The following is a 72,089-nucleotide window of genomic DNA, read 5'->3' on the forward strand; positions in this document are numbered from 1 at the left end:
TCAAAACCCTGCGGTCAAGCAGCAGTTACGAATGATACCCCTCAGGTTTTAAGCCCCGATCCGATTTGAACAATCAAACAATATTCTTCTTTTCTCATGTGGCCTTTGATAGCTTACAAATGCCACAGTGAGTGATCAGATGGTTTAATTTTCAAAAATTATAGAGGATTTTATGAATGACATTGCCAAAACCTTAGGCTTGCAAATGATAATTACGGAGAGTGAAATGCTATCCAGCATGTTAAAAGCTGCAATCTTGAAGCTTTTTGTTGCCTAAATGCATTTCTTTCTATTGTTTCCAGGTGGAACCCCTGTAGCTGACCAAAAAGGCCAGGACTGTCAGATGCGATATATGAATTGGGTATGGGATAGAGAGAAATATTGGGATTCTATTGGAGAATTTGCATACCCCTGCTTATGCTACTCCTCACAAGGCCAACCAAAGCAGGCACCCAATTGTTCTCGTGCTGAGCTGACAGATTCGTAACTGACATGCTTTACTTATAATTCTCAGTAATTTCACACTACTCACAATTATGTTTTACTTTCAGTTCAAGTTCTTCAAACAGAGCTGACCCAACAGAAGGCCTCTGGTGGCACACTGTAATCAAGTGCGCCACTCCCACAGGATTGGCCTTTTGCATTCATGTCTGAATGCTGTCCAGGGCATCCCACAGGCACCAGCTGCATGACGATGCCCCACCCCACGGATTGTCTTATGCCAACAGTGTGCTCCCGTAGGGAACTATAGACACTAGAAGATGGACTGTGGTCATGCTAAGGAATTCTTCAGTAGCTTCATGGTGCACTAGAGAAGAAGCAGCAGACCTGGACGAAGTAAACAAACGGCCCTTGTCAGGGCCACCATATGTTTGCCAGAATGGCTAGCGTTCTGCTGGTAGAAGAAACCCTGACGGTGATAGAAGATCACTGAACTAACCATAACTCAAGCATGATGGCTACAACAGTGCTGATAGAAAACAATCATTACAGTTGCAAATGCCATACATTTCACTAAGCACTGTATTTTTGATGACAGTAATATTTAGAGTTGAAGGAGTCATGTTCTTCCACTTTTTGGATGGTCAAAGTATGCATCACAGAACACATTGCTAAGGTGAACAGTATGTGGAACCGACTATAACTCCTGTTATTCATTCGCACAGAAAATATGAAGCAGAAAATGTCGAGGTTGTTGCGAGAGACCTGTACTATGTCTGTTCTATGTCTTTTGCAAAAGCTATCACCGTTTCTCAACAAAAGTGAGGTGGAGAATGTACTGGACGCCTCCATTTTTCCCCTTTCTCTCCGTACTGTAAAGGTAGTTCTTTTTGTGTAGTCCAATAATACGAGAATTTGAAAAAAGGTCTTTGGGTGTACTTGACATAATTGTGTGCCAGTCTATATCATTGAACCCCCGTGGCACTGAGGACAAAACTTTACCTAGACAGTATATTTGGGTCCTAAGAACGCCATTGGAGCCACAGGGCATATTGACTTTCGACCACATCATGCAGGGCCACAAGGAAAAGAAACGATTGTAGTTACCATAAAACTTTGGTATATCATACATAACATTGTACGCAAAACAGGACCGACATAGTTATTGTGGAGCCGGATAGTGGATAACACCAAAAATTAATGGGCTTACTAGGCTAACGCCAATAAATGGGCGGCCTTCCAAATAGAGTGCTGATAGTATGAAAAACTATTCGACCTTCACAAAGGCTTAGGAGAATGTTCAGTAGCACTCCGAATTATCCATTTACTTACTGTATTGCTGCCTTAGTTCACAGTTGGAAAATAAGTATAGAAAATCAAAGAGAAAGAGCTAGCTGGCATATTCACAGTGGGTTATGGCTTCGGGTTTGCTATGTTGTGTTTAATGAGAAGTGCAGAAATTTGGGCCAGTTGGTACATAACTGCAAAAGGGAACAAGAGCATACAGATGGGACAATGGAGGGACAGAGCTGCTTACAACTAAACTATAATGGTAAGAAACCCGACGCAGTCATGTGCGCAGGTGCACTGCTATCCCACCATGTCAAAACAACGAGTACAGTACTAGACAAATGTTAGAGAACACGCTCCGGCGCATTCCTTCCTCAGAGTGACAGCAAATGGGACCGTACAGACTTAGACATGCGCGTATAGGTAGCCCAGTCACCTGTATGCAAGTCCGTACGATACCATTCGCTGCCAGCTTGTCACTCGGAGGGAGGAGTGTGCCAGAGCATGTTAAGCTTTTGTCCAGCACTTTACAAGTATAAAACTGATTAACAATGTAGAGTGGGCTAGTTGGTATGACATCTTAGACTATGGAGCTACGGCAGACAAGGACAATACACTACTCCATAATCAACTGGTTTATTTCTGGAAAAAGAGAAAAGGAAGGTTGAACGTTGGGATTGGGGGTTTTGCCTAGTGGTGATCTTTTCCTGCTGTCCTTGTCTGCCGTAGCTCCGTAGTCGAAGTCTGTACAAGTATGTCAGAAAAGACCCTCAAAATGACATTTTTAGGCATGTGCAAACAAAACCATCGTAGTGATAAGGGGTGACACAAGTGAAAAAAAATGCCTATGATTTGAATAAAAATTCAAGTTTCTTATCCATCAAACAAATAGAAGCTTCAACTGGAAGAGCCACTTCGACTACCTCTCTTTCGAACTGACAGTTTGCTTTTCTTTTTGGCTGAGTTCTTTCAAAAGCCGGGTTTTAATGTCACTATTTGATATAGTATAAGAATTAGGATGGACAGAAGATCGACTCAATCCTCGCATTAGCTACGGTGTGCTAGTATACCATACCGCACGCGAATACCAGGTTGCCGTGTCCGTAATTTTGTGAGGTTCGAGAGCCACAAGAACTGCTCGCATGCAGTGTATTCTACCTAACTTGGACTGCGCAGCAGCAGTACTGGGGCCAGGCTGAAAACAATGCCTGAAAATCTGTTCTCCTAATTCGTCTTTAAATTTCGAGAGGGTAGCTTCGTTCTCTTTGATGGCCAAGAGGCCGCGTGTTTGAGATCCCTGTAGATAGGGCAATCGCTTTCGAAACTAAACAACAAGGATCAGAAACATAACGCTGTCCTATTTCTGCGCAAAAGCACCATAGCTCATGCACAAAGCAAGTCTTCCAAAGACATGAACGGGTTTTTCCGGGGAACCACCACCGTGGGAAAACAGACACAAGTGCAGGTGGTAAATGTGAATCACGTGTCGCCCCCAAGATTTTTTTAGAATTTCTTTGACAGATGTTCAAAATTTAGTTTGCAGTTTATTGAGTTTATATACGTATATCCAACACCGCAGGTCCCGTGATTTCTGTCCTTTCTTCTTTCTTTCTTTTGTTTATGATTCATTTGCTACAGCAATTCACATATAACGTCGACTTAGTGAAAGTACACTTTATGTAGTAATTGTACTTTTTAATGCTTTTCATATCTTAGGGCTCCTCTTTGTTCGGTTTTTCGATAGGTCTGTCTTCCGACTTGCCAGCTTTCTGATAGTTCGGTCTCATGATTTTCGGCATTATATGATTGCCACTGCTCTTGGGCCCCGGATCCCGACAGCCTCGAAATACCCTTATCTCGTGACCACTTCTCCTTCCAACTGGTTACAAAAAGTGAAGTGTCCGTAACCAAAGTATATTGATATGCAGATTAAGTAGAAAGGAAGAGGGGCAGATAAAAATGAAAAAACATAAGAGAAGGCGACAAATTGTCTTCGATCAAGGATACTTCTTTATTGATACTAAGGTCACAAAATGATCACGATGATCGGGTATGTTTAGGGTAAATCGTGCAACACAGTCCCCAAAGAAAATGACAAAAATATATACACAGTACCGAGAGGATAGAGAGTTAGCAAGCGAGCTGGTGGTATAGATCCATAACACAGACAAGCTTGTCGTTTTTTGTCCCCCAGTTCGGGTTTTTAATTTAGAGATAACCATATATAAAGTAATTGATCCTCTGTATGCAATAAGCAAGCCATGCATGTAATGCAATCCCCTTTCGTGTATTTTTGCTGCAATGACGTCCACATACCAACATGTACCTGCCATAGAAAATTTAGGACCGTATTGCAATTTATTGACCTGTTACAGGAGGGTAAGAAACGAGAAATGTATGTGTGTTAATAGGATGGGCAGCCAGGTCTTGCCCCTTTTCTACACACGCATACAAATGATAGCTTAAATTGAACTGCGGCTTCCACTCGAAAAACACGTTCTTCCTAACTAACACGACTGTGTCGGCAGTGATACTGAGCGTTGTAATCGAAAAGAAAGAAGAAAAAAAAAACGTGAGCACTAAGCTAATAAGTCATATTATGCTGGTCACCTACGATATATTTTCAAGATTGTGCTCGTTTAGCAGCACGATACGCTCGACCTAGACTGCTCTGCAACGCACAGGTGACTTCACCCTACCTGGTTCTCCAGCAATCAAAGTACGACTTGTGAAAGCTGCTTGTATTTGCGCGATAAGGGTGTGTGCATGCGGTGTTACATTGGAAAATGATGTACCATGCTCACGGACAATTTCTGCTAACTCACAGACCCAAAAAACACAAACATATATGTTACACATTTTCCATTGCATTAGTCGAGGTAACCCGGCTGCAGTTACTTCACCAAATACTCGAAGTTTTTTCGGTTTGGGATTTTTCGACTTATCCCCTTCTTGCATACAGGGGTTCAATCGTCAACTGAAGGGAAACTAAACTAACACTCTACCGAACGCTAATTCTTCCTAAATTAGAGTATGCCGCTTCGGTGTGGGATCCAGGGCAACAATCACTCATTCACCAACTGGAAATGGTTCAGAACCGTGCTGCACGGTTTATTCTCGGAAATTATAGTCGTACAGCCAGTGTCACTGCGATGAAATCAGCCCTTAACCTATCTTCCTTGACTGTTCGCCGCCAGTTTGCTCGACTGTGTCTGTTCCATAAGATATATTACTACAACGAAACGCTAAAACTCCATTTAATTGTACATCCATCATACGTCTCATCAAGGCTTGATCATCGCCAGAAAGTTGGTGTCCCATCCTGCACTACTAAAACGTGTTTTGACTCATTTTTACCTAAAACCTCACTGGAATGGAATCATCTCCCGGGTCACCTTACCTCCATCACTGACGGTAGACAGTTCAGTAAACTGCTTCACGACCACGTGAATGCAGCGTAAGATTATTTAAGCTTTACATATACTAATCTGATTGTCCACCAGTGATACTATCTATGCTCGTGTTTTTGGTTCGTTGTGTTGTTGTTGTTTTTTTATTATTTTTTTTATTGTATTCCACATTGTTCCTGCTTTGTTTCAAGCCCCTCCCCTGTTTAATGCTGTATCCCTGAGGGTAAATAAATAAATAAATAAACTGTATACATGCCATCAGCACAAAGCTTGCCTGTCTGTATTTAAAAGAAACACACGGGGCACGGGGCCAAATTTATGAACGAATCTGTTAGCAGTAAGCAGGACAATGTGCTTCCCATGGAGAAAAACGACATTCCTATACCTAAACGTTGTTCGGCCTAGTTGGGCCGAGCTTGCGAAAAAGAGGGTTCGGCCAAGCTTTGATTGACATCGGCCTTACTCGGCCAACTGAATAACCGCCAACTTTGGGCCAGTATGTGACAAACCGTCCTAACAAACACAGGGACCAGTATGCAATGCCGTTGGGGCCATTGTAGAACCAATCTTGGTTTCTAGTCGGGCATTAGTTGGCTAGATAGCGTCCCATGAGGCACCAGCAATGATGGGCCAAGTATGGTCCAAATCTAATAAGATTCTCAACCAAGCATGGTTATGAGGTATGCCATGCAGCTTCTGCACCCCTCTACGCGATGTTCTATTCTATAACACCAGTGTGCCTTACACTGTATCTGGCAGGTGTGTATATTGCAAAAATCAAATCCAAAGGTTGAAAGTGCTGCTGCTGGTCGTGTGTGACCTGTCTTAACATCGTTTTGCCGCTATTGGAATAGATATGTATACGTACCAACCTGCTCGATAGCTGTTATTGTCAAAGGTTATACACATTACAAACGAGTAGGAAATGGAAATTCCTGCTCGTTTAAGTAATGCTCTCCGTGTCATTATGGCTCAAAGTATGAAGCTGGTTTTCACCTTGGCTGAAAATAATTTTGCAAGCTGAAGAAAAAATGTAGAAATGGACTTGTGTACATCGAATTGAACGACATAGACTAGCATCGTTGCTTTGTTGTTTCGAGCAGCAGCTGCTGTTTGGGGTTTACCCCCCCCCCCCCCCCCCCCTCCCAAATTGTAAGTTTGGTTAGTGCATTTGGAAGAGATGATAATGAAATCCTCCTCACCCATGTAAAGTCCCCATAGAACTCCTCCAGAAATATTTTTGGACTAGGCCACTGCTTTGAGCAAAACGCAGTTTACGAACTGCCTTCGCAGGTGACATTATGACGACGTCAGCCCAAGTTGCAGCGACTTGTGCCAACCAAATACCGATCTCCGGCAGATTTTCGGCAATTTGCACTTGGACTTTTTGTCTAGCTGGACACAACGCTATTGAAAGATGTATCATTCCCATGTAGCATTCCTTTCCTTGCCTCTTTTTTCTCAATAAGCATATCCCCCCCTCCCTTGAGTTTGAAGAACCCAGAAGACGACGAGGACGATACAAGACTCGAATACGAACTAAAAAAAATGTTATAGAGTACATCAGTTCTCTTGCACTATATTAATTTGTTCATACATGATCATTGTTTTCAATATAGTAGTGTGGTATTGCAGCGAAATTGTAAAAGCTCCTCGTGACATATTGCACCCGGACTACAACTTGTATTCTTCGAAATCTGAAATATTCCTCATATTTTCTTGATATCTTTACATTTTTACTGCAGGACCGGTTCCCAAGCGTAGGAAAGTGTACAGTTTGGTGGAAAATGCCAGAAAATTGTAATTGCGGGAAGAATCAGATAATGACAATAATTGTTGTATATGTATATTTTTCCACCTGGCCATGTTTTCTAGGCCAGTTCTCTGGCCAGTTCACCACCTGGCCATGTTTTCTATCAAATTCCCCAAATTTCTGGATTCTGCAGAGGATTTGACAAACCCGGATTTGAAATGGGATTTGATTTGGCATGAAAAGAGGCAAATAAGCGAGAAAGATGCTTTCACTTTGTGTTCCATAATATTAAACGGACATAGTACTCGAGTTAAAAGGGGTGCATACAGATTCGCCCTACTTTGGATTGTGCATGTACAGTACGCGATCCGCCCGAAATGTTTTAAATGCAGGAACTAGAGAGGGTTCAGAATATTGCGGCTAGATGAGTTGCATGGATGTTAGTATAAGCGAGATAAAGTCCAGATTAGGTTGGGATAGTTTGTCGACAAGGAAACAACAGTTACGTTTGCAATTTTTAGATAAGGTTACTACTAATAAAATTAGTATGACAAAGGAACCTCCTTTAATTACTTGGAACCTCCATCGTACATCTCATCGAGATTGATCATCACAGGAAAATTTAGCCCAACGGATGTATAGAGCTGATTTGTTCGGGACCTGAGTACGTGTTGTTTTATATACATGTGTGCTTTTCAGTTTTTCTTTGCTGTACTTATTGCTTACTTTTATTTGTATGTATCCCCGCCACAGTAATGTCGTAAGGCGTTGTTGCGTAATAGCAGAAATAAATAAATACAGAAAAAACTGTAATTCTGGATACATATAATGATTTCATTTGCTTCTCGAAAAAGAGTTGACTTTAACCCCATTTGTTTCATCAAATTCATATCACTGGCGTGAGGTCCCTCATGATGACCCATGAGAAACATAGCGGTGATGCACAGTACCCCTGACAAATTACAAAGTGCTTCGCATGCTTCCGATACACTTTCAACGTTTCGAATATGAGCGGCTTCTATAGCCATGACGGCTTCAACCTTCAACACACAAACCCAACAAACTACAAAGCAGGCAAAAAGTTCCCAGTATTTCAACAACGCGAAAAAGATCGTCCGTGCAACATTCGTGTGAAAGAACAGGCCTATTAATAAACAGTACAACAAAAATAGATGAAATTGAAATAATGGCTTCATTTTTCCCGCGGAGGCAACTAGAATCCAAGGCGTCCCACACAGCAGCCAATGAGAAGTAGGAGCTACATTTTTGCGCGGAAGCACCTGGAAGAGTGAGTGACGCGGATTTTAAAGGACAATTTCCAAGTGGTTTCTCAAAGGGGTATTTGTTTCATAAACAACTTGCTAGTGGTTCCACTTGCAGATATTTTCCACCTGGGAGAACATAGGCTATCACCTTGCCTATCAAACATCACATGGTTTCTTTATCAGTATAAGAAGGGCCTCAGGTGGGGTCATACCAATGTCTTCAACAGAGGCATTCCTATCATTGACTTAGCACCTGACCTTAACCTTTCCTGTGCACATCCATCTTTGTAACACTTCTCTATTTCTCCTTATACATTTCCCATGTTTTCCATCATACCAGTCCAACTGCAGTCATCAATGCGGGTTCAGGGCTTTTGCAGACCACTACTAGTTCACTGTAGCTCACACCTTTGCAAGTTGACAGTGTTTCACTCAGGAGATGATCTACATCTTCTGCCAAGAAAAGATAATATGGTCATGGCTAAGTGTCTTCCCTATGCTCTTTATATCGAAACATGGTCCCTCAAGGCTGTCATGGATGTTGATAGTGTGCCGGGTCAAACCTAGACATATTATCTCGAAGTTAGTATACACTGTTTCGTGAACGGCAGCTCGTTTGTATACGTAAGCTCATACTTCTCCACATGCTAAGCAGGAGCTCTGTATTTCCCTCAGAATTGGGACTACACCAGTAAAGATGGCTACAAGTATGTTGCACCCACAGGTTTAGCTCAGCACATGCACAGGACTTGGCCGCAGCTTCAAGCTTTTTCTTAACCCTCTGTTACAAGATCCTCTTGTGGGCTACATGGCCCATAAGCATTTCCAAGCACGGCAATTGCATATTGCAGTTGGTTATTATAAGTAACTACAAGCTATTTCTTTTTACCGTTGACAACATGTACCTTTTACGTCATTGCTGCAGATAGAATTATTGTAACAGAAAATTCGAGTACGCAAAGCTTGTGTGCCTTAATTTGTATTATTTTTTTTCGCACCCTCAATCCTCTCTAACAAGATTTTGTATTTCCTCCTCACCACCTTCTTTGCCTTCTTTCTCTAATGTATGTCAGTAAAAATATATGTACGAAGTATGCGTGTGTGTCTGTTTGTATCACACCTAATGAAGGAAGGGCGGACTCTTCGAAAGCTTGTGTTGCAGTAAAATAAATTATTTGAATGTTTCAGTCTCTTTAAATACTTATCTTGAGTTTGAGTTATCTTATTCACTTGCGAGTGCTAGACTTTTCCCATTTTTGCCTGTTGGTTTCCACTCTATGCTCTGCAACACGGTCGTGAGTTCTGATAATCCTAACTGTGTCATGAGAGGGAGTCTGCAACCTTTCTGGGTGTAGGAAAAAAGGTACCCGGAGAAAAGGTCCCCTACGCCGATTCATCGAATGCCGTTTCATCGAATCGGTGGCCGCTGCCTTTTCTTGTGGCAACCTGTGAAATACGTAAAAGGCTCTGCTGACCTAACTTTGGTCAGGCGTCGATGAAGTGGGCGGACACGCTATTCATACAAACACAGGAAAAATATGTTATATTCTGCACTCGATAACATGGCCTGGTCTTAGGTTTCGGATGACGCATGTCAAAGCAGGTCCACTAATTTCAGGATGACTCATGATGCTCTTTGTGGCAATGCCAACACACCTGACCGGGCAGTGTCCTGCCGTTGGGATCTGGTTCAGCGCCAGAAGCGAACATACATCTGATCCGAGAGATAACGCTGAAATAAATAGTTTAAAAATAAGACAGAAAAATCCAAAGCTAAAAATGTACTTCAAAATCTAAATCATGAAAATATACAAGGTGTTGAGTTACTGGGTAGTGGTCGCTACAATACATTTCCCTCTTTCCATGCTCGGTAGCTGAAAGTTTTTTTTTTCTCTCTCTTTCTTCTTCAACCACTTGCTATATCTCTGCAGAACTCTACTAATCAGTCCCATGGGTTTGGACCAGAATCTCGTTTTAAGCGTTCAAGTACAAGACCATGTCAACAATACAAAAATGACGTGCAAATTCGCGCTCTAATAGTCACTGATTCGAGTTACGAGCGATAAAGTATAACTCCACGGGGGAGACTCCTGAAGGGACATTTTCTCCGGGGACCTTTTCTCCGGTTCCCAACCTTTCTGGTAGGTGTTGTAGGTGAGATCACTTTAATATTAACTTGCGTAACCAGAAAACCTGGTCAACAACAAATACTACAAGGTGCCATTTGAATTAGAGCTCTCTATTAAAAGTTTTCTTAAAACACATTTAAACGTGTTCTGTTAGATATACGTTCAACAGCACGTATACGTATTTAAACGTTTTCCCAGGATACGTTTAAACGTACAGCGGCACGTATACTTATATAAACGTTTTCCTAGGAAACGTTTAATCGTTTTCTTTAACATAAAACGTCTCACGGTACGAATACGTACATAAACGTTTTTCAGGAAACGTTCCCTTTTTTCGTTTTCGGTTACTATAAGCGATAGATCACATGTGCGTTAAACACGGTCCGTTATTGTTTGTTATTTGTATATGTTACGATGACCACGAGGGTGATATTATTATAAGGCTTACTTTCCTCGAAAGACAGTGCAGGGTATCGCTAAAGGGGCATGTTACTGTGTCCCGCTCATTTGTGATCGTCTTATGTTTAATAAAGAACAGTCACAGCGCAGGGCGCATTTTATTCCGTTTCTTGGTGGTTAATAGAGCGTTGCCACGATCCCGTTTGCAGCGTACACCGAACTCCGCTCAGCGTGCAGTCATGGCATTGGGATCGCTGACACTCCAAAAACGGAGCTTTATCTCATCGACATCGTCCGGCAGAATTACCATTCTGGGTGTTATCCTTTTCTCCATCCCAATTTGTTCATAACGGGAGGTGTACGACTCTTTGTGGTAATTCGCGTCAGTGCATGATGCCTCAAAAGTCGTGCTCATCTCTTTTTCCCGCTCTGGCGCAAGAATGATATCATTCGGGACAATGATTGGTTCTTAACGCGTAATTGGCAAATGTTCTGGTTTTAGAGTGCAATAGTGGGAACCAGTAGGAAAGAGCAGGTTACATGCTTCAGGCTGAAGTAGTCGCTCAAGGTCACAATCTTCCACGTTGGTCTTTTCACCAAAATACTACTCGCGTAAAGTAGATAAATACGGATTTTTTTTATAAACTACCCAAAAGATTCAAACGTCATTACCGCCATTAGGAGCTCAACATGTTCCAAACTGTAGTGAAACACGTCGGTTCATAATGAAATGTACGACGAAAATGAACACAAATAGGGTTGCTTAAAAGCCAAATATGAACTGAAGTAATAAGCTACTTATAAGACAGTGAGAAACTGGCGTGGTTGTTAATTACTGATGGGAACCATGGACGCGCAAGGCATAACGGGGACAACTTCTGTCTCTGTCCCCGTAATGCCTGGCGCGTACATGTTTCCCATTAATAAAGATAAGAAGTTGCTTAAATAGCTATCCGTTTCGAAAGGTGTTGCATTTCGTATTAACAAGACGTTTAAACGCTTCACCTTGACATAACATTCAACCGCTTCATTTTAACAAAACGCTTAAACGTTTCGCATTAAACAAAACGTTTAAACGTTTCATAAGGAAACGTTTTCCAGACTATACGTTAATCTAAACGGCGTATAAAACGTTTAAACGGAAACGTTTTAAACGAAAATCGGAAAAACGTGTTAGATCCCGAGCTCTAATTTGAATCTGTGCAAACATAACAGGCTATCAATTCACACCTTGGCTGCACTGGCCCCACTGAAAAGGATTGTGCCAGACAGCAAGATGTTCCCTGCAGCCATTTTGTTCACCTCTGGCTGACGTTTCCAACATAAATTGTGTTCACTTGGCACTCAGCTTTTACGGTGAGAAGCATGACACGAACATCTGTGCCCACTTTGTGCAATGCACAGTCCTGCATTTCTCAAACAGTTCTAATAGTGGAGTTCTGAATTTGATGCACAACACGACAAATTAGAAGAGTACATAGTATCTGCGAACTTGTATCAGTAGGCTATGTACCATTCATAACTGTTGTCTACAGATTCCCGGAATGTCTCAACAGCTGGTTCCACTGGTGGTGAAGATATCGTCATATCATTAGGGAGTGACTTTTTCGGGTTAAACCCGATTCCACACGGTTATTCCCCCCCCGAACTGACCTCCGACCAATTCGGGTTAAACCCGATTTCTCCCCGAATTCCAGCCACTATCAAATCATCAAGTGACGTTTCCAGTGAAGACGAACAAAGGTCGCCACGTGTAACACATATAAGAATGGGTCACTTACGTTCCCAGCAATACACCCATGTGTGTCAACACTGTCTATGCCTTCGGGGATTACCGCTGGAAGGTCATGATCCTGCAAAAAAAAAAAAAAACACACACACAAAAAAAGAAAAAAGAGATTACGAAAGGACTTAATACACAAGAGGAGAAACAAAAACACCCGAAGGCACAATTATCGCCCGAATTCTCCTCGAATTAGATTTAAAAATAGCGCCCGATTTTTAAACCCCCGAATCTGAGAAACGCATTTAACCCGAAAAAGTCACTCCCTACATATCATGCACCTGCAAGGAATGCAGAAGTTAAAATTTTAAACAAGACAAGTGCTTGTCCCACCTGTGAGCATGAGGGTGTATGGACAATAGGTGTTGAAATCATCACTGGAGAAAGGTTGAGAGGTATTGATGGTAAATCATCCATTTGCATGCTTTTACTTCCGATTTTCACTTTCTTGTCAGTCACGATGGAAGCCTGTGTCTCTGATATAAATCAAGAATACGGTCAGTATCTAGTGCACAGTTTATCTCATGCTTAGATTTTCCTGTGAGAGCTCAGGGCTCCCCAGGGAAATGGGGATGTTCCATTTGGTACATTGCGTAGCGTAGGCATCACGAAAATGAATCTGAATTTGAAATGAACTATATCTATATATGTATTATTCCTGTGCATCGGTAAATACATACCTCGTGTGCATTGGTGTTCGCATCATCAGACGTCGCAAGGAGAAACACTGGTGTCGAGACTGCAGTCCATTTGAGACGTTTTCGACTGTCCGCTGCTATATTTCGTGCGACTCGTCAGAGAAATGGGTTGAGCAAATACGGCGTGGATCACGAATGTCTTGACGAAGTGTTTGCAACTACTTTCGTTTCCGCACATTATCCGTTGGAATCTTGTGGTACACAATATCCTTGTCGAAAGAGCACACTTGGTGTATCCCCAAACATTACAGTAGATACCTGGCATCGCTGTCAGGTGAAGTTCTGTTCAATTTTGGCAGGAAATGAACTTTTTGCATACACAAACCTCACTACATGCAATTCACACCGTGCGATATGGTTGGGAGAACAAACAGAGGGCACTGACACGAAGGGAGTTGCCTCAGGACAGGAGCCGCAGATATTTCGAACAGAGACTGTAAGAAGAACAGGCTCTGTTCGAAATATCGGCGGCTCCTGTCCTGAGGCAACTCCCTTCGTACTTCCCTACCGGTTCGCTGGATTGCTACCCATCTAAGAGGGCACTGACAGTATTTTGTGATACTGTTTCTTCGATATTTTGAAGAATTGTCCCAGTAACTCTTGTGATTGTTAAAGTAGTGTTTATTGGTAACTGGTAGCCGGTCATAAGTTCATCGTGTATTACTTAGGCATCACGTAACAGGAGTACTCCGATCATGACATTTTTAGCTGTTGGGGGGCGCAACCTACCGTCCAATTTAATTTTTCTAATCTATGCTGCATAATAATTAATTCGCTTTGAGCACTTAGGCTCTGTGTGCTGCCTCACACAGGCAAACACTACCAGGCCGCACACAGGAACAGGGGGTCAAAGTTCGCTTTACAGTTCCTTTAAAGGCAGCCCATTTCTTCCCCATACACATGCCACAAAAGGTGTGTGTGCTATTTCATGCCAAGCTGTGGTTTATGATGGTGTATGAAGAAGCTCTTGTACTTCAGTACACATCTTAGATATAGATCAACCCCACTCCAGCTCCCGTGGCATAGTGGTTAGGATGACCACTTTCCACGCAGAGACTGGGAGGTGACACGAATTCCTGTACCGGCTGTGCTGTCTGGGGTTTTTCCTGAGTTTTCCGGCAGACTTTCCAGAGCAATGTCGGCACAATTCCCCCTAAAGTCGGCCCAGGACGCACACTAACCACCCCCACTACTTCCTGCTGTCCTCTCTCCATGTCTGTACACTAATCATAGCCACAGTTGCTTCACAGCGCTTACACGGAATTAAAAGAAAAGTAAATCAACACCACAGCCCGTTGTTCTGTCCAGAGCATTCAGTGATACCTCTCAAAAACAGTGCAAATGAAGCAGTGGAATCCAATTGTGAGTGCTACTTTTTTTGCTTCATCAACTGTCTTCACCAATGGGCAAACCTAGGCCACAAATGGGTTTTGCTCGTCTCAAGCTCCACTTGTGAACAACAGGTTATAGTACAATTGTCTGTAGCACAGAAAAATTCTTACTTTTTAACTGCTCCATGGGGTACTGTTTCATAAAAGCATGTGTACTGCATGGAAATGTTGATGCCCACCTGACTTTTCATGGTGGTGGGGTGTCCCACAAAACACCAAGCATAAATTGAAGGACTGCCCAAGTTTATGCTTTATATGGACACTATGACATCACTGATGCACCATGCACAGTACATTTTCTTTCACCCATAACTGCCATATACACAACAGTCGCTGTGATTGTACAAGTATTCGCCTTGATCAAAGATACACCAATGTGTCCATTTTGACTTGGATTCACATGACATAACATGTGGATGGCACAAAAGTCCCTCAGCAGAAATCACGTTTGAGTGTAGAAAGTGTGCACGCAACTAGTATGGGGAATATTACGATGTAATGCACGTTTCATTGGAATAACCAAGGTTGATATTACAACAATTCATCACAAAACAAGGAAGTATGTCTACTACTCTGAATTTATTGTACACAGCCTCACATTCCCAGGGCATAGCAATTGCAAAAGACTACAGAATTATCTCAGTGTCAGCCAATTCTTCATCAGAGGGCAGCACAATGCGGTCGAGGCTGACAAGGTTTCTATCCACTTTGGGCAATCCGAGCCTTTCTCGTCTTTCCAGTTCCAGTCGTGCCTCTCGTGCAACCCAGTCCTGTCGCCTGTGAAACCATACTGCTATTTAGTCTCCGTTTCACAACCTTTTCTGACTTGGTAGCATGCCAAATGATTTCACATGCTCCTTCCCTTAACATGACACAGGTGCCCTAAGACACAGTGGGAATGCAGACCCAGACTTATAGCATACCTGCTGTGTACTGCATGCTCATGTAGCCTTTTATTGAGGTAAGGCACAAAGCGTTCACCTGCTGATAGTTTAGAGAATTAAAAAATTGTCACAGACTTCACGCAACAGGAAATAACAATTTATTTATTTAAGGGTTTACTGAGACCAGAGTCTCGGTAAACCCTTAAATAGCAAGACTGGTTTTAGTGCCCCTCATTCTCGTTCCTAGCATTGCACTGATGATGTCTCCCACATAGGAGACGAAACGTCTAAATAGATTATTATTTCCTGTTGCGTTAAGTCGGTGACAATTTTTTATTCTCCAGTTATGATGCCCGGCTTTTGGAATATCTTAGTTGATAGTTTGTTCTTCACAAGCGCCCTACAGAGTTGCCCTACAGAGTTGCCCTTCTGTGTCCCTTGTGTGTCACAAAACAGCATGATACAGACTCATGGTGACTCGCTATGACATAAGCATCATGTTCGTCTGCAAGGGAGGCGCTCTATCGTCCCATCCACCATAGAGAGAAAAGCTGAAGCTAAAATTAAGTGCACTTGGTCAGTGAAGCAGCGTAATGCTGCTATGCATTTGTAGTTTCTGAGCATGCTGTCACGAAGACCAGGAGGTGAAGCAACAGCAATGGGGTTGAAGCCTGAATGAAGCACAGTGAAGGAAGATAGGTAGCAAGTCATGCAGTTCGTGATCTGGAGGGATTGACACGTTCAGCACAATCTCAGCAGCTGCTGCTAAACATTCTGAGAAGGCAGAGTAAAGTTAGATTCTTAACTATACTTTCTGACAGGTTAACTCATGCAGGTCAACTCTGCCCACAAATCTTATGACATCCGTGATTGGCTTAGGCAGGCGCATAACGCTTCACAGTCACAACATAGTGCGCCCACATGCGTCAAATTGTTGCTTGTACACTGATCATGTTGTGAAGACAAACGTCAGATATGATGTACGTAGAGCATATTTTCATGCTTTTAAAGCAAATATGTAAAATATTGATTAGCTTCCCCGTCCTCCACCTCCTCGTATGTGGTGAACACAAAGAGGAAATAACTGCTCAACTGCTTCATTACTATGCTAATATGCGGATGCAATAGCACCTGCAAGCATGTGAGCATGGCTATGAAGAAACAGGACCAAGGGGAAAAAAAGAAAAGATATTCTCAAAGCTATGCTCCTCCAGAGCCGTTTATAGGGAGAGTTTGGCCATTAGGAGGAGCCTAACTTGAACCGCGTCATGCGACGTCACGGCTAAGTGACCTCCCTCTCCGTGCTCTATTGTTGTCCCGTCGTCAACCGGTCGCCGACGCCATATTGATGCTGATCGTTGTTTACAATCCAAGGAGAGAAGATACGTGCGTACTTCTGGCTTCGAAAGCCTTTCGTCCTTGAACTCTTTCAGTTCGGCAACAAAGCCCCCCTTATCACTGGCGCCAGTGGGTCATAAGCCGGTTGTTCCTGTTGATTACATTCAACGCGACCACGAAGCTGTCGACCAGCTGGCGGACAACATCAATATGGCGCGGACTAGATGGCTGATAAGCGGATTCCGCTCGAATTCAGGCTTTTTGGGCGGCGCAACGACGACTCTGACGTCAAAATAAGCTCCTCCCATGAGGCGGCAAAAGATCAAAGAATGGCCAAACTCTCCCTATAAATGGCTCTGTGCTCCTCATAGTTTAAGGGTTCCCAGAAAATACAGGACCACTAGCAAGAGGCACGATTTAGATGCGCAAAATCACAATTTGTAGTATTCCGGTAGTGACTTTGGATTTTGAACTGACCTGTGTGCTGAGCTATTTGATCCAATATTGATTTTACTGTTTGTATAACCCAGTGATTTACCCAAAAGTTAGGCGGGTCACTTGGGGGGGGGGGGGGGGTGCAAATGTTTGGCAACACCCCATAACTTTTTTACAAGTGTGCCCCCTACTGGGGAGGGCTTTGATGTTAAACCTTTTGGGCACATGTCAATAATGATACATTAAGCTGTTCCGATATAATTATAATAGTGACCGCCCTTCCCCTCGTGCATGTAGAACAGTCTCACTGGACTGCTCTCAAATAATGTACCACAACAACTGCACGCGAAGTCCACATTGCTTTATCTTTTTCACCATCATATTGCAGCCCGTCTGCAAATGCCCCCTTATTGCTGCTTTCATAGTGGAGAGACTCTTAATCATGTGTTCTCTTCCACATTTTTTTCTCTCATGCACAGAGATGTACTGTCATAGCATATTGGACGGTAGTCCATATTTGACATTTGTGAGGTCTTTCAATGTGAGCAACATGCCTTAAGTAAGTTACTTTAGTTACCACTGCCCAAAGATACACAAGCTAGTGTAACAGTTGGGCGATTCCAAGCGAAACGATCCAGCAGACCTGCTCGGCACTCAGAAAACTATTGCGAATTTTTCCGAAAATCTTTTAGCAGTCCCTAATAGTGGAAAACGACATACCACGAAATGTTTCTTCCCAGACCGCAATGTGGCGGGTGCTAGACACAAGCAAAGCTCGCAGCGCTGGCAAAAACCGTGCCTGGCGTGAACGGCAGCTGCGGCTCATAGAAAGCGCCTAGAGGTGTGCGGTTTTCTTTTGCTTATAGAGGAAACCATGCTCTACACAGCGCCACAAATCCCGGTTGTTATGCTGTAATCGGTGCTGGTATACACAGGCTGGAAGTTTCGCAATTTTCCTCCTATTTCACGATTTTTTTGTGGAAAATCAAACCATTAAATTTTAATGATTAGTTTTTCCTTCCAAGGTCTCATGCAATACATTAACAGGAAAAATCGCAAGACACGTAACTTTCGTAGTCATTGCAGGAAATACAGGGGAAATATGCGCATTTTCCAAAATTCGCTACAATCGAGCGTAAAACATGCAATGAAGGGGTCAGAAGAGATGTCTGAAACCAATGCAGTTTTATAGAACGAGCCTTCCTCTACAGCATGTTAAAAAATCTCGAGGGTGTTTTTACGTATACAAGAGAAAATAATTGTTTTGTAGTAGAGGATATCACGGCCACAGTGACCCACGTTGCATGTACCGGTGGGGTGCTATATTTGTTTCTTAGGCTCATGGTTTAAAGAAGCATGGAACGGAGATTTGAATGGCTGAAAACAGTTTAATTTGTCAAGCAGCGTGTAAAAAATCATTCTCGTAAAATATTTTGGCTGAACAATGTGTTGTTACAGCGCAATTCAATTTATAAAATCGCTCCCGTGGCAGAAGGCTCAAGCCACAAGCCACAACCCATTGACTGCGACGTCAAACGTTAAAAGTGCTCTCATTCGCTACGGAAAATTCGTCTGCTTCGGATACGGCATGCTCCTTGTTGACAGCGATTCATTATGTTATGTTGGTTTGAGGCATAAAACAGAGGTGCAAACGAACATAAAACATTACGCTCATAATGGTAGTGCGATTGTGTGTCTTATGGTCATTGTATTATATACGTCTCCAACTAACGAAGTGTGCCAACGTCTCGCATAAGGCCATACGCAGGGTGGTGGTTCGCGCTGTTCGCGAAGCGATGCAACATGACGTGGCTCTCCTCGTATTCGTTCCTGGAAAACAAGACAAACAAAGTCCGTTCTTCTGTCTGCAACTTATTGAACTAGTTCAACGACTGCAACTTCCACTCGCACCTAGCACTGCACATGCACGTCATCCCCATTCCCTTTTGAAGGAGTGCTGACCTCACGCGAGTTCCGAATTTCGTTGCACTGCATATCCTTGCCGTGCAACCGACAAGAATTGAAGAAAGTTCACTGGCGGCAGACTGATCAGATGACCAATGTTACTGACGCCATGTTCTATAAAAAAAGAAAGAAAAGAAAACAGCCATTTCTGATGCGCATGTGTCTCTCGGCAGAACAACGCGTGCGAAAGGCGTCTGCCGTCACCTTGCCAGTTGTCGGTGTCAGATCACAGCCCAGGTCACTTGCGAGCCCTAGCAGTGGAGGCAACGTACGTCACATCGTGACGGAAGTATCCGTCATTTCTCACGTGTCTTCCACAAGAGTAGGAGAGAGCTCTCCACACTCAGGAGAATCAATCGACTGCGGCACGCGATATTTTTCTGCTACGCTCACATTTCATGTGCGAAAACATTATTTAGTGATCGAACATTGCATCACGATAAAAAAAAAAAAATTCTCAGTCTTAGACTGCTCCTTTAATTCTTTTTCCTTCCAATTTTTTCTGGTCTGGTTGGGCTTCAATGTGCAAGCAATATGCGTGGCACAGGCGTCTGCAAGGTTACAACAGTCTTTTCTTCTGTAGCATAACGCGCATATTGCAATCCTGGGTGGTTAAGTGCTATATGGTATTGTTTCCTGTGTGCATAGTGCCGGAGATGGAGATTGGGGATAAGTGGTGATGGCCAGGTCTAAGTAATACTTCTTGTCCTGTCAGCTAAAGCCCTGCGTGGATGAGCTTTTTGACATCCGCATCCTACCCTCAAAATTGGCGTCTCCCATGGCACGCAGCGATAGTTCAGTCTCTGGACTCGATATATCGAGCCAATTTTCCAGGAAATGAACGTTATTTCCTGTCCGCACAAAACGGCACAGAAAAAAGACTAACAAAAGCAGCTGTCACCGAACTTCATTTACACGGGCGACTTCCTCTCTCTTGTTCTGAAAGTGAAAACACTGGAGTGGCATAGCTTTTGTAGTGAGGACAGGTCCTCAGCGTCCATGATGCCACCAAAGGATACACGACAGCAAGCACAGATTTAGCTGCCGCGAAAGAATACGCGGCACCAAGCACAACACATTTTGTAACAAACGGAATAGCTAGAATTTATTGCAAGTGGAACGCAAGATCCGCGCCGAATGTGCACCTTGACTCGAAACGCCAGAGATCTCTCCCAGACACGCGAGCACCAGTGATTTCCCCAGAAATTCACTTCTGGGGGGTGCCGAGCTTTCAAGGGGGGGGTCATGCTTGGTGAAGGTTCCACTTACGGAATTTTTCTTAGGCACGGAAAGAATCGTGGCACAACGGTGACATATCTGCACAGCTTTCCCGGTTTATTTGTACATGTCATTACTTCAGAACATTAGAATAGAGATTCATTGTGAACGGCATTTCAACATTTCAACATCCAGTAGTTCTGCCGTGTAAATGAGGTTTTTGTATGTTCGTCTTTCCTGCAACATTTTCTTAACTTTTCGTGGTTAATATTTTTGCTGAATTGTTCAGCATTGAAACGTGATAGTTAAAGGAAACTTTGATCAACTGAACATGTATTTATGCACCTAATATTCATACTGGTGAATTGGAGCTCCACGGTGCTCAACTGGTGCCATATTCCTTTGGTCCGGATGGTTGTCACATTGAAAACCAACCAGAAAAAAAAAACAGAAATAAAACAGGAGCCCAAGAAATAAATCCGGAGTACCCCACCGACTCGTTCTATAAAACTGGTTTCAGACATCTCTTCTGACCTCTTCATTGCGTGTTTTACGCTCGATTGTAGCGAATTTTGGAAGAAGTGCATACTTCCCCTGTTTTTCCTGCAATGACTACGAAATTTACGTGTCTTGCAGTTTTTCCTGTTAATGTATTCCATGAGACCTTGGAAGGAAAAAATATTCATTAAAATCTAATGGTTTGATTTTCCACAAAAACATTGTGCAACAGGAGGAAAATTTGCAAAACTTCTGGCCTGTGTATACCAGCACAAAAGAAGAACAGCCTGTGTTCGAAATACTGGCGGCTCCTGTCCTGTGGCAACTCCCTTCGTACTTCTCTACCGGTTCGCTGGATTTCTACCCATCTAAGCACCGATTACAGCATGACAACCGGAACTTGCGACGCTGTGCAGAGCATGGTTTCCTCTATCCCCAAAATAAAACTGCACACTTCTAGGTGCTTTCTATGAGCCGCAGCTGCCGTTCACGCCAGGCACGGTTTTCGCCAGCGCTGCGAGCTTTGCTTGTGTCTAGCACCCGCCAAATTGAGATCTGGGAAGAAAAGTTTTGTGGTATGTTGTTTTGCACTATTAGGGACTGCTAAGAAAAATTTCGGAAAAATTTGCGATAATTTTGTGAGGGCCGAGCAGGGCCGCTGGATCATTTCGCGTGGAATCGCCCAGTTAAATGAGTGTAGTGCAGCTTGTTCACAGATGTGATGTGCTAGCTGTTATATGTTGTTGTCAGCAATCTAATATTACCTCCTAAGAGATCATCCTAACATGCCTGTGAACTAAATCCACACTTGTAACACGACATCTGTCGTTTCAGTGTCCCATGCGAGACGTATTCACAGAAAAACATAGCGGCTGTGCTACTACCTACACCAAAATTTTTCGATGCTGTGTTACCCATAGATCGAAAAGTTACCCGTAAAAAAAAACTCGTTATGAGTTAAGTTACCGTGTGAAAAATGCAACTAAGTTAATAACGAAGTTCTTCAGCTTGAAATGTAACTCGCAGTTATGGAGTTACTTTAAAAAAAGAACGAGTTACTTCCAAGTTACGTCGGACACAAAATAGCACTACACAGGTGTAGCGTGCGTGGGCAGTTGAGTTCAACCTTGAGTTGCCTGCAGAGGAGTGCAACACGCCTAGATCATTTTCGTTTATATCCAACAATTCGAACGGTTTCCATCTTACTCCCTGTGGGCGCACAATGGTTCAGCTTCATTTCAATGGCAGCGGTTCTTACTTCCTCAATAGAATACTGTCATTGATTGAATATCATGCTTTAGAGGATAAAATGCCATGAAAGAACCGGAAAGAAAGCAAGAAAATAAGTGGACATGAGTGGAAAGCGAATTAAAAGTAACTTGGAACTTAGCTTAAGCTACTTTGGCAACGTTACCTGAAAAAGAAACTAGTTCCTCTGAAAGTTACCACGGCGCAAAAGTACAGAGTTAAGTTACAAGTTACCAAAAAAAGGAACTTAGTTACAGTAACGAGTTACCTCGAACTCTGGTGTTACCTAGTCGCTCTCTTCACTATGAGGTGTACTGTGGTACGTGATTGGGGAATTGGTGCCACACTAAAAAGCAACATTTGTTTTCAATGCAAAAATTTCACCTTTTCTGTGAATATCACATTAATATAATAAGTATTAGCTTAACACATATGCTGACTCACGGTAAATACTGCACATAGCGTTATTGGGTTTCTTGGTGCATGGTGTCCTCCATGCTTCAATATCATATAGAAGGTATCACAGTCAGAACTGAACTCTTCGAAAAGCTGCGTAAAGAAGCAAGCAAATGATCTTGATGAGCAAATGATCTCGATCTTGAATTGTGTGTTTTGATCTACCAGAAATGTGTTTAATAAGCAGCTTCCCCTTTCTAATATTACAAGGGTTGAAAGAAGAATCTCCGCCTCATGTTAGAAAGTCTGTGCAAATTGCAACGTATTTCACATTCAAATTACTGCGAAACAGCAACTGGAATACTTTTGACTGAAGTAACCTATGAGGATGGCAACTGGAGACTTCATGGTGAACAGAATGGCCAGGTAAGCGGGCATAAAAATGTTATACATCTACGAAGATTATTCAGAAATCACCAAGACATCAAAATACCTCAGACTCAATCTCGATCTTGTGTAAAGTACAGTAACTGTATCCTGGTTGGCATTGCAGAAGTGAACAAAATGTAGTTTTCAATATTCTATGAACGAATGGAGGGGAAGGATCAGAGCTGTTGTAAAATCTTCGTCACTAGTTGCTGAGCATCTGCATTCGATATGTCGATCACTCCAGCTCACGAACCGCAAGAGAGGCCGCGACAATGCAACTTACTTGACTGCACTTCATTCTGGCTGCAGCCCCACTGCCTCACTCATGAACTACACTTCAATCTAATCTCAACCATGTTCGGACACTTGCCTTCTCTGCATACGAATGTTGCGCTTACATCATACTAGCCGTGGTTACATGAACCCGACAGAAATGGGTCGAGTTGACTTATCGTTCCTCCTTACATCAATCCTCCCTAGGTTGACATGTCCTGATGGGAGATTATTTGCTGCGATAAACCAACTCGACCTGCTTTTGTCTCTACTACTCTGTCTTTGTGGCTACTGAGTCTCGATGGACCATTCACCGGAGAATACCCCAGTTGGCTGTGTGAGATAGCTTTGGATGGATCACGTAACAAAGGATGCATTTGCCATTATGAAGGCACTTTTAGTTCAGAAAAACTGTCAGAGTATGGTAGTTTGCTTTTGCAAGCAGAAATAGTCCGAAACCGCAAGTGCTTCTGCCGTGGCAGTGGCTCCTCACATTTGTCGTCCGACAATAGTCTTCTCAGCAGTTACAAGGACATCGTCCACAATTTCATCTTCGGTCAAACTGCCAGCAACAGCATCGTCAATTGCGATGCAGTCCGCAAGAATGGCGGTCGTGTACCCCAATGCAGACAGAGTTCTTTGATCGCGCAAAACTGCAAAGGCGAAAGCAGTTTGCGATTTCTTCAATGTCGATTACAGAGTCACCATAGCAACTTGGCGTGCAGCGCAGAAACAAGAGTGTGAGACACGTGGTTGCTTGTCGGATGCTTGAAGGGAGAGAGATGATGTCACAGCGCTGATAACCATAGCAATGCGAGCGCACCTGTTCTTTGTAGTTGTACAGTGGCGTCACGCCTTGCCTTCTTTGTCCATGTGATAATACGAGGTTCAGGCGCACGCTGTTTGCGGAGGTTCACCGCGATGTCCTGCCACCCAAATTATGCGGTGTGCGTGCGACAGCTTCTGAATTAATGAATGTTTCTTACCATAGACCTATATAGGCATCTGTCAGGACCACGCGAGTCGTCCAAATTATCCTAATTTCCGGGGTCAGTTACAGTCAATACAGGGGTCGAGTTATCGAGGTTTTAATGTACAAGGGTTGTTCAAAGCTGACCGAGACTTATTTCTTGAAACATACAATGAAAAGTTCTGGAAGCACCAAACTATGTGAGTCTTTTAAAGTATCGACCGTGCGCATCTCGACACAGCTTCCATTGCTGGGGCAACTCTTTGATGACTCTGGCATAGAAAGAAGTGGGGTGCTGTCTAGTCACAGCAGGGCATCTTTCTGGAGGGCTTCATCTGTGTGGAACGTCATTCCTCCAAATTGCTCTTTAAGGGACCCCCAAAATGGTAATCACTTGGGGCCAAATCTGGAATGTAAGGGGCATAACAGCAAAACCTTCCAGCACTTCTATTTGTCTCTGGGGTAAAATGATGCATCCAGGTTTCATCAGAAGTGATGACTGATCGCAAAAATTTGTGCCTCTCGGATTAAAACCTGTTCAGCAGCTGCTCAGAGACTGCCATGTGCGTTCCCTTCTGGTCACAAGCGAGGTGTCGAGGATACCATTTTGCACAGACTTTGTGGAACAGTAAGTGCTTGTGAATGATTGTCTCCACACTGACGACACTAACATCACACTGGGCTGCAATGTCACAAACTATTACTTGCTGGTTCTCAAGGATGACTTGCTCAAAGTCTGCAATGTTCAATGGCGTGACTGCAGTCAGACGAACGTGTCCATGCGGTTCATTCGTCATCATATCTCGTCCTTTGCCAAACTGTCTGCACCATTATTACACTCTACCCCTTGACATTGTTTGTTCCCCATACTGTGCCTCTAATCTTTGCAAAATCTGAGCTGGTTTGACATCCTCCTTCATGAGAAACTTGCAAGGGTTGCATGAGTTATGCATAGAGTATGAAGTTTTCAGGAAATATTTTGTTCTAAATTCGGGGGGTAAAAATCGGGTAAATAAACATGTGCACTAAATTCATGCGAATTCGGGTTAAAAAAATTTCCAGTGCACTAAATTTGGGGAGAAATTGGGCTCTATTACAAACGAACTGTACTGGTTTGGACCAAACGGTGATGTAACTGCATTTGCTGCCAAACGAAAAGGCTATTGCATTCCTACAAACATCCCAGTGAAGGCAATTTGCCGGGTAAAAATCGGGTTTCACCCTAAAGTGTCAACCTTCAATTCGGGGTGCAAATTCGGGGAAGAATCGGGTAAAACCCTACAACTTCAGGCTCTAGTTATGCATAGGGGCTGACTTTTTCAGGACTTATTTTTCAGAAAAATGTAGGTAAATATCAGGTAAAAGGGGTATAAAAGGGTAAATATCAGGTTATATTTTTTAGAATTCGGGTGTAATCCTGTTTTTTTCTCGCCCTTACAGTGTCACGTCATTTGTCCCCTGAGAGATACTCATCACGCAAACCTTATGAAGTTGATCTGTGAATGTACTGATAAATGTAGTGTGGCTCTGCTGGTATCATGATTTGGTTGTAGACCTCTCAGGTGTAGCTTTTGCTAGCCTCTGAAGCTAGGGCATAAAAGTGTTGCTTTTCAAGATAACTGCCTTTAAAAATAAACTTATTTTCTTGTGTACAGTACCTTGTAACACCTTGGTAACAATATGGATTTCTTCAGTTCCTGCAGATACTCAGCTTCTTCAACTTGTATACTCAGTTTTGATTAACCCTTTAAGGCCCAAACCAAATGAATACAGACTTGACAGCAAATTATACACGTTTGGCTTGCTGCAGATATGTATAATCCGAAAAACATGTGACGACATTGCTATAGCTGCAGGTTTTACTGAAAATCGATGGGACGCATATGTCCCTACTGGCCTATCTGGAGGGCGCTTAGCTGCCGGAATGGTATTGTGGGAAACGGTTTCTCTCAGTTGTGTAGCTTAGATGAATCTGCAAGTTGAGCACATGTTGTTCGTGGGATTTTCTTTTATTGTTTTTGCACAATTTATGTCCCTTTTTCTTGATGCTAAGTTCACCATTTTGTGATCCGGTGCACATGGAGTGGACGTTTGGCTCTCTGTGTCAATGAGCACAAATATCTCTGCCTGCTTGAAAAGCTTCCAATCAAGTTCTGCCCCTTGGTCAATCAAGCTTCATGCCAAGCAAGCTTGTCCCTCAACATAACATTTGCTATGTACGGCATACCTATGTAAGGTTCCGTTGCCCAGTAATTCCCAATGGACGGCAGCATATGGTACGTCATCACTAAATTCATGCGAAAGAATGCCACCATTTCTTTCTAACTTGTATGGAATACTTTCCCAGTCTGCGTGTGCTATCTGACGTTCTCGGTCATAATGATATCATCACGGTCCTCTCTATACTCCCTCTGGTCAGGAAACTCCAGCGGAATACAATGGAGCGACTTGTTTAGGGTCCGGAGGTGTCGCGCAGGGGCACTGGTGTTGATCAGGGGGCGCCGTCCTCCGTTAGCAGACAACAGAGCCATAGGGCTACACGTGTTCAGTCGGCAACTGGGAATGTGAATCAGACAGCATCGACAGTTCCTTTGCCTCTTCCTTGATTCGTAATTGCGTACCAGCATGCCTAAGACATACTGTGTAACTGGTTGCGACGCAGGGAAACGGCTTCTTCGTTTTCTATCGGACCCCCTTGAAAGAGAACAATGGAAACGGGCAATCCCACATGTGGAGACCGAAAGCTTCAGGTTCGACTCCCCGAACACGAGGGTGTGCGTTCTGCATTTCGACGCCACATACATAATTTGCTGTTAAATATACAAAGGCAATCAGTCAGCTGTGCTGCGATTATCCAAAATACCCTGACTGATCCAAGATCGCACGCCAAGTGTGGTGTTCTGGTATTAACCTTCGGGTATAGCAGGCTAGGAAATTTCAGGGGGGAGAGCACAACCCAACGAAGATTATACAGTCTTGCGCATTTTTGAAATGCAACATAAAAACAATAAAAAAGGATGAAGCACAATACAATTCTTCATTTTTACACGACTGTAATCTGGAGCAATGTAATCCAAATGTGACAAATTAAGCAAACGCAAAATGTAAAAATGAAAAGTATGTATTTTTCAGACTGTTACTTCATTTCACAATGTAATCCAATCACACATTATGATAGAGAATGATTATTAATTGCCAGTGAAGGAAAAAATACTTAACAAAAAAGCACTACAACCATGCATTGAGAGAACTGAAGTGACAACTGACCAAGTCATCGTGCTGCGGGTTGCAATGTCATAATGTGTGCGTGTCTTTATATACAGGGTGGTCCACCAAGCATGATAGAAATTCATAGTAAAAAACATTTTTTATTTCATTTCAATTGGCAGAAAGTTAATTTCTTGAATTGAACTCAGAAATTTCCCAAGCAACTTAATGTTTTCTTTGCGGAAATGGGTTCCCCGTGGTCATTTTACTCAGTATAGCACATAATCCCACTCGTAATGCAATGGCAATTGCCGAAATAAATTCGCCGAAAATCCGTGGAAATGAGCCCTTGGCTCCGCCTCTTTTTTGACGGCTCGTAATTTGAGCGCAAAGCTGGCTAGTTCCATCTCAAATCGAACAATCCGGTACACTTGATGTCTCGAATGAACGGGAAAAAAATATATGTTGAAGCCATCGGTGAGTTAGGAGAAATAAACGGTTTCCGAATTCTCTGCGCTGCGCGGTTCGGGAAGTAGGAGAGGAGGAAAAAACTGCCTCTCATAAGACGATGTCGTCGCGCGCGGGTTTGAGCGTTCGCTACAAGGCTATTTCTTGTCGCATTATAGAAATTTCTTGATCTGGCTTTAGACCACTTAGGGCACAATAGGATCCTGCATTGGCAGTGCTGTCTCCGTTTTTGTTTGTCTACAAAAAAATATCAAAGTTGACTCAAAGTGCCGAAAAGCACCGTATTCACTGCAACTTTGCGGACGATGTACAAAACGGATAAGATTGAGCTTTATGCCGTTTAATTTGTCATTCATGTGGCTATCGAATGATGTATAATTTGTTGCTCTACTCTGTCAGGAACGTAAGCGATACCTCTTTCAGTAACACCATACCACCGAAAAATGACGAATTTCGGAAGCCTTTATCTAAAAAACCCCACCAAAAACTTGCCTAGAAAATTTTATATGTTGTAGGTAGTTCCTTAGACTATGCGCAGAAGTAAAATCAAAAGTCGGACTTTATCGATAGGCGCACTGTGAATTTTTTGCCAGCCCTATACGCAGAGCGCATTCAAGCCTTGGCACCGTGTCCCGCGTGTTGCAAAATTGAATTTTCCAAAGGGACTTTCTACTTCTGTCTTCATATAAAAAGTAATTGCTATCATTTGCAACCGTTCTGAGCGCTTGCGTTCATAATAGTGTTGTAATCGCTGAATGTAGATTGTGGAGCAACCATATGTGCTCACATTTTTTTGCGGGATGACACACATGCATTGCAAGTGCTGGGAGCCCGTCAAGAACAGAATGCTTTATAATACTTTTGCGTCTTTATAAGAGGTATATTTGTCCACGGTGATCATATCGAAGCATATTTACAGTACACAGAATAACAAGAACTTGACAGCGAAGAAGACAAGGTGACAAAGGTAAGAAGGTAACGTAAGTTATGCAGAGCATTCTGAGTGGATGAGAGTGCTCATGTCATGAACTGCTTTAGGCCGTTGTGGAAGCCACTTTCCTTTATGTTACTTTTGATGGCAGGTTCTTGTTAGATTTTCTTTCAAATGTGGGCAACATTGCTGCATGTTGTGATTCAGCCACCTTTGCTGTGAAGTACTTGAAGCAGCTTCTGCATAGCTGACCCACTTCTGTTACGCCTTCGGCTTGATCTGCTGGAACCACAGTCTTTATGGCAGCTACGCCGATCTCCGAAGCAAAGCGAAAATCCTTTGTCTATAGCACTTTTTTCTTGTGTATGAGGCGGTAGTCAGCGAAATCCACACGATCAGCACTGTACAACGAAGAGGTCATTGAGGTAAGTGTGATACCAGGACGACACACTACAGTAATGCAGATGTTGTCGCACACTCTGTATAAGGGCACTCCATGCACTTCTGTAGTCGAGAAGTGAGTGAAGCGTCTTCTGTGTGTAGGCGAAACTTTGCGCAAGGTGTCTTCAGGGAGTAAATGCGATCAGGACCTTCCCATGGACGCAGCATGTCGAACCGAATGACATATTGGACAGCGGCGCCGGTCGGGCTGTTTTGGCAAGGTTCACAAAAGGCACCATGAATTAGCCTTGAGTGTGTGCGTATGACACTACAACATTTTCCTCAGTGTAAGTTCCCCCCTCCGAGGTCATGAGGCCGTAGGAAAGGAAATGTTTCAAAGAATACTGGAAGTCACTGCGTCCCTCCTGCCATAATGCGTACAGTAAATGTGCTTGTTTAGAATAACCCTGAACAGATATGCCTCTTACAAAGATGTAAAATCATTATGTTCTTTCCTTGATCCCAGCACTTGCAATACATGTGACATCCCGCAAAAAATGCGAGCACATCTGGTTGCTCCACAATCTAGATTCAGCGATTACACCATTGTTATGAACGCAAACGATCAGAGCCTTGAAAAGGAAACCTTGAAACCTCAGAATGGTTTCAAATGACAGCAATTACTTTTTATATGAAGACAGAAGTTGAAAGTCCCTTTGGAAAATTCGATTTTGCAACACGCGGGACACGGTGCCTCCGCTTGAATGCGCTCCGCGTATAGGGCTGGCAAAAAATTCACAGTGCGCCTACTGATCAAGTCCGAATTTTGATTTTGCTTCTGTGCATAGTCTAAGGAACTACCTACAACATATAAAATTTTCGAGGTAAGTTTTTGGTGGGGTTTTTTAGATAAAGGCTTCCGAAATTCGTCATTTTTCGGTGGTATGGTGTTACTGAAAGAGGTATCGCTTACGTTCCTGACAGAGTAGAGCAACAAATTATACATCATTCGATAGCCACATGAATGACAAATTAAACGGCATAAAGCTCAATCTTATCCGTTTTGTACATCGTCCGCAAAGTTGCAGTGAATACGGTGCTTTTCGGCACTTTGAGTCAACTTTGATATTTTTTTGCAGACAAACAAAAACCGGTACAGCACTGCCAACGAAGGATCCTATTGTTCCCTAAGTGGTCTAAAGCCAGATCAAGAAATTACTATAATGCGAGAAGAAATGGCCTTGTAGCGAACGCCCAAACCCGCTCGCGACGACGTCGCCTTATGAGAGGTAGTTTTTTCCTCCTCTCCTAGTTCCCGAACCGCGCAGCGCAGAGAATTTGGAAAGCGTTTATTTCTCCTAATTCACCGATGGCTTCAGCATATATTTTTTTCCCGTTCATTGGAGACATCAAGTGTACCGGATTGTTCGATTTGAGATGGAACTAGCCAGCTGTGAAGAAAGGGGGTTACATTAACACGCCACACGAGCGGGGAAAGGGTTACAAGCAGAGTGTTTGTTCCGTGGGTAAGGCTTGTAGCCCTTTCCCCACTTGTGTGGCGTGTCAATGTAACCTTCTTTCTTCGCAGCTTTGCGCTCGAAGTACGAGCCATCAAAAAAGAGGCGGAGCCAAGGGCTCATTTCCACGGATTTTCGGCGAATTTATTTCGGCAATTGCCATTGCATTAAGAGTGGGATTATGTGCTATACAGTAAACTCCCGTTAACTCGAAGTCATAAAAACCGCCCAGAAATTCGAGATAAGCACAGTTTTGAGATAAGCAATACATCACGATTTTCAATGCAGTAATGAGGGATTGCAAGCTTTTCTTGCTTTTACAAGCTTAGTTGTGGCAGAAATAAAACTTTCCCAGTAGGTGCAGTACTTACTGCCAGAAACACAATCCCAGTTTGTACAATCAAAGGTGGGACTTTATTTACACATTGCTTCCAAAAAACGACGTTATCAGCGATTGCTTTTGCGTGGGTGGCGTGAGGAAAGCGTCCTCAAGATGCTTTACGCAAAGCATCAAACGTTCTTCACCCCTGCTGCACTCAACCTTGTTCCGTAACAAACGGAGGAGTTCCCTTGTTTCAGTGAAAGTTGGGACATCCCGAGGCTCTTCATGTGCTTCTCCCTCTTCGAAGTCATTTGTCCGACACGAAGCACGGTCCGACGCCATTTCAATTATTTCACTGTCCGTCATTTCCCCACATACTGGGACATCCTTCTCATACAGCGCGTACTGCTCGAAGACCACACCTACGTCGGCGTCACAGCACCCATCACTGGTGAGTTGGAGTACTTGCTGGCAGCGCTCATCACAGTTAGTGAACTGGTCAGCATCAGTTTGCAGGAAACTTTAGGTCTGGGCGAATCCTGCATGAGCAAAGCAGTTCGCTATTGAGGACGGATGCACATTCCTCGAGGAGTCGTCGATGAGGTGAATGGCACCCAGAAGGTCGATGTCGTACCCCTTGCCGTTGTCATACGACAACAAAATCCGCCGGAGAAGATTCTTTCTGTAGATCTTCCTGGTCATCTCAATCAGCCCCTGATCCATCGGTTGTAAAACTGATGTCATGTTGGCAGGGAGAAGCTCCACAGTGATGGCTTCGAGATTCGCAATTTTTCCATGTCCCGGGTAGTTATCAACAACGAAAAGACCCTTGCGTTTCTGCTTTGCCAGCTTTCGATCAGCGTGCGCACATACTTTTCGAACACTGCAGCAGTCATCCAAGCAGTCTTGTTAGATGTGTAAATAATGTCCTTTGGCAGCCTTGCGTTTCGAAAGCACACTGGTTTCCTAGCTCTCCCAATGATTAGAAGTGGGAGGTTTTCTTCGCCGGTAGCGTTTGTTCTGAAAAGGATCGTCACTCTGTCTTTCCGCTGCTTGGCTCCTCTGCAGGGGTCATCCTTCAAAGTAAACGTCCTGTTGGGAAGCATCTTATAAAAAAAGAGCTGCCTCGTCCAAATTGAAGACGTCTTTGTCGTCGTACAAGCTCTGCAACTCGACAAGCCGAGGGTTGCACCAGTTGTCCGCAACTGCATCATCAACGGCGCCGCTTTCGCCATGGATGGTCTTGGACGACACATTGTGCAGCTTCTTGAATCGGTCAAACCAGTCAACACTGCAGCTGAAATCGGTGTAGCCCATCTGCAATGCCAGGGTGTCCACCTTCTCCATTAATAATGGGCCTGTCACTGGCAAATTGGCAGCTCTTGCATTCTGTAGCCAGAGGAGCAGCGCTGCTTCGACATCAGGGAACTTGGAGTTTTGAGACCTTTTCCTCCTGTTTGTTCGAAGGTCTCACAGACTCGTGCTCGATCCTTCAAGATCGTTGATAGTGTTGACGAAGAAATGCCAAATTCTTCGGCGATGGATGATTTGGTCCTACCTCCTTTGTCAACTTCCTTGATCAGCGCAACTTTCAGCTCCAGCGTTAGCTCCTTGCACTGCTTTCCTGCCTTTGTCATGTTGAGGAAAGAACGAAGTTTGACGTACACGTGCTGGTTGCAGTTTCTGACGAACTGACGAACGTCCACCCAGTCCACTTCCCTTTCGCCCCTTGTTTTCGATTCCTCTTTCCACTTATGCAGACCAACCAATGAGATTTCAGGGCTCTCCCGACTCGAGACGTGAGAGGACGAAAGAAGGACGACGGCAGAGGTGGGAGGAGATTGCCGAGGGAGGAGGTGTGTAGCTGCAGCGCGCGCATTTTTGAATGTTTCGGTGACGAATTTTCGCGATATCTGAACTCGGTCCCAAAAATGCTTCAAGATAGGCAATGCCAAATGCATGGTAAACAGCGAATTTAATTCCATGACGCCGGAAACCTTGGAATTATCTGATATTTCGAGATATGCAAGTTCGAGATAACGGGAGTTTACTGTACTGAGTAAAGTGACCACGGGGAACCCATTTCCGCAAAGAAAACGTTACGTTGCCTTGGGAAATTTCGGAGTCCAAGAAATTAAGTTTCAGTCAACTGAAATGAAATAAATATGTTACCAATATGTGGCAAAAGTTATTGGCAGAAAAAAATCCTTCGACCGCACGTCTCTTCGGGGTTCACGTTTTTTACTATGAATTTCTATCATGGTGGTGGACCCTGTAGAAGCATTGGTACTTTTTAAACATTTCACATCTCTCAACAATTCAATGCAGTTGATTTTCTTCATCAAATAAGCTTTTTTGGTAGAATGTCAGACTGGGACTGTTGATGCTGCTTCTCGCAAAAGGGGTAAAAAGATGGTAAAAAAAGAGGAAGACGCACATATTGCGCTACCTGTTTTTGTTTTCTTACTGTCATTTTAGTGCTTTTGGTTGGGTGCATTTTTAATATTTTTTGTGACTTTTTGTGTGGGGTCCAACTTTGGGTACTTGAGTACTTGATGGGAAAGCACTGGAATTTGAAAAGTACTTAAAGTAAAGTAAAAGTACTGAGAATTATAATATAAGTACTACTTGGGTACTTGGTACTTCTCCATCACTGGCTTGGAGAAATGTGTTGCTGCAGATTAAGCCCCGGGGTCTTTCTTTCGGGAGTATAAAAGGGCCAAAATAAAAGAAATAAAAAATAACAAAGAATTAATTAAAATAACTATAAATTAAAAAGCATTTGCATCGTGTACAGCAACTGGTACGCGGCTGCTCATCACATCTTACGTCACACACCTTTATCGGTTAACAGATTATGTTTGGGACGTAACCGATCTTTGGAACCTATTTTATGTTGACCTGTACAATGCTCTCCTATCTCTCGATTACAAGCTCAGCATAACACGCACGCCAAACAACATGACACTAGTGTAACTTGCGGAGACGGTGTGTCTGACATATATGTTATGTAAAAAAAAAAAAAAAACTGTAGATTATGATGATGATGCTTCGTATTTTATTGGCGCAGCGGTAACTACGACCATAATGCGCCAAGACGAAAAAAAAACAACAACAAAAACCTTAGAGATTTTATTGTGTTTGCATGTACATATTATGTACCACTATTTTAGGCCATGGCTGTTGGCATTCATGGTTAAATAAATTTAAAAAACAGACAGTGTCTGCGATTGTGCAAAGTCCTCTGTTCAACAGTCATGAGGCGGGTTGTAATGCACCATGATACACTGCATACATGGCCAAGCACACGCTCAAATACTGCAAGGCACCTTCACAAAAGCGGGCGCGCCTAGGCAGCGGCAATGTGAACTGCCGGGGAGTTTCCCCCAATCTTCTAGAGCGTCATCGCGTGGCCGCGGCGTGCCTAAGGAGTTTTTCGCCGGAGTTTCCTGACCAGTGAGAGGATCGAGAGACCGTGATATCACTGCTCAGTGATTCGAATGCAAGAACAGATGAAAAGACGTCAAGAAGGGTTGGCACACTATTTGCTTCAATTTTTGGCATCAGCAGTTCCAAATAGTGAGTAGCTTCTTCAGTGAACCATCTTCTCTGCTACATTTTTTTCCAGATGATTAAGGTGTCTGTGACCACTCACTTGCACAAACAGGCGCATCAAACACCAGCATGATAATGTTAGAGTCTTTGCTCTTTAGTCTTTTTTTTTTCCTTTGGTGGCCTATAATACAGTGAACCTGTAGGGGAGGTGGAATTCCCCAACATGAGCCCTGACTGGCGATGATGGAATGTCTCAGCGGGCAGATGTTCATGGCCTCACGCTAGCCCATAGAACTGGCTCGCAGGCGCAGAGGCACGTCTTCGTTGTCCTCATCGTTGTAGGAAGAGACTTTATACCTGCCTGTGCTAGCTCCAGCTCCCACGTTGTCTGCATCTTCTTCGAGAAACTCCTCGACTATGCCATAAAGAAGTGCTGTTTCATCACCACTGTCATCCGCAAACAGAATCTGCCCAATTTCTTCCTCCTTGTCAAGAAATCTCCTTTCCATGCTGCTGCCAAGAATGCATATAACTGATTGGGCTAACTTTTATTGAAGTGCAAACATACTGCGCGTTTGAAATGAGCGAAATCTGCATTCATTTGCTTTAGGCGATTCACTGTGTTGATTTTTCCAAATAAGCCGATAGGCACAATGGTGTCCCACGTGTACGATTCTCTAGAAATTACATGCATGAACAAAGAAAGAATAATTTTCATATAAACATTACTGCTGACACATTGTAAATACTTCCATGCAAAAGTTACACAAAATAACCCTGTTTTTTAGAACAAAATGAACTTATCGTATGAGCGATGTCACCCACGAAAAACGAAACTTTGTAGTTGCTTGTTATTGCCCAACTAGCACAACAATGCCGGGTCACAGTGTGTACTTAACTAAATAAAGACATCCTCTAAGTGATCCTGCAATGTCACCTTTAAACAATAAGCGTTTTAATCCTTGGGGACACATGTGTCCCACTGGCCTCAAAGGGTTAATGCACATTAATAGCTGCCTTTTTAGAAGTTCTTCTCTCATAGATGAGCGTTGTGATTGCGGGATACAGCACATTACTTGAAAATGACCTCTCGACATCACAGCTGGTGTTTGACACACATAATAAACTCAACAAAGAACTCGACAGTGTTGGGTAAATAGCTTGTGCAGCATCCCAAAACTGGAGGTCTATTTTTGTATCACGTAGTGTGCCTTCGATCATATATTGTTGAAATTCACACCTCAGCTGGTCACTTGGGACCACCACAAGAGTTAAAATGGTGATATAATCATTCAAGTTGTGACTAGCTCAGGATTTCTTAAAGAGGTCATGCTCATCTGCTCCAAAGTTCATGCTCTGATAGCACTGTGCTTGTGGTTTCTTCTATGTTTCTGGCAGTAGTGCACTCCCATTTGCCTGTCAGCTGAAAACAGGATGACTTGCAGTCTGCCTTGACACATGATGCAGCTTCTTTTGGCAGCATGGCCAACGATGCTCTAGCTTTGTCGCCTTTTCCAATGCTCGTCTTCACGTTACCAAACATCTGTACCAGTCTCACATTAATAAGATGGTGTCATGGTGATAATGCAGAAAAAGAATTGCACCGCTTTCCAGCTGTTTCTGTATTTCCACAAGTGGCTGCAGAGACTCATGAACAAAGACAGCCTTTGCATACAGATGCTGTTTCTGACCACTCAAAATAGCTTGTAGGTCCTTTACTTTGCTGTTCCCTTCACAGTGGTTCTCCATGAGCTCTGTGAGGCAGTCACACACATCCAATAATAACAGCAGGTGTGCTCTAAAAGCTATACATGCGGTGGGGAACTACAGCTGGTGGCTTTCCTGGTCATGCCACTGTCCATATGTCCATTGTGCATTTTCACTCGATAGCTTTGGAACAGCTTACTGGAATGCTTGGAAAGAGAGCACCAATCTTGATGACAACTTGCCTGAGTTCAAACATACAGAATGAATTGAGAACATGCTCAATAGAGAGTTGGATGAAGTGTGGAACATCCTAAATGTGTGGAAGCGGTATGTTTTCACCTGCTCTGCGGAGTTCGAGGTAATGGCTATGACATCTTTCCAGGTCTTTCCCAGAAAGTTCAGAGCCTCTCCACTGTGTAGCTATTGCATACTTTCACATGCTTTGCATCCCACAATGTAACCTTCTTTGATTTGGAGTGCTGGCTGTAGCAGCAAAGTAATGTGTTAACAGTGGGATATCCCAGCACATCAAGAGACTCTTCGACTATCAAAGACACTTAGACGGTCTCTACATCATTGCCAAGTTCCTCAAAGACTTCTGCTGAATGCTTGTTACGAAGCTGATCACCATTAGGCACGGTTTTCGCTGCTGGATAGTGGTTGCGAACAAAGTCCCCTAAAGCACCATCAGTTTGCTCAAGGCTGAACCTGCTGTACGCAACAGCTCGGACCAAGTCGTGTACGGCACCTTTTAGCATCCTTCTCTTTCTGTTACTGACGACAGCAAATGTCTAACATCGTAGGCTGATGTTGGCCTGTCCTCTCTGCAGGTACAACCGAGTCTCTTACCTTGTGGTGCCGAACAGATGCTTTGTGCTCCCGAATTTGATCGTAGGGCTTTTTCTTTGAATGTCCGTCAATCTCCGCATGGCAATATTTGCAAACCAATGCACGGTGTTCGTCCTCTCCTGCCTGCTTCTTTGCAAGTTCCAGATCCTCATACTCTGCGCACCAATCTTCAACAGTCTTTTGTTTCCTTCTCATTTTCGGTTAAGTAAACTTGACCACATTTTGGTTTTCTCAGGACACTTGTACTACCGAAGATTATCTTCCCTCGACATCTGCAACTCTCCGCATTCACTTTTGCTGTGATCTCACGTGTGCACAGCACTGCGGACGCAGTCAATGACGGCGTTTGCCAGTTCAGCGCTCCCTCTATACATAAAGCCTGTCAAGTGAGCGCCGAACCAAGTGCGGGGCCTCTCCCTCATACACGGTGATTCCACCGCTGTTGGCACTGCTTTCAACACTGTCGCAGTTAGGAGACGACATGCACCGCTAAAATGTTGCCATAACAGATGATGGATGTATATGCAGCATTTTGCAAATGTTATCTATTAAATTACACTTCTTATCTTGTTGGAAAGATCATTTTGGTCAACAAAGCTGAGCAACATTGGCAGCAACGAGAGCTGGCATCCCACGCGGACTCTCTAAGAAACTTTTGGCAGGCGGAGAACTATGCAAGCGCGTGCGACAGGCATGTAGCAAATGAAGCATGGGCTGATTTCACTCCTTTCATCGCGACCGCTTCGAGGAAAAAGGCTTAGCACCCACTGGCAACGTATTGCAACTGCCACTACAAACAAGTAGTTGCTCTACGTACTTACGAATGCTGGTAATGATTTAATCAAGAAAGTATGTGTAATGGAGGTGCAGTAAATGTACCACACAATGTTTCACAGCAGAAAATACAGACTATACACTCGAATAGCCTGCATAACCACGGCTGGTAATATCAATAAGTATTGACATTCAATCTCTCTGAATAGCAGCAATTGCTTCTAAACTCTTAGTGGTAAGTATGTTAGTACGACATTGTCAGTACGCTGTGTCAGTTCCGCAATGGGAAAACTGCTCAATCGGAACCATTTTCGGGAGAAACAGGGCTAAAATCCGGAAATTGGAAATGTAGCTTGGGGGGTAAATATGGGGCGCAATCAGGTATTACCCAAAAAAGTCATCCCCTAATTATGCATTGCTGTGCTGTGGCTTGCTGCCATGACGCCAGCCACTGACCCGAGAAGCATTTAACTTCGTCCTCCGAAAGTTTTAACCAATTACATTTACTTACACATTTTTCTCAAGCAAAAGTCACAGTCAACCTTGAACGACCCTTGTATGTTACTGGACAACAAACGTCATGCACGCAAGGACATGACAGTAGAATTATACTTGGCCTCACAAAGCACACTGTGGTTCTATTCATGTCAATGCTGCCTGTGGTGGAAAGTGACTTCACACTGCTATGGCCCTGCTCACAACTTTTTTTTTTTCATGCAGAGAAACTTGATTTTTGGAGGAGCTCACTTATGTGCAGCAACATACTAAGCCACATACGGAAAATTACCAGCTGCTTATAGTTATTCACAAGCAATGAAACCACCCACCTGAAGTCAGGTATGTACATTATGGTGAAGGAAATTCCACACACAGCCACAGTGATGCCCATGAAAAAGAGGATCCTAGCATAATCCCGATCAGTGTGATAATCCTCTGTGCTGAACCCATAACTTATCCAGTTCTGAAACAAAGAAAAAGTGAAGGTTCAAACAGTACTGTGCTGGAATTAACACAAATATTGAGATAGAAAACTAGCACACCACAGATGAAGACATGACCAGACATGAAGATGAAGACAAGACAGACCATGTCTCCGAGTCTACGTGATTGTGTGTTGCCATCTGTGGCACAACGGTTTTTCATTACATGAAGCAGCCCAACTAAACATACTTGTAACATAAAAACCCTCTGTATAGTAAAGAGGGTAGGAACCTCTGCATTATACCAATATTATACAGGAACCACATATACTTAGATAGTGACTTTTTCGGGTTAAACCTGATTCTACCCGGTTATCCCCCACAAACTGACTGACCTGTGACCAATTTGGGTTAAACCTGATTTCTCCCCGAATTCCATTCACTATGAAATCCTCAATTGACGTTTCCACTGAAGACGAACAAAGGTCGCCACGTGCAACACATGTAAGAATGGGTCACCTACGTTCCCAGAAATACACCCATGTGTGTCAGCACTGTCTATGCCTTCGGGGATTAGCGTTCATAAGTTAACCCCCCCCCCCCCCAAAAAAAAAACAAAGAATACGAGAGGAAAGAAAAAACTAGGAAAGGACTTAATAGACACTTGCTACATATACTGAACTTCTGTTTTGCAAAACAAGAGCATCTATCCCTACGTCAGTATCTGAACATGCTGGTCATGTGTCCCTCTGCAGCTTTAATAAACAAAGCAGATCAAAAGGACCAATTATATGCATCTGTGTAACTCATATACCACAGATTGAAGTATATGACTGAGCACTAACGCCACTGCCAGATTCCTGTAATATACGAGGGGGGACCCAAAAATAACGAGAATTTGTTTATAGAGGCGGTAGGGGTGTTAGTACCGATGTTTGCCACTAGGCGCATGTACAACAGTGCCCTCTGCATCAGTTGGCCAAGCATTCGTCAAATCAGAGTGTTGTTTTTCTTGAGCTTCTATCACTGTCTCCGCCAATTTTGTGATGATGGATGCGAAAGAACAACGCGTGGGCACCAGGTTATGCTTCCTTTCGGGGAAAACAGCAGCAGAAACTGTCACAAAGCTTCGAGAGGCTTTCAAAGAAGAAGCATTGTCCATTGGCCTTGTCCATTTTGAATTTGTCCCGCAAGGTCAGACAGCTAACCAGCATTTTTACCCAGAAGTGTTCAAGTGGCTGCATGATGCAGTCCAGGGAAGATGCCCTGATTTGTGCAACTCAGATGAGTGGCTTGTGCATCACGACAATGCACACGACATTGAGCGTGCGGCAGTTTCTTACGAAAAACGGGATGACAACAGATAAAATGGTTAAAAAGCAAGCGAGCTGGTGGCTAAGATCCATGACGAAAACCCGAGACTGGGAAAAAAGACGAAAAACAGACGACACAACACAAAGTCTCAAACACAGCTAAAGTTTAATGGACAACCGCACACTTTTAACACATCAGGTGGGGGAGGAGGGACAGTGCAAAAGGCTCGCCAAAGCAGGGCCGAAGGTCACAGACGCTTTGCTGACACAGTTCCCAGCCCCCAAAATTGACAACGTTTCTCTCAAAAGCCTCCGACTGAGGTCGGACTCCCTGGCCTTGACAAAGGTCTCTTCCCATGTGGGAGAACAATTAAAGCAAACTTTGAGATGCTTTGCCAATTCCGACGACTGGTCCTCATTTTTTACCTTCGAAGCGTGCTCCCGGAGCCTGTCATTCAAGCAACGTTTCGTTTGGCCGATATAGCAAAAACCGCAAGCAAGAGGTATCTGATACACCACATTTGACTGGCATTGTACATAGCTATTTTTATGCGATTTACAAACTTTGTCACGCTTCTGGAAAGGACAGAGAGCATCAAGTCTAAAGCAGTTTTTAAATACAACCCGGACACCAAACTTTTTTGCTACAGCAAGGATGTTATGTGAGACATTGTGAAAATATGGGATCGCAACACGAATCTCATTATCAGTGACAAGTGGGGCACAGGGGGAAATTAATCTACTAAAAACAGACTCAAGAGCGCTAAAAAGCATTGCATTAGAATAGCCTGCGAGCTGCAGACGATCACACTGAAAGTTTAAAGAAATACACAACTGATGTACACATGACTTCCTCAAAGTGCTAGATAGGAGGCCCGTGACAACACCCCGTTTTACATTCTTTGAGTGACAACTGCTAGCGGGTAAAAGTGGCTTAGGAGCCAATTTCCCATACGACCAACACAAAGAAGGTGTTAGCAAAAGCCTCACAGCAAGGAACTGTAGCACAGCATTGGTCGGGTGTTCAACAGTGAAAGACAACTCAGGGGATGTCGCTCTTATCAAACGCTCACATGCGTAAATATCATCTTTAACTGTAGAGAGCAGCAGCAAATCGTCTACAAAGCGCTTAACAAGCAGTTGAGCACGGGGAACTGTCGCCAGATATGATGTAACAGCATTATCAACAGTAGACAAGTAAATCTCTGATAACACAGGTGCGATGGCCGAACCAATACAAACCCCCGTTTTTTGAATGAACAGACCCTTATCAATGCGAACGGCAGTCGATCTCAGATAAAGTTCTAAAACACGTAAGAAATCTGACACAGCAATGCCTGCTTTTGACTGTCTATCTGTAAAATTTTTGCTGAAGGATCATAAGATTGACATGCCGCTACGTTTGGTGGTGAATGAAAATGGTACATGGCAGAAGGTAGTGTCTCGTTTCATTCAGGACTGTTTGTCCCTAGTTCATGAGCGGAGCAGCATTGTGTTAAAGAATTCTGAATGTCTCATTGAAAGTCTCAAGTCATTTCACGGGAAGAAATGTTTTGCCGCCTCCCTGGATATTAAGGATCTTTACTACTCCCTAGATCAAGGCATTCTGTTGTCTAGAGTAAGAGATCTTCTCGAATCTAAGTTGGTCCGTTTCCAGTCAAAAGCAGGCATTGCTGTGTCAGATTTCTTACGTGTTTTAGAACTTTATCTGAGATCGACTGCCGTTCGCATTGATAAGGGTCTGTTCATTCAAAAAACGGGGGTTTGTATTGGTTCGGCCATCGCACCTGTGTTATCAGAGATTTACTTGTCTACTGTTGATAATGCTGTTACATCATATCTGGCGACAGTTCCCCGTGCTCAACTGCTTGTTAAGCGCTTTGTAGACGATTTGCTGCTGCTCTCTACAGTTAAAGATGATATTTACGCATGTGAGCGTTTGATAAGAGCGACATCCCCTGAGTTGTCTTTCACTGTTGAACACCCGACCAATGCTGTGCTACAGTTCCTTGATGTGAGGCTTTTGCTAACACCTTCTTTGTGTTGGTCGTATGGGAAATTGGCTCCTAAGCCACTTTTACCCGCTAGCAGTTGTCACTCAAAGAATGTAAAACGGGGTGTTGTCACGGGCCTCCTATCTAGCACTTTGAGGAAGTCATGTGTACATCAGTTGTGTATTTCTTTAAACTTTCAGTGTGATCGTCTGCAGCTCGCAGGCTATTCTAATGCAATGCTTTTTAGCGCTCTTGAGTCTGTTTTTAGTAGATTAATTTCCCCCTGTGCCCCACTTGTCACTGATAATGAGATTCGTGTTGCGATCCCATATTTTCACAATGTCTCACATAACATCCTTGCTGTAGCAAAAAAGTTTGGTGTCCAGGTTGTATTTAAAAACTGCTTTAGACTTGATGCTCTCTGTCCTTTCCAGAAGCGTGACAAAGTTTGTAAATCGCATAAAAATAGCTATGTACAATGCCAGTCAAATGTGGTGTATCAGATACCTCTTGCTTGCGGTTTTTGCTATATCGGCCAAACGAAACGTTGCTTGAATGACAGGCTCCGGGAGCACGCTTCGAAGGTAAAAAATGAGGACCAGTCGTCGGAATTGGCAAAGCATCTCAAAGTTTGCTTTAATTGTTCTCCCACATGGGAAGAGACCTTTGTCAAGGCCAGGGAGTCCGACCTCAGTCGGAGGCTTTTGAGAGAAACGTTGTCAATTTTGGGGGCTGGGAACTGTGTCAGCAAAGCGTCTGTGACCTTCGGCCCTGCTTTGGCGAGCCTTTTGCACTGTCCCTCCTCCCCCACCTGATGTGTTAAAAGTGTGCGGTTGTCCATTAAACTTTAGCTGTGTTTGAGACTTTGTGTTGTGTCGTCTGTTTTTCGTCTTTTTTCCCAGTCTCGGGTTTTCGTCAGGGATGACAACGGTTCCCCACCCCCTTTTACTCCCAGGACTTGGCCGCCATGCCATTTTTTTTTATGTCCAAGACTGAAAAGGGACCCTAAAGGAAAGCGTTTTTAAGACGTGGACGAGGTAAAGAAGAAAACAGCGACACGACGGAGGCATTGAAGGCTATCACTTTGCAACAGTCCCAGAACTGTTTTGAACAATGAAAAAAGCGATGGGACAAGTGTTTTGCATCTCAGGGAGAGTACTTCAAGGATGATTAAATTTTGGAAATGTTCTGAGAAACATACAAATTTTGAAAAAGCAATTCTCGTTATTTGTGGGTCCCCCCTCATATGTTCCTAGAATGCTGCATACCCATATTAAAACCATGATGTGTGTTATACCATGTTGTTAGAATGACTTCTCCACATGTTATCCATTCTCCTTGACTGTACCGATGTCACAAACATTTACGAACCAGCTCACTCTTACAACGAGCATATCAGATGTGGTCAGTGCCGTATTTAGGGAGGAGCAACCGTGCATGTGCCCTGGGGCCCCCCACCACTGCAGTTTTTTTATTTTGTTTTTTCCTAAAAGGTAGTTGTTCTATATATAGAGATTCTGGCCAAAGTGACACTTACAAGAGGCTCAAGATGTACAAGATGCTCCTGCAGAGCAGATGCGGTGGGAGCATTATTCATTGGCTATACTTTTTTTCTTAAAAGCACTGGATGATATTGCTAACAATGAAGACGGAACTAATGAAACGTGCTTCAAGGCCGGCGGCCTCGCTGACAGAATGACTAGGCTTGAAACAGGAATTGATGCCGCGTTCTGGTTCGATATTCTAGACTGGGTAGATAAGGTCAGCAAAACATAGCAAAGTACAAAGATTGATCTGAACAGCGCGGTTTCGTCATTGATGTCGCTCAAATACTTCGTTGCCACTAAGTGTGAAGCATTCGAGCACTACCACATTATTGGGGAAGATTTAACAGCGCTTGGTTGCGTACCAAAACCTTTTTTTTATTGCGCTTAGCGCCGCGAAGCAACTGTGGCTTTGAGCGGCCAAGACATGTGGCCCGAGGAAAGAGAGGACAGCAGGAAGGAGTGGGGGACACGGCCATTAGTTTGCATCCTGGGCCGGCTTCAGGGGGAACTGTGCCGACATTCGTCTGGAAAGTATTCGGAAAACCCAGGGAAAACCTTAGACAGCACAACCGGTGGTAGGATTTGAACCTACCACCTACCAGTCTTCAGCACGACCTGTCAGAACTGTCGTCCAGGTTTGGCCTATTTGGTGAACTCCATAACCTTGACACCGAAGAGATCGGGAAGACTGCGTGTTGTCTATCCTTTTCCGGAGGAGATTCCGTACATTTTTTCCAAGATGAGGTGGGCAGCCGGGAACTGTTTCTCTAGACGCTCATAACTGAGAAGGGTGTAAAGGAAGTTTTTATTTCAAATGTAAAGATGGTCCTAACTTCGTATGTACCTCTCCATGATGGTCAGCAACAGTTCTTGTGAGCGCGCGCATTCTCCAAATTGAAGTTCATAAAGAACAGTCATCGGACAGCCCTGATGCACAGCAGATTGAATACTTTGTAACTGCTATGCATAGAAAGGGACATTGTGTGAGAACTTGAGTTTACAGGTTTACTGATTTTTCGGTTAACAAGTCCCGAAGAGTCCCGATTTATGCTACTAGCATAATCTAGCCTTGATCAGCAAAATACTATTCTTGATAACAGGAAGATAATAAAAGAACCAACCACTGTACATGGAATGTTTTCGTCTATATCACAGGCAGTAGTTGCACCATGACACAGCACTTCTGTGGAGGGCACCACAATTCTCCCCTATGAACTCCCACGAACCATTCTCAGAAGGCACAGTGGCCCCTACCGAGCAGGCTGCCTCGGGCCCCCACCACTGTAAATCTGGCACTGGATGTGCTCGATTACTGTTGCACTTAAACAAAGAGGAAGGAGCTTAAAAATGCATTACCACATAATCACTTCAAACGTTTCCAACCTGTTTCGTATTGCAATATTTCAACAAAAGGTAACCTTTAAAGTGTTGTGATTGTGGAATGCAGGTCAGAAAGTTGTGAGACAAGGTCAGTGGCGTAGCTAGAAAAAATACTTCAGGAGGGGTTTTATGCAGGGGCGAATCCAGATCCTCATTTGGCGGGGCGGTTTCTTTGTCGAAGCTCGTGGCAAATGAGGAGAAACCTAATGTTTTATGTATGATTTGGAGAGATGATCGCCCAACCGCCCTCCGGATCCACCACTGGTTCTACGGGGAGGACTTCGCATAGAGGAGATGGATTTCCTCTCCCAAATGCAAAACGAAATGTAGGAGTTCTGACAGTATGAACCCTCAAATCCCTCACACGTTCCTAGTTTCTGGAGTTGTTGGGGAAGGACTGCTTCGAGGCTCTCATATTAAACTTTGGAATCCACGCAGTGGGTTTGTACAGTGCTGGACAAAAGTTTACGGAACGCGCAAGCGGCGTATTTTCCCTGGGCAGAGACACCCTAGTGGCGAGCGGAAGCTGGCGAGTTCACTCGTTCAGAGGGATGGAAGAGTGCGCTTGTGTCGACCCGCCGTGGTAGCAGTGGTAACTTTGCCTTTCAGTGTAACGAACGCCAAATGGTTTCGTTTTCGGTCTCCTGCACCGAGCACGATTGGCTATCGCGAAAAGGAAGTCTCTCCGCTATCGGAGAGATAACAGGGCGCTAAGATGAATTGAGGTGACAACGGGCTGCAGTGCCTAGTTTTTCTTGTTTTTTTATTCGACAAAAACAGAAGAAAAGAGCGTGTACCCTTGAACACACACACACACAAAAAAAAAAAAAGAAGCGGGGGAGACGATATTGTCTCAATACTTTGTCGGCCCCCCTTTCGCAGCAATAACTGAGGCCATGCGCACAGGAAGGGAAGCATATAGTCAACGGACAAGGTCCACGTCTTCACGTAGCAAGGATCATTCTGCTTCTATAAATTCCCAGAGTGCGTCCTTGCTCCTTGTAGGCGTCCGTCCCTTGCTCATCCTATTCTTCAGGATGCCCCAGACGTTTTCGATTATGTTTAAGTGCGAGCTCTGTGCAGGCCATGTCAGCTGCATTACGCTGAGGTCGTCGAGAGGACGCTGCTCCCCTATGCTCTGGACAGGACGTTCCCGGATGGGTGCTACCATTACCAGCATGATGGCAGCTCCTTCTATCGTAGTAAAACTGTCCGACGCGTTCTCGACGACCTCAGCGTAATGCAGCTGACATGGCCTGCGCAGAGCCCGGACTTAAACATCATCGAAAACGTCTGGGGCATCCTGAAGAATAGGATGAGCAAAAGACAGACGCCTACAAGGAGCGAGGACGCACTACGCGAATTTATAGAAGCAGAGTGGTCCTTGGTACGTGAAGACGTGGACGTTGTCCGTCGACTATACGCTTCCCTTCCTGTGCGCATGTCCTCAGTTATTGCTGCGAAAGGGGGCCGACAAAGTATTCAGACACTATCGCCTCCCCCGCCTCTTTGTGTGTGTGTTCAAGGGTACACGCTCTTTTCTTCTGTTTTTGCCTAATAAAAAAAGAAAAGAAAAATACTAGGCACTGCGGCCCGTTGTCACCTCAATTCATCTTAGCGCCTTGTTATCTCTCCGATAGCTGAGAGACTTCCTTCCCGCGATAGCCACTCGCGCTCAGAGCAGTAGACCGAAAACGAAACCATTTTGGCGTTCGTTACACTGGAAATCAAAGTTACCACTACTACCACGGAGGGTCGCCACAAGCGCACTCTTCCCAGAGCCGTTTATAGGGAGAGTTTGGCCATTAGGAGGAGCCTAACTTAAAGCGCGTCATGCGACGTCACGGCTGAACGACCTCCCTCGTCGTGTTCTATTGTTGTCCCGTCGTCAGCTGGTCGCCGACGCCATATTGATGCTGATCGTTGTTTACAATCCACGGAGAGAAGACACGTGCGAACTTCTTTCTTCGAAAGCCTTTCGTCCTTGAACTCTTTCAGTTCGGCAACAAAGCCCCCCTTATCACTAGGGCGAGTGGGTCATAAGCCGGTTATTCCTGTAGATTACATTCTGCGCGACCACGAAGCTGTGGACCAGCTGGAGGACAGCATCAATATGGCGCGGACTAGACGGCTGATAAGCGGATTCCGCTCGGATTCAGGCTTTTTGGGCGGCGCAACGATGACTCTGACGTCAAAATAGGCTCCACCCATGAGGCGGCAAAAGATCAAAGAATGGCCAAACTCTCCCTATAAATGGCTCTGACTCTTCCATCCATCTGAGCGAGTGGACTCGCCCGCTTCCGCTCGCCGCTAGGGTGTCTCTGCCCAGGGAAAATACGCCGCTCGCGCGTTCCGTAAACTTTTGTCCAGCACTGTAGCTTGGGTAAAGCATTGGGAAAACACCAGAGGGAAAATATAAACTGGCGTGCAAACTTTGGTTTACTCATGCAACCACAGAAGCATGCCAAAATAAGCTGACACGACCAGTCGCGTTTTGTCCGGAAAGGTCATCGCATCCCGCGTGTGATGCTACGGATAACCGCACTATTACAACTGTGTTGTGTGGGCATGCACTTCATACCCATATAGTACCACTGTAATGAACATGTTTCAACTGCAATGGTGTGCTCGGTATAGCAGTCCTAATCAGGACTCGTCTTACCCTCTTCTTGAGGTCGGCGAAATCCGCGGCGGTTTCTGGCGCCTTCGGAATAGCATTCCCTGAAATAGTTGTCGATGGTATCTCCTTTTTCTTATCTGTCGTTGAGATTCGTGCTACCTGCTGTCGTGGGCCGACGCATTTACTAAAATTAAAAACCTTCGAAGCTAAACGACGCCTAAGCAGCGACATGTTTGATGGATGGATTGCTGGATTGCTGGTGCACCCAGTGTTGCCAGGTCATTTAGGCGAAAATTCAGAGGTCGGCGCAGAAAATCAGAAAATACAGTAGAATTCAGTAGCTGTACTAAAAACAAGGGCAAACGCTCCACGGCGACCTAACTAGTGGGCCATATGATAAATAAATACGAACTTTCACGATATATAGGTGACAGAATGAGTGAAATATACTTTGTAATTTGGTGTAAACAGTAAAGAAGTGCTTGCACACCGAGCACGTACCCTCGCTCATACATATTCGCAGTTAAGTTAAATCAGTTCTTGTCTCCTATCAGTCGCTTCCTCTGCAGCAGTCCAGTGATAGTTTCTGTCGAAAGCTGTTCACGAGGTTCACCTAAGAAAATATCCGTTCCACGCACGCGCTCGAATGCGCAAGCAGAGGAGGTTTACAACGAAACTTCCTAACGACGGAATCATAAACTCGTCGGAACTTGCATGTTTTCTATGTTATACCGGGTGTCCCGTGGAATATGCATGATTCTGCAATGTATTTGCTATAAATTGTTTTACTTGGGCAGCTGCTTGCTTTTTTAAAGGTGACTGCTCGCAGATGCCACATACCGCGTAGACCCCTCAATATGTGAAAAGTACATGATTTTCTCGCTCGTACACGGACTACGATGCAACCAGACAGTGCCAGCAAACCTGAATTGGAGTTCGCTATGCAAAACCACACTTCAGGCACAAAATTTAGTAGATTTAAGAAAGTTTTGACCTTTTTTCAGTATTTCAGTAGACAGACTCGGAGTCCAGTAGATCTACTGAAATTTCAGCAGACCTGGCAACACTGGGTGCACTCCCAGAGGCCCGCCAGGGGTGCCACTACAATCCATCCATCCACTGATCTCGATTGTAAAATACATAGAGATCAGTGCTCCCACCCTTGGTGGCTGTAGAGTAGAGGTGTGCGGCGTGGGCATTTTTTTCGGCGGCGGCGTAGAGCACGTTGAAGGCCCGGCGGCGGCGGCGTCACGCCGACGCTCCAACGGGGACGCACGAACACCTCAGAGCGGGGGTATTTTCTCCATCATAGCCAACGTTTATAGATAGAGTATGGAGCGAGTTTTGTTTCGGCAGTTGAGATTTCTTCCTGTATTAAGGTAACGGTGGTGAAGTACCATGCCGACATGCTGTGCTCCCGGTTGCAAAAGCGGCTACAAGTCAGCAGGGGAAACTTCTATGCCACGGCACAAGCGAGCCCGACGTTCTCAAAGCGTGGGAATGTGCCATTCCACGCAAGAATTTGAAGGTTACAGCCAAGACGTACATCTGTGATGTACGTCTTGGCTGACCCACATATACAGGCTTCTTAGCTTGTACACTCCCATAAAGGCCTCCATCACAGGCAATGTTGAAGCACAGCCGACAACGGTCCTTGCCGCCGTGCAGAACACAATGAAATTGGGTAGAAAGGAGAATCCAGGAGAATTTACGCGTAAAAATGGCCGAGCTCTGTGCTACAACATGCAATGAAAAAGAAGGTACAGGAGTAGCACATGCACGTGGACCAGAACACGCATACGCCCTCCCAGCTGCCCAAGATTGTGTGGTGTACTACCGGTGCGGCTACCTTGTTCACACCTTCTTGAAGCACGTGGCGTGCTCACTGTGCACAACTGACATTCAGTCTGATAGTCCGCAGTGCCCTGAGGCATTCCTCACGTTGGAGAGGGAGTTTGAACGTGGAAGCCTAACGCATCCCTCTTGGGCGCTCTTCACAATGTTCAGAACTATTGAGAATAATGTGTCAACATTGCTGGACGAGAGAAGCCTCTGTGGGGATACCTTTTGGACTCTTTTGGACGCGATAAGGGACTGCAATATACGTCGCGTAGGATGCAGTGAGCACAGCGATATGCTCAGATCAGAGCTGCTGCAGTCGTATGTTATGCTGAGAATGCACTTTGCAGCAAAGGATGCCACAAAAAAGTTGAGCGCGCCCGGAAAGGTTTCGTCTGTGAGAAAGAAGGTAAAACTCATGTAAGAAAGAAGGAAAATGAAAATGTTTGCGAACTATTACTTGGTAGGAGCAGGCATGAGCGGCAGATGTTCGCTCTCTATGCGTGCGCACGCACGGGAGCATATGCGCACTTGCCATCTTCCGGGAGGTACGAGCGCTTCATTCCCGCTATAATTTAATGAAAATTTCATGACCGCGATCTGGTACGTATTCCATCCGAGCAATGTATTGCTTGAAAAGGCCTACTCCGGCAATAATTGCTCGCTATGCGTGTACTTTGCATTCGGAAATGTCGCGGTCCGCGCCATTCGAACACACGGAGCGAGCAGACGACATGCGGAGAGTCGATCCTGAAGCTATGGCAGCGCCATCCAACGGGAGCCAATAGCAACGGGCCGCCGCGTCTCTACGGGGAGGCCGCATCTCGATTGTAAAAGGCTGGATCGCGGATAGGGAGCGCGAGCGTGAAGAAACCGGCCGCCATCTTACGGTGCCCACAACAGTCGCCGCAGCGATCATGGCAACTTCTTGCAATTACGGTCGTACCAACCGTACTGGCAAGGTTACAGGGCCTAAATTTATACAGGTGGGTCACTCTTTATCGAGGAATAAATAGGCGTCCATTCTGTATATTTAGTTGACCATTATGAAGTGTTTTTTTGCCCAAAACGAGCACTGGATGCAGGTTGCTTGATCGCTCTTCCGACGTTCAATCGAGCCCACCTGCATTTTACCCGGCGGCAAATACAGTTTGAGTGCATAATATGCTTGAAAGAACACGTTACACTACACAGGTAGTGTTGTCATCAATATATGTGCGAGCACTCGACCGCTTTTTTGCATGCATTGCTAGCATGGTACACGGTGTTCTCTGCGGAAGCAAGTGCCACATTCATTTCTTTGAATTACCTTCGCGCACAAGTTCGGTATTGCGTCATAATGAGACCACGATTGTCACCTTTTTTCATGTATTGGTATTGTTTTGTGCCTTGGTTTCATTTGTGACAAAGCATCCTACGTAACGGTGGTGTGGCGCGACTTGAATAACGCCTTTGTCTGAGCTGTATCGTCAGCTTGTTACGATAGTAATAATTTGTAGCGTGACGTGCTATTTGAAGCAGTTTTTAAGGCAAAAGTGGTCTCTCAATACAGGTTTCGTCATGAGGGCTACCCAGTGAATAATCTGTGCAGTGTGATACGGCTGGGTGTACAGGTAAGTATCACGTTCCTCATCCACTGGTTTCTACTTTACAGGAAGGAACAACCTCAGTGCACGCACTGTGGTTAGCCTCTCTCAGTTTTGCATATTTTCTTACATGTTCACATCAGAAACACACCTTACACTTTAGGCTCGTTCACCCAGCAATATAATAATTAGAGATTATAATTATTTTTAGAAGAGTTCCCCATATTCTTTTTAGAATAGTTTTTAATCTTTTTAATTTTTAGAAGATACAGGGTTTGTAAACCATGTTTTAAACTGATGTTTTAACATTTGTCCAATGCATTTATTAAACAACATATTCATTTTTAGCTGGTTGCACCCAAACCAATGTTCTGATGTATTATTTCCTTTGTTGTCGATGCACCATAAAAATTGGAATAATCATCATCAATGCAGGTTACTTCACAGCTGCCTCGACATACTCAAGAAATGGGTGCAGAACCTGCGTAATGCCCACAAACTTTGATTACCACAGCACCTCCAGAAAGTATGTGTCACATGGGATTTTTAAATGTATTCACAGTATATAATACCTTGTATTAACTGTTGTAGATCTAAGCCGTCTCTACAGTACACTCTCAGAAATTAAAACCGTGAGAACTGTGATAATTGTTTTAGTTAATAGGCATGCACATATATGCTATAAGAAGAAAATTATTTCTTGAGAATGCACTTCTCTGGCTACTGGTGTTGTTTACATCTACTGTTGGTCACCATTCATTTATCACATATTATATTCTTATATATATTATTATATTAACACATATTTGATCACATTAAATTCAAAATTCATCATATATAAGAAAATACCAGGAGGGAAGTTGCTATTCATTGCTCATTCTAACCTAAAATTGAGTGCTACAAATTTAGAGAGAGTACCCGTCCATTGTCATTCCTAAAATATATATTGTCATTGTAGCAAGGTCATAAAACAATAAATGTAGTCTTTTGTGACCTCCCTGCACGTTCATTGTATCCTGAAACGCATAAGTGCAAGAAATAACTTGAATAAACTTGATGTTGTATAAACTTGATATAAAATGTTGAATAATATAATGTATGATATAAAATATTGAATAAACTTGAACTTGTATATTCTCTTTACTCACCATCAGTGACCTTCTTTACAAAAGCATATCGTGTTAGATTTTTTTTTGTTTACGTTTCACAGACGGGGTACACGAGGGCCAAAATGACAAAATCACAACTGTTTCAAGCTCCAAATCGTCCTGCTGCAATTATCCTGTTGCAGACCATACGTGTGTAGTGCAAGAAGGCCCTTGCACATCAAAATGTAAGATGGGAGTCACAGTTAATGCAAAGTGGTTCCTATGAGAGACTTCGATGCTGAACAAAATTGTGCAAACTGCGGAAGGTGGCATAGAAGATATTCAGAAAGCGTCTGGTCTCACAACGGTGCTACGACGCTCTCTTTTAGATGACGATGATACTCATTGGAGTTTCAGATGTGCAGCTGCATTTTTTCGAACGTTCTCCACATAACAAGAATGACAAAGTCAGCACTGGATAGCAGGCCCCCGTTCCTAAGCAGCTTTGCTCACGCTGCAGTTATATTCAGCAAAAGCATGTGAGTACTCGAGAAGGACATTCAGTTTGGCACAACCGCGCCTGCAAATAATCAGAACAAATGAAGGAAGAAACAAACAAACATAGAAGGGCTGGACTTCAAAAAGAGGTAAACCTTGTGTCTCAAGGAGGTGTTACCACTTTTAAGTAACTTAATTGATTAAGCTTACATCACTACCTGATTAACTGTCCTAACGAGCGTGTTCTAATTGCGTGAAGCAATTAAATCACGCTCACAACGTATTTGGGCTGCTTCGGTGTGTCCACATTTGCGAGTAAACCACACCGCAGTCGTTCACTAAAAGACACTTTCTGCGGCGGTGCTTGATATAAATCATACGAAACCGATACACGGCTAAAACAACGGCTGTGATTCTACAGTACGATCTCTTTCTGCCATGCGAGTATATATCATCCCGGACCGTTCTTTATGGAACAATTTTTGTCCAGAACGCAGCACGGGATATTACATACATGGTTGTTGTTAACCTCACATCGTTTCTTATTGAAATATTGGCTGGGAAACGTACTGTAGTACAATCCCCAGCGCTGCACTGCAGTGACGGTCTAGTTTCGGAATGCAAAACATAACGTAATTAAGAATCGAACGATAGGACACCTGTGAAACACTGTTAGGATACATCAGTATACTGGCACCTTACAAAATTGTGTGATGACAAACAACGATCAACGCCTGCAGCGCAATAAATACTCACAATCTCCGTTGCCTCCCATTGTTTTCTATGGGCGCACACTGCGTTTTAGGGCCTCCCAACATGGCGGCCCGAATGCACGCCTCTCCCCCACGAGCCCCTCTCCCATGCGCGATCCAGCCTTTATACATAGAGATCAGTGATCATAGCTAACGCGACGGTGGCAGTATTTACTGTACCTTGCACCAAACAAGTGCGTCAGCACTGGATAGTATTATGAAAGAAAACCGAACACACAAAGGAACATTAGGTGAAGTAAAGCACTTCCAGAAGGTAGTCGCCCAAGAACTTCGACTGGGCGCGTTAAGTGCGCGTTAAGCGCTGGAGAAAACAACATAGCTAGATATAATCAGAACGACGAACCATCCCTTTAATGGCAACTACACGTAACAGTTACAGCGAGTGCTGATCGAATGTTCACAGGACGGCGACGCGTGAAAGCTCTGTCCACTGATCCAGTGACTCTTTTTGGGAAACCATATAAATATGCGAACGTTAGCAAACGATATGACATAAGGCGCACCCACCACGTCATTGAACAGTATTTTTGCAGAGGCTGTAGTTATCATGAATAAATACTGTAAAATCATTTAATTTCGCAGCCCTAAATTTTCGGGAATCGAGTAGGGATGTATTCGCAACAACTAAATTTCGCGCACTCCCCGAGTTCCTCGAACTTTCTCGATTCGCAAAATTCGCGAAAATTAAGGTCTCGCGAAATTAAAGGGTTTTACAGTATAAACTTGTCCAGAACGAGTGGGTTGAGTCTGCGATGCTCCGCGCGCATTATAAGCCCCGCAATTCCGCGATTGAAAACACCTTCTCTGACTGTGTGCTTTTCGCCGGCACACACAAAATGCACTATTTGCTACGCACTTTTCGAGCGCAGAAAGAGCGACGGTCAATCCACGTGAGAGGACCAAGTGCTTTGGAGCGATCGAGCTGATTGGTGTAGGAGCCAATCTGTTGGTCAGATAGACCGCTTCCCAACCCAGATAAGGCAAAAGTCGCGTCATTTCTGCGCTCGGAAATGGCGTATCTCTTGTTTCGGCTCATTTGCATAGCGACATTCAGCGTCGGATATTTCAACACACGTGCGCCTTTAAGAATTTCTGAAACATGGAATGGCTTTCAACGATGAGTATCTTCCGTTCTGCTATCCCGTTTTTGCGCGAAATTCCTTAATTAAAGAAATAATGAATTTGAGGTAATCAATGATCTTATAGTTACATACTTTCTTCGAGATAATATTCGCATGACCAACTCAAAAGTGGCATGTATTTCGTCCCGCTATTTTTTAAACAAAAATTCTGTGACGAATAAAAAAACACACCCTGTATATGGATAATGACCAGTGCTATGGTGTTGGTGGATGACCGGCAAACAACCTGCAAGAATTGAATGACAAGTTTTCCTGGAGTTGTGTGCCTCCAGGGTCGACTATGAAACGAAACTCTAAAGCATAAACAGCATATCAGGAGATTAAATTGTCACTGCTAAAAACACCACAAATGAAGCCTGGAACCTAAGATGAAAGAAAAACAAACAAAATATTAGGTATGGGACATATTCGTTTATAGAAAGTGGATCAAAATGGGCACATTACACAGCCGCGCCGATTTTTCAACATCGGCGGCGGCGGCGACAGCGCGCCGACAGTTTTGGTACGGCGGCGACGGCGAGGCTCCGACCTCCGGCGGCGGCGCTTCGGCGCGGCGGCGCACACCTCTACTGTAGGGACTAGGGAGACCGTTTCCGGCATGGTTTCCGGCACCGATTCCAGGTACAGAGAGGAGGAGTATCAGGTTCAGGTTCAGGGTAGCCTCGTCCCCTTTTGCATCAGGGCCACTGATCTCGATTGTAAAAGGCTGGATCGCGGATAGGGAGCGCGAGTATAGCCCCTAGAAAGATGGATAGTCTACCCACCGCGCGCATCTCTCCATGCGAGGAGAGTGGCAGCCCCTTGGATGACAGCGTAGAGGGCGCTGCGCATAATCGGCGTGCCGTTTTGTCGCTGTGGTGCGTGGGTCCCGTTGCGTTGATTTGATGTATTTTTACATTTTGTGAAAGGTCGTGTCGTGTCCTTGCCGTCAGGATTTATGTCTGTGAAGCCTTGAGGAAACAGTATGTGATTGTGAAGTTTACACTGCCTCGACGTTGTCTGCTGGGACGTAAACGGCATGGCATCCAGGAGTCGACGGACGCGGGACAGCACATGTTTTGTTCCCGGTTGTACAAGTGGGTACCGCTCGTGTAAGTTGAAATTCTCGCTCTTCCGGGTGCCGAAAGACCCCGATAAATTACTGCAGTGGGCACGCAACATAAAGCGTGGTGACAAAGCTCTCGACGAAGCAAGTGTCGTCTGTGAAAGACATTTTGAGCCCTGCTACATCGAGAGGAGCTTCAAAACTGTAATTCAGGGTACAGTTGTTGAGATTCTACGCGACGTGCCTCAGCTAAGTAGTGATGCTGTTCCCACGTTGTTTCCTGATGCTCCAAAGTACCTAACAAAGCCTCTGCCACGAAAAAGAAAGGAGCGCAACTTAAGCGAGCAGACGCTGCCACCACCATCAAAAAAACGACGCACTGAGGCTCCGACGGCTGCAGAAATTGATGTGCTAACTGAAAATAGTCCTCTTGATGACATGAGCTCCAAGCACACTGAGCTTCTACGTGAGCTTCAAGCACCACTGCCGTGGACGAAGATTGTTCTTCCCGACGTCAGCGACCAGGTAACTTTCGCACAGTGTCATACGAGCGATGATGGAGCATTAGACACGCTACATGTCAGCAGACGTGTCATCTTTGACATCGCTGCCTCGGACACTATTGCTGCAAGCGCGACAGTGTACCTCTATGGGAAGAAGTGGAAGGTTCAAGATATAAGGACTACCACAGATGCAGAAGAACTCTTGTTAGAGACCGCAAACCTCAAGTTGTGCTCCGGTTCTGGGTTGAAGCCGACAACAAAGACCTTTACCACATCCAATGGACTCTACTTTGCGAAAAACTGTGCTGTTATCTCTGAAGGACCTTGTATGCACTGCAAGTATGTACGGAAGCTAACCCTGAACTCGCAGTCAAGAATGAAGAAGAAAAAAAGAACCACACAAACCGCGAAAGCTTCAAAGACCCGTGCCTTGTGGCGGGCAAAGCAGAAACTCAGAAAGGTAATGGTCACAATGGAGCAGCTACAGCTACAGAATCAACAGCTTTCTCAAGCTGACTTCGAGGAGAAAATTGCAGCGCTTCCTTCTAAACAGCAACTTGCTGTTAGAACATGTTTTGAGGCTGCCAGAAGGAAGTCGGCAAAAGGAATGACTTACAAGGATGACTGGCTTCTTGAGTGTATTCTGATGCGAACAAAAAGTCCAAGACTCTATGAGCATATAAGAAGGCACAGCATCTTAGCCCTACCAGGAAAAAGTTGTCTACAGAGACACATTGCAAACTTCAGGAGCAGTTTTGGCTTTAATTCAAATGTATTTGATGCCCTGTCTGCAAAAACAAAGGAGATGGATGAGTTTTCTCGTCATGGAGGAATCATTTTCGACGAGATGAAACTATCAGAGCACTTAGATGTAAAGGCAACCGGTGAGATATTCGATACCCTTAAACCTCTCTGCCCTGTAGCTGCCTATCTGATTTGACATCACGTCTCTGGAAATTCTAGGTGATTTAGAGGGCTTCGTCAACCTTGCACAGTTCACCACCGACATCCAAAAGGAACAGCTTGCTGATCATGGCCTGGTGGTCCTTTTCCAGCCTTTTCAAGGTAACTTTTATTGTTTCACTGCTCTGGTATTGACATCTACACAATCTGAATGTTTTTTTTTGTTCTTTTTTTAGGATCATGGACACAGATTCTTGGCACATTCGCTTCGAGAAGTAATGTCAAGGCGGATATGTTGGCGAAAATCATCGTGGAAGCCACAATACTTAGCGAAAAAGCAGGCCTGTTCGTTGACTACATCACGTGCGATGGCGCGAGCTGGAATAGGTCTATGTGGAGGCTGTTTGGAGTACGAGGTAATGCCATCCGGTCATAGGCTGCAAATCATTTTGACTTGGGTATTTTTTATTTACATAACTTGTTTCCTTCAAGGTGGAGCCAACGGCACACAATGCAAAGCCCCACATCCTGTGAATGAAGAGCGTCATTTGCATTTTATATCAGACTTCCCTCACCTGATAAAAAATGTCAGGAATGCCTTCATAGCTAAGGGGTTTAACACACCTGATGGTCACGTGCATGTAGGACCCATAAGAGAGGCCTGGAACGCTGACAATAAGAGCATCTCACTGAAGGTCATGCCATCCATTACGAAGACTCACCTGTGCCCAAATTCATTTGAAAAAATGAGGGTTGGACCAGCCTTTCAGCTATTTGGGAATCAGGTAATCAAAGGTTTGTTCCTCTATCGAGCCAAGATAGAAAGTGCCTACGGCCCTGTGGGCCCAACAGAGAGCTTCCTGAAAAAAATTGGCAAGCTAATCAGAATCATGACGTCTAGGGTGCCGCAGTCGGCCTTGTACCCTGGTTCACCTAACTGCACATTCTTGAAGGAATTTCTGCAATATATCCAACAATGGGAAGAGCACACAAAAAGCAAGGGTGGCTTTCTCAGTCAAAGCACTGCGGAGGGACTCCGTGTATCAATTGAAAGCACTCTTAGTTTGCTCACTTATCTTGCCACTATTGGCTTCAAATACCTCATGACTGCAAACTTAAGCCAAGATAAGCTAGAGAACATATTCGGCATTATCCGCCAGTCATCGGGGACTAATGACCATCCTACTGCTGCACAGTTCTTAGTCACTGTGAATGCACTTGCATTTTACAACTTGGCTAGGCCACCAAAGTCCGGAAATTGTTCTCCGGAAGTGGTTTCCTCACTGCTGTCAGGAACTGAGAAACAACCGGAACAACAGCGCATACTTAATGTACTGGACACCCTGATTGACACTGGGAGGCTCGACGAAGCCGAGTCAGTTCTGTACACATCCGCTTCAAGGGATCACCAAACATATGTAACTGGTAAGTCTCATGATATGCTGACATACTATATATCTGGTTACGTAGCAAGGAAGACGTTGGAGAAGACCCAGTGCCAAGCCTGCACCATATTTCTGACTTCTGAGAAGGACACGGAAACAGCAAGTGACAACGCTTCACAGCTCACAGCGAAGTTTGATAATGGAGGATTGCTGTACCCGTCTGCACCCCTGAAGTTGGCAGTCACTGCTCTGGAGGACTCATTTACAACGTTTTTCAGTCTCAATAAGCTGCATGAAAGGAGCATCGTTGACTTTGCAACATTTTTGATGAGCACTGAGTTACCTCATCTAGGCTGTCCAGAACACACAGCCGACATTACAAAACGCATACTGAAATTTTATGTCCTCCTCCGGTTCCGGTTTTACACCAAGTCACTTAATGGAGAGAGGACAGCAAAGCAGGAACGGCTAAAGCACCTTAAAATGAGGCGATGCAAATAGCTGACCTAAATCTTGAAGCATGTCTAGTCATACTGCCGAAGTCATTATATCCATCTAGTCATATTGCCAAGAGCGAGTTGTAATTTTATGGCCTTTGCGTTTTCAATTAAGGTCTGTGCAATAATAATTGTGATAATGCAAATGCTACCAGCGGAATGTGTAATGTGACCATTGGTCTGCTTTTTGTGCAATATTCTTATGTCTACGGCTAAATAAATAAAAGGAATTCACTACTAGCGTGCGTTCTGTCGTGTGGTTCGTTAATTACAATTGCCATTACAACGAAACACTTCAGAGGATCCGCGACGATACAGGCCGTAATCGCTGAGCGCGGAGAGCAGCAGCGCTGGGAGGCTATTTTCAAAGCATTTAAGGATTAAGTAGATTACGAGCACATGCTTCAAAGTGGAATAAAATGACAGGCATGACGTCCATATGTTTCACGATTTTGTGGTTACAATGATTAAACAAACAAGCAAGAAGCCGCGCGATTGCAAAGCTCGTAGCGCGAAGCGGGCGCCTACTGGGGTAGCACGCCGACTGCGACTAGCGCCCCCGCGCGACGTCATTGCGCAAGCGTCCCGCCCGTCGGCGCCGATCGGGAGACTAAGCGCGAGCGTGAAGAAACCGGCCGCCATCTTACTGTACCCACAACAGCCGCCGCAGCGATCATGGCAACTTCTTGCAATTACGGTCGTACCAAGCGTACTGGCAAGGATACAGGGCCTAAATTTATACAGGTGAGTCACTCTTTATCGAGGAGTAAATAGGCGTCCATTCTGTATATTTAGTTGACCATTATGAAGTGTTTTTTTGCCCAAAACGAGCACTGGATGCAGGTTGCTTGATCGCTCTTCCGACGTTCAATCGAGCACACTTGCATTTTACCCGGCGGAAAATACAGTTTGAGTGCATAATATGCTTGAAAGAACACGTTACACTACACAGGTAGTGTTAGGTAGGTGAATATATGTGCGAGCACTCGAGCGCTTTTTTGCATGCATTGCTAGCATGGTACACCGTGTTCTCTGCGGAAGCAAGTGCCACATTCATTTCTTTGAATTACCTTTACGCACAAGTTCGGTATTACGTCATAATGAGACCACGATTGTCACCTTTTTTCATGTATTGGTATTGTTTTGTGCCTTGGTTTGATTTGTGACGAAGAATCTTACGTAACGGTGGTGTGGCGCGACTTGAATAACGCCTTTATTGTGTCTGAGCTGTATCGTCACCCAGTAAACCAGAAATATCCCAGGGACGTCCCAGAAAAGTCGCACACGTCACCTATGTCCAGGAAGTTCACCAGACGTTATTTGGACGTCCACAATGTGACGTTGAAAATCGTCCGACATTGTATCTCCCAGGGACATCTGCAGGATGTAAAAAGAATTGCCCCACCGCGTTGCATTTTGCGCACATATCTGGGACACACGTGACGCTTACTGGAGTGACGTAAGCAAAGCGAGAAACATTTTGTGTTTAGACCATTATTTGCAGAGTAATCACATCATGGAAGATAGTTTGAATTAAAAACACAATGTTTGTGCGAAAGGGACACCAAAAGTATCAACGGTTATGCTTCGGCGTTGTTGGCACACGAACTAAGTAGTTTCCAAGACGTCTTCACCGTTACAATCGTAGTTCACCGTGCTATACACTTACTGAACGTACTCCTACAACTCTCATTTCAGTATATGTTCCATCCAGTACGCCAAAAGAGGCCACCACAGGCCTCCGTATGTAGTGCTCACTCGATATCGCATATGTGTGTATGTGCGAGTGCAAGCAGTCTCCCATAACAATAATAGGATATGCAAGGTCACGTGGTGTTGCCGATAAGCGCTGTATCCCTAGCTGTATACAGCCGTTGCATACCGTTCTCAAATAAAAGATGTCGATTATTTATCCAAAACTATTTCTAAAACGTGGACAGATAACGAAAACTTAATAAATAATGCATAGTGCTCAGCATACAAACTAATTTGATATGAAACGGTAAACGTCCCATTCATATCCAGATATCCAACGGAGACGTTCATAGGATGTCCCCAGGACTGCAAAATGAGGAAGAAAGTTTGTTCCCAGGGACGTCGCACGGACGTAAACGGGACGTTCACGAACATCCCTGGGATATCCAAATGTCAAATTCAGTTCTTCCCCAGGATATCCTTGGGACATATTTGGTTTACTGGGCAGCTTGTTACGATAGTAATAATTTGTAGCGTGTCGTGCTATTTGTAGCAGTTTTTAAGGCAAAAGTGATCTCTCAATACAGGTTTCGTCATGAGGGCTACCCAGTGAATAATCTGTGCAGTGTGATACGGCTGGGTGTACAGGTAAGTATCACATTCCTCATCCACCGGTTTCTACTTTACAGGAAGGAACAACCTCAGTGCACGCACTGTGGTTAGCCTCTCTCAGTTTTGCATATTTTCTTACATGTTCACATCAGAAACACACCTTACACTTTAGGCTCCTTCACCCAGCACTATAATAGAGATTATAATTCTTTTTAGAAGAGTTCCCCATATTCTTTTTAGAATAGTTTTTAATCTTTTTAATTTTTAGAAGATACAGGGATTGTAAACCATGTTTCAAACTGATGTTTTAACATTTGTCCAATGCATTTATTAGACAACATATTCATTTTTAACTGGTTGCACCCAAACCAATGTTCCGATGTATTATTTCCTTTGTTGTTGATGCACCATAAAAATTGGAATAATCATCATCAATGCAGGTTACTTCACAGCTGCCTCGACATACTCAAGAAATGGGTGCAGAACCTGCGTAATGCCCACAAACTTTGACTACCACAGCACCTCCATAAAGTAAAGGCATATGTGTCACATGGGATTTTTAAAGGCATTCACAGTATATAATACCTTGTATGAACTGTTGTAGATCTAAGCAGCCTCTACAGTACACTCTCAGAAATTAAAACTTGTCAGGGAACTGTGATAATTGTTTCAGTTAATAGGCATGCACATATACGCTATAAGAAGAAAATTATTTATTGAGAATGCACTGCTCTGGCTACTCATGTTGTTTACATCTACTGTTGATCACATTCATTTATCACATATTATATTCTTATATATTATTATTATATTATCACATATTCGATCACATTAAATTTAAAGTTTAGCATATATGAGAAAATATCAGGAGGGAAGTTGCTATTCATTGCTCATTCCAACCTAAAATTGAGTGCTACAAATTTAGAGTGTGTACTTGACCATTGTCATTCCTAAAATATATATTTCCATTGTAGCAAGGTCACAAAACAATAAATGTTGTCTTTTGCGACCTCCCTGCACGTTCATTGTATCCTAAAACGCATAAGTGCAAGAAGTAAATATTGAACTTGAATAAACTTGATGTTGTATAAACTTGACATAAAATGTTGAATATAATGAATGATATAAAATATTGAATAAACTTGAACTCGTATATTCTCTTTACTCATCATCAGTGATCTTCATTACAAAAGCATATCGTGTTAGACTTTTTTGTTTGCGTTTCACAGACTGGGTACACGAGGGCCAAAATCACAACTGTTTCAAGCTCCAAATAGTCCTGTTGCAATGGAGCTGCATTTTTTGGAACATGCTCCATATAACAAGCATGACAAAGTCAGCACTGGATAGTAGGACCCCGTCCCCAAGCAGCTTTTCTCACGCTGCAGTTGTATTCAACAAAAGCATGTGAGTGCTGGAGAAGGACATTCAGTTTGGCACAACCGCGCCTGCAAATAATCAGAACAAATAAAGGAAGAAGCAAACAAACATAGTAGGGCTGTACTTCAAAAAGAGAAGTCCTGTGTCTCACGGAGGTGTTACCACTTTCTAAGTAACTTAATTGATTAACATCACTACCTGATTAACTGTCCTAACGAGTGTGATCTAATTGCATGAAGTAATTATTTGGGCTGCTTCGGTGTGTCCATATTTGCGAGGCAAAGCACCGCTGTCGTTTACTAAAAGACTCTTTCTAAGGCGATGCTTGATATAAATCATACTAAACGCATACACGGCTAAAACAACGGCTGTGATTCTACAGAACGATCTCTTTCTGCCATGCGAGTATATCTTTTCCCGGACCGTTCTTTATGGAACAATTTTTGTCCAGAACGCAGTACGGGATATTATATACATAGTTGTTGTTAACCTCAAGTCGTTTCTTATTGAAATATTGGCTGGGAAACGTGCTGTAGTACAATCCCCAGCGCTGAACTGCAGTGACGGTCTAGTTTCGGAATGCAAAACATAACGTAATTAAGAATCGAACGGCAGGACACCTGTGAAACACTGTTAGGATACATCAGTATACTGGCACCTTACAAAATTGTGTGATGACAAACAACGATCAATGCTAGCAGCGCAATAAATACTCACAATCTCTGTTGCCTCCCATTGTTTTCTATGGGCACATACAGCACTTTAGGGCCCACCAACATGGCGGCCCGAAGGCACGCCTCTCCCCCACGAGCCCCTCTCCCATGCGCGATCCAGCCTTTATACATAGAGATCAGTGATCAGGGCAGGCACCGAAGCGGTGCCACAGGCTAAGAGAGAGAGAGGCGGAAAGAAGGAAGAGGAATCATGGATGAGGGGAGAAAGAAACTGAGCGAGGGAGGGTACAGGGAGAGAAGTAGTGAGGTCGGGGTGATGGAAGCAGAGGGCGTCCTCAAAATTTCTTAGAGAGAGGGACTGAGGAAGGAAAATGCATCTCGTTTCGCATGTCTGCATGGCTTGGTACAGTCTGGCTTGGCTTGGCTTGGTCTTTGGGTCTGGTCTACCTCGACACTGGAGGTGTAGCAGGCGGGGTGGAGCTTCTCCGTCGTTGTCTTGGTGATACAGGGATGGTCGTGGCTGCCTTGGCTTCGCTTGCCTCCCTGGCTGTGTCTGTCATTTCTGTGGGCGCCGCTCCTTCTTCGGCTTCTCCATCTGGGTTGGTGGGGTTTGGTTGGGTTCCAGGCGTGACGTTCCCTTGTGTTTCCTGTGGGCTCCTTGGTCGGGGACGTTGTCCGTCTGGTTTTGTCCTTGATGCTTTCTCCCACTCTATTAGGAGGTGCTTGGTCTCTCCGATTATTTGGATGTCGCTGTGGGTTTGAAAGCCTAGCAGCACTTCTGTCTGTTGTGGCGTTGTGTTTCTTGCCTTGTGTAGGGCCGGGCAAACGAAGAGAATGTGAGATAAACTGATGTTCTGAGGCTGGAACGACATAGAAGGGACAGATGCAAACAAAGCCTCAAATTGCCTAAGAAATCAACGATGAAAGATGAAAGTCACTGAAAAGGTTAGCCAGCTGTAGGGATCGAATGAGTGAGCAAAAATGTAAGAGTGAAAGGAGGGTGAGTGAGAGTGAGTGGCTGGTTTGTCGTCCCTTCAGATGACGCACCCCGAAAGTCACTGGAGAGGCGTGTTAGCTTAGCTCAATAGGTAGAGGCCTGGACCGGCAATCCAGAAGATGTAGGTTCGATCCCTACAGCTGGCTAACCTTTTCAGTGACTTTCATCTTTCATCGAAGAGAATGTGTTCGATGTCCTCATCCTCTCCGTTGTCGCAGAGGAGGCAGGTATCGCTGTCGTTCCCAAAGAGCTCCTTCAATCTTTTCCTCGTTGGGAGGGAACCCGTTCGTGCCTGGAACAGGAGACCACTACCTTTGTCTCCCCTGTAGATATTCTCAGGCGCTGGGGTCGTCTTGTGTCGTCTGTAGAACGCCATGCTTTCTTTTTTTGACACAGCCGAGAGCCACCTTTCCGTTTCAATGAGGTCCATTTCTTTTTTGACGAGGCCATTCCATTCCTTTTCAGATTTGGCGGTGTTCCTTTTTGTGTGTCTGCTGTATATTCTGTCTATTTGAATGATCCTCTTTATCCAGTTGGTCTGGATATTGGCAAATCTGAGGAACTTGAATAGTCGGGTCGTGTATGATTCTTCGCGTCCGTGGATCAGTCTTCCAAGGTATCTTGTCTTGGAGCGTGCTTCTCGGCATTCGTACGTGGACCACCCCAGTTCACCCTGAATGGCCGGGTTTGGGGTGGCGAAGGATCCTTGTAGAAGCCATCGGCCGATTTCTCGTTGTTGCCGGTCAAGTTGTGTAATTGTTGTCTTGCTGAGGCATACTACTTCATTTGCATATGTTGCCACTGGGACAGCGGTGGTCTTCCAGTGGAGACGTCCTATTTCGTAGGGGTGGAAGGAGTGGCGTGCTATGTGCCACGTATGGCCTTTCCTGCTGTTCATGTTTCTGAGGAGGTTTTCCTCGTACGTTTGTAGATAGTTGTCCCTGTCCTCGAGCAAGATTCCAAGGTAGTTGTATGCTGTGGTGATGTCTACTTTTGCTTTTTGCAGTGTAAATGAGGGAAATGTTGCGCTGTCTCCGATCTTCATTACGTTGGTAATATGCCTAGTATGCGAGGGCAGCAGAGAGGGAGGTGTGAGAGAGAACATGTACGCTGTCTTTTTTTTTTTTTTGTTGTTGTTGGCATGACAAGGAGAAACGAGAGTTGCGGTTTGCGCACGTGTACTCCCGGTTGCGTTTCGCTGCTTTGGCATGTCGGGGATTGATGAAGAACATTTAAAGGGCCTTAAGAAGGAGGGGTCACGCTGGTGTGGATACCTGCTGAGTGACGACTGCCTCAGCAAGCTGGAGAATGATTTCTGCAGCATAGGAGTATCTTTCCAAATTGAGAAAGCGCGGTACGCGCGTCCCGACAGGAGCACTGATTATGGTGAGCTTTATACCATTATTACAATATACAATCATTATTACAGTACATTGATTGTTATGTCTTCGTATATTACTCCTGACATTAGTCCAAATAGCAGATTCTTACAAAGAGGGGAGAGATGCTGGGCGAAAATATGTTTGTGTGCAGCTGTATGCAGATGTACAGGGTGGATGCAGATAAAGTAGAGCCAGGTTGTTCTGGGGCTACTTTTTCTGCCCCCACCCTGTATATATTACGGCGAGCAAGTGTAAGCTTTTTTTTCTCTCACGCGTCCTTGCGAAAATTAACTTTCATTTGTACTATGCGGCATCCTAGGCAGACTTCTGTTCAGCACTGGGAAAGGTGGAGTGCCTGTTGCATTGGACATGCCGTTCGAAGTTACTGCTTGCATAACGAAGGGCTGTATCTTTGGCAAGGACAGGCACCATGTCCAAACAGAAATGGTAAATATTATTTCAATCAGTTCTGAACAACAACTTGTTGTCTGGTCATATAGTGACTAGACAACAAGTTGTTCATGAGCCATTCATGATGGCTTGATGTGACTGCACAACAGCCTTCCGACGATACAATACAATATAAGAGACCTATGGTAAACAGGGACACCTCTGGTTTGTTCACTGTACACCAACACTGCAATATGTAGGAGCTTTTTGTCTTTAACAACAGTTTTATATTTTCCAGAACCTAAAACCCTATTACTATAGTACCTTATAGAAACTTAGATACCTAGTTACCTTATAGAATCTTATTACTATTACTATAGTACATTATTACACAGTTTAGTGATAACAATTAAGTACCAATGCAGCTACATGACCAGAATTCAGGGACACCTCCTCTGATTCAGGTTCTGCCTGATAGCAGAAGAACGTGTAAGAAAGCCAACTTGAAATAAAAGTGTGCGGCGAGGAGGAAGGAAGATGGAAAGAGACGTGGGCAGACGAGCAAGGGAATTTGTACATCAGATATCGCGCGCGGAGCCCGGCTATCAGCAGCAATTGCCCAGCGCAGAATGAAAACGTGATGAATCAGCTCTGATAAGATTTGCCAAACTTTTCTTCGCTGTGCTGCTGCTCAGAATTGTGGGCTGCTGCTCCTAGCGTGTGGAACGGGGTGATTGCCACTTGTAAGGCTAGCCCTGGTCCATTTTTTGTTCTCTCTGTGGGGAATGGGGATGCCTTCGACGATGACCAATGTGTGTCCTGGGGCGACTTCTGGGAGAAATGTGCCGGCGTATGTGTGACAGCGTCTGAGGCAAACCCCAGAAATTATCCTACATTATGCTGAAAAGAAATTATGCTCTATAAGCTAAGAAAGCGAATTGAGTAACTGCACCTCGTTCGTTCTTTCATTTACTTCATGGCAGCATCCACAATAGTAACAGCAGGCCTTCCAGTGTGACGCAAGGCACAGGCCTTTTCCATATCCTGGAGGTGTTGCTCAAATAGGCGCTCGAATCAAAGACAAAAGGAAGAGAGAAGCCCAAGCAGCACAATGTACTCGAGTGCAATAGTTGTGGACGGCATGTGTCTTATCAATGTAATTAGTGCGGCCGTTAATTATTTTGTAATGAATCTTCATAATTCCTAAAAACAAGCTGAGCGCGCAATTCCAAATTTGGAGAGCACAACCCTGAGAAGTCTAGTCAGCAGGAATCGAAACAGTAACACTTCTCTGTGCCCTTAAAAAATGAGCGAAAATGCACTATCGTCGAGAGTTGCGCGAGTTCGGGCAGCCGCTCTTTCCTATCACCCTCACTGTCACCGTTTGACGATACTGACATCACGCTGTTCCTCAAAACATGCCCCCCCCCCCGCTTCCTAGCGTCCTCGTTGTTTTTCTTTTGTTCAAATCTGATACAACGTAGACATTTAGTGAGCAGCAGAATGGGTGATTGTGTTCTTGTTATCTGCGAGGTTTTTACAGTAATGCATTTGTAGTTTTATTGCGTGACGTTTATCACCACATCGCGAACTGTGTTGTGCAGATCAAATGAGATAACGACGGCAAGAAAATCAAGTGCGGCACGTTTTATGATAATGTAGACTGAAACAACGTCGCTATTTCCCTCACTCCAGGGACAAAGCGGGCTGTTCCATGATTTCAGGAACAACCTGTTGTCAGTTGAGAAGTAGTGACACCGAGACAGGGAGAGGAGAAATTGCCGCAAAACCCGCATAGTGTTCAATTATTTTGTATGTTCGCACATTTTTTTACTAGAGCGCAAAAAGGCTAATTGATTTCGGTTCTTGCATGGTAGGCCCCTCAGGGTTATGCTCTACATCTTTGCAATTACGCAGTCAACGTATTTTCACTAATTATGATTAATCGGGAACGTTAGTTAACGGCTGCGCTATTTGTTTATACGCCACCACCTTTGAATTGGTCGCGTCCGGAATAGATATATTGAACGACTTTTGCCAAAAAGTCATTCGCGGATTTCATCAAATTCATTCAGTCTTACTTGACGTACCCTGTATGCAGGGTATCCCAGCTAAATGTGACCATATTTTTTTAAAATATATCTATCACTTCTTCCGAGATGAAATCAATTGCAATATAGCGTATGCTGAAGGGCAATCCCTAGGAAGGCATTAGCAGACTCCTAAGGCAATGTCTTAATTCTTTCAATAAGTAACTCTTTAATTAGAAAAGCTACGAAGTTGTTCCAATGAGAAAATCTGATCTCTTCGGTCACCAGATACCAAAGCCGTTTTCAGAACAAAAGTCTGTTCGATATATCGTATGAAAAAAATTCGTGAACACTTTTTTTTCTTTATTTTGTTCATTGTGCATCTTGGAAAAAGCGTCTTTCGTTGACCCCCGATGCGAGAGAGTGAACGAGCACAGTGCCGACTCATGCGTCGAAGATTGACTTTAACTTGCGGAAAGAAAACAAAAACAAATGTATCTGGTGACTCTATGCCCTTATTTTGAGCTGCATTTTCCGTTTTTTTTTGTTTTTTTTGTTATCCTTTTCACGGACGCAAGAGGCGAGTGCTCTTTTATTCTCTCGTGTTGGGGACGAAGGAAAGACGCGACTCTAGAGATGTGTAATAAATAAAATAAAGAAAGAAATTGTGTTCCTTCACGATTTTTTTTTTCTGCGAACGATCTATCGAACGAATTTTTGTTCTGAAAACGGCTTTGGTATTTGGTGACCGAAGAGGTCAGATGTTCTCATTGGAACAACTTCGTAGCATTCATAATTAAAAAGTCTCCTAATGCCTACCTAGAGAGCGTCCTTCAGCCAGACTTGTACGTATCTTGAGTACGTACCCAAAATACAGTATTTTAAATACTTTTTCCGGTATTTTGGTACTCTACCCAATACTTTTTTGCGACAAGTATTTTTTATGTATTTAAAATACTTTTTTCGGTATTTGCTACTCAGTACTCAAAATACTTTCGTTCCTCGTCAAGACATATCCAGCACGCTTCCCGCCGTGCTAAGATTTTCAGCTCACTGGAATTCAACCCCCTTTCTCTTCTTTTTCTTTTTTTCGGGAATTCGCGAATCGGTCATTTATCCTCTTGTACAATAGGCTGGTTCCAAGCCTGGCCTTGCTTCTCAATAGCCAGCTTCGTCAGAAAACCGTTCCTATTCATATTGCCAGGTGAATCACCAGGGGATTAGGTACAAGATAATCCCGGCATTTATTTCCTTGGTCATCAAAGCTATAAACACGTGCCAGAGGTTGAAAGACCCGAACCGACATACAGGAAGGATTACGAAGTTTTGGGTCAGAACATATCAACAAAGTTTACTTGGGTTCACCAAAGTTCACCAAACATTACTTGACACCAAGACGTTGCAAATGAAAGATATGCATGGCTGATGAAGTTTATTCCTTTCATTTGTAAGGCCACGTTCAGAATACGCGTTTCACTTACTGCTAATACTAAAGTACTTTAAGGAGTATTCTAAATACTTCTTAGAGTATTTAGTACTCTACTCAAATTACTTTCAGTTTTGAGTATTTTGTACTCTATTTTAAATACTTTTTCCGTAGAGTATTTAGTATCTTATTTTAAATACTTTTGCGCAGTATTTTGTACAAGTCTGCTCAGCATATGATATATTGCAATTGATTTTATCTCGGAAAAGTGATAAATATACTTTTAAAAAATATGGTCACATTTAGCGGGGACACCATGTATACGACAATAAACACTTATGGTATTTTTAAAATATTCATTGTTTTGCTATTAGAACGAGTTAACCCGTAAGGAGGTTACGGCCTTGCACAATGCTGCATGAGAACGAAAAATTTGGCGAGTTAGAGAATAAAGGAAGTTTAAGCCACATGTCCGGAATTTATGTTAAATGATTGAAATGCATCTACACTGCGAAAAGCATGCCTAGGAATTTCTTCACTTTAATTCCAATTACCATTAGAGCGCCTTATAGCTGACCCGCATAATTGGTTCCGTCGTCATATTGACCTCGAATGAAAATTTGGTGAGTTGTGTCTTTACAGGGAACAAAGGACGTTTAAGCCACAAGTTCGATATACATTACATTAAAAAATCTACATTACAAAAAAACATGCTTGTAACTTCGTGCATCCTATTTAGTTTCACAATTAGAGCGCGTCCAAGTTGGCTTTCACCAGGACTCCGTCGTCACATTGATCTGGATGAATGAAAATTTGATGAGTTCGGCCTTGACAGGGAACAAAGGACGTTTAAGCCACATGTGTGAAATTGATGGTAAATGATTGACAAGCATATACACTACAACAAACACGCGTGGCACTTTGTGCATTTCAATTAGTTTCGCCATTATAGCGCGTTAAAGTGTACCCGCGTGACGATTCTGTGTCAGGTCGACCTCTATCAATGAAAATTCGATGAGTTCCGCCTTTACAGGGAACGAAGGACGTTTAAGCAGTGGCGTATCTAGGGTGTGGCAGGTGTGGACAGGTGCCATGGGCGCCAGGTGAACAGGGGCGCCATTATGTGGTCGGGTGTGAATGTGCCAGGTCGGGCACTCAACCTGGCACATTCATAAATGATCTAAAGCACCCGCCATTACAGAGGTTGTAGTGTGAAACCTAGTGCGGACCCCACGAAAACGCATCCCCAAGGACATCATGTTAACCATGTTGCCATGGGCGCAGGTAGCTCTAGATACGCCACTGCGTTTAAGCCACATGTTTCAAATTTATGGTAAATGATGGACAAGCATCTGCACTACTACAAACACGCGTGGCACTTTGTGCATTTCAATTAGTTTCGCCATTATAGCGCGTTAAAGTGTACCCGCACGACGATTCCGTGTCAGGTCGACCTCTATCAATGGAAATTTGATGAGTTCCGCCTTGACAGGGAACAAAGGGCGTTTAAGCCACATGTTTGAAATTGATGGTAAATGATGGACAAGCATCTACACTACAACAAACCCACCGTGGCGCTTTATGCATTTCAATTAGTTTTGCCATTATAAAGTGTTAAAATGTATTCGCGTGACGATTCCGTGTCAGGTCGACCTCTATGAATGAAAATTTGACGAGTTCCGCCTTGACAGGAAACGAAGGACGTTTAAGCCACATCTTTCAAATTTATGGTAAATGATGGACAAGCATCTACACTACAACAAGCACGCGTGGCACTTTGTGCATTTCAATTAGTTTCCCCGCTATAGCGCGTTAAAGTGTACCCGCGTGACGATTCCGTGTCAGGTCGACCTCTATCAATGAAAATTTGACGAGTTCCGCCTTGACAGGGAACGAAGGACGTTTAAGCCACATCTTTCAAATTTATGGTAAATGATGGACAAGCATGTACACTACAACAAGCACGCGTGGCACTTTGTGCATTTCAATTAGTTTCCCCGCTATAGCGCGTTAAAGTGTACCCGCGTGACGATTCCGTGTCAGGTCGACCTCTATCAATGAAAATTTGACGAGTTCCGCCTTGACAGGGAACGAAGGACGTTTAAGCCACATCTTTCAAATTTATGGTGAATGATGGACAAGCATCTACACTACAACAAACACGCGTGGCACTTTGTGCATTTCAATTAGTTTCCCCACTATAGCGCGTTAAAGTGTACCCGCGTGACGATTCCGTGTCAGGTCGACCTCTATCAATGAAAATTTGATGAGTTCCGCCTTGACAGGGAACAAAGGGCGTTTAAGCCACATGTTTGAAATTGATGGTGCATGATGAACAAGCATCTACACTACAACAAACACGCGTGGCACTTTGTGCATTTCAATTAGTTTCCCCATTATAGCGCGTTAAAGTGTACCCGCGTGACGATTCCGTGTCAGGTCGACCTCTATCAATGGAAATTTGATGAGTTCCGCCTTGACAGGGAACAAAGGGCGTTTAAGCCACATGTTTGAAATTGATGGTAAATGATGGACAAGCATCTACA

General features: G+C 44.0%; 1 protein-coding gene and 1 long non-coding RNA gene across 2 annotated transcripts in view; one reads left to right on the plus strand and one right to left on the minus strand.

The window, feature by feature from the left end:
- Window positions 1-1,056, plus strand: part of LOC135396562 (uncharacterized) — a 2,105-nt gene extending 1,049 nt beyond the window's left edge. The window contains exons 2-3 of the long non-coding RNA XR_010423441.1: window positions 303-361; window positions 552-1,056. This is a non-coding gene — a long non-coding RNA (uncharacterized LOC135396562). The remainder of the gene's footprint in view (window positions 1-302; window positions 362-551) is intronic.
- A 14,063-nt stretch (window positions 1,057-15,119) lies between these two features.
- On the minus strand, window positions 15,120-47,968 carry LOC135396563 (NADH dehydrogenase [ubiquinone] 1 beta subcomplex subunit 11, mitochondrial-like). The gene is made up of 3 exons (XM_064627598.1): window positions 47,741-47,968; window positions 38,752-38,885; window positions 15,120-15,336 (listed from the first exon to the last, which is right to left on the minus strand). The coding sequence occupies exons 1-3, from the start codon at window positions 47,927-47,929 to the stop codon at window positions 15,186-15,188; spliced, it is 474 nt and encodes a 157-aa protein (XP_064483668.1). The 5' UTR covers window positions 47,930-47,968; the 3' UTR covers window positions 15,120-15,185.
- Between the last annotated feature and the right edge of the window lie 24,121 nt (window positions 47,969-72,089).

Source organism: Ornithodoros turicata, chromosome 6 (assembly GCF_037126465.1).
Source record: "Ornithodoros turicata isolate Travis chromosome 6, ASM3712646v1, whole genome shotgun sequence".
Taxonomy (NCBI): domain Eukaryota; kingdom Metazoa; phylum Arthropoda; class Arachnida; order Ixodida; family Argasidae; genus Ornithodoros; species Ornithodoros turicata.

Bases quoted from the DNA above. Each gene is read 5' to 3' on its own strand.
- LOC135396563 (XM_064627598.1), bottom strand. From the start codon at position 47,929: ATGTCGCTGCTTAGGCGTCGTTTAGCTTCGAAGGTTTTTAATTTTAGT. The intron at 38,886-47,740 runs GTAAGACGAGTC...TCTTTGTTTCAG, and splicing joins TCGCCGACCTCAAGAAGAGG to AACTGGATAAGTTATGGGTT. The intron at 15,337-38,751 runs GTGGGTGGTTTC...ATGGTTTCACAG, and splicing joins ATGTACATACCTGACTTCAG to GCGACAGGACTGGGTTGCAC.